This window comes from Anarrhichthys ocellatus, unplaced genomic scaffold, assembly GCF_004355925.1.
Source record: "Anarrhichthys ocellatus isolate YVR2014 unplaced genomic scaffold, GSC_Weel_1.0 scaffold18, whole genome shotgun sequence".
NCBI lineage: Eukaryota > Metazoa > Chordata > Actinopteri > Perciformes > Anarhichadidae > Anarrhichthys > Anarrhichthys ocellatus.
Window position 1 is genome coordinate 4669209 of NW_022280048.1, and position 72089 is coordinate 4741297.

The 72089-nt window shown below is 39.7% G+C and overlaps 4 protein-coding genes across 10 annotated transcripts in view; 1 reads left to right on the top strand and 3 right to left on the bottom strand.

Annotated features, from left to right (window-relative positions):
• The window catches only part of LOC116388934 (uncharacterized), a 15108-nt gene extending 3855 nt beyond the window's left edge, over positions 1-11253 (bottom strand). Inside the window, exons 1-2 of one of the 3 annotated variants that reach the window (XM_031857271.1) lie at positions 10953-11253; positions 1-3275 (exon numbers count right to left, since the gene is read on the bottom strand). The exon at positions 1-3275 is cut by the window's left edge and continues 2094 nt beyond it. The gene's annotated coding sequence lies outside the window, so the exon portion shown is untranslated. Of the gene's footprint in view, positions 6773-10952 lie in introns of those variants that run through there. The other 2 variants (XM_031857272.1, XM_031857273.1) reach the window with 2 other exon arrangements.
• A 5951-nt stretch (positions 11254-17204) lies between these two features.
• On the bottom strand, positions 17205-35940 carry slc8a4a (solute carrier family 8 member 4a). 4 transcript variants are annotated; one of them, XM_031857243.1, is made up of 10 exons: positions 35862-35940; positions 35172-35442; positions 34764-34839; positions 30979-32397; positions 30328-30842; positions 23604-23710; positions 22534-22652; positions 20908-21007; positions 19619-19891; positions 17205-18981 (listed from the first exon to the last, which is right to left on the bottom strand). In XM_031857243.1, the coding sequence occupies exons 4-10, from the start codon at positions 32320-32322 to the stop codon at positions 18602-18604; spliced, it is 2838 nt and encodes a 945-aa protein (XP_031713103.1). In that variant the 5' UTR covers positions 32323-32397; positions 34764-34839; positions 35172-35442; positions 35862-35940; the 3' UTR covers positions 17205-18601. The 4 variants fall into 4 exon arrangements, with proteins under 4 accessions (XP_031713103.1, XP_031713102.1, XP_031713105.1 ...); XM_031857242.1 differs by lacking the exon at positions 35862-35940 and adding an exon at positions 35549-35855; XM_031857245.1 differs by lacking the exons at positions 34764-34839; positions 35172-35442; positions 35862-35940 and having other exon boundaries at positions 30979-32136; positions 32223-32306.
• A 9692-nt stretch (positions 35941-45632) lies between these two features.
• Positions 45633-56471, top strand: cnih2 (cornichon family AMPA receptor auxiliary protein 2). Its single transcript, XM_031857411.1, has 7 exons — positions 45633-45645; positions 47348-47595; positions 49777-49845; positions 52679-52726; positions 54520-54632; positions 54711-54854; positions 55022-56471. The coding sequence occupies exons 1-7, from the start codon at positions 45633-45635 to the stop codon at positions 55047-55049; spliced, it is 663 nt and encodes a 220-aa protein (XP_031713271.1). The 3' UTR covers positions 55050-56471.
• Positions 56472-67152: 10681 nt separating this feature from the next.
• Positions 67153-72089, bottom strand: part of tm7sf2 (transmembrane 7 superfamily member 2) — a 10490-nt gene continuing 5553 nt past the window's right edge. For both annotated transcript variants that reach the window (XM_031857574.1, XM_031857573.1), the window contains exons 6-11: positions 71675-71778; positions 70111-70230; positions 69763-69931; positions 69601-69681; positions 69300-69422; positions 67153-67782 (exon numbers count right to left, since the gene is read on the bottom strand). In XM_031857574.1, the coding sequence (XP_031713434.1) occupies positions 67622-67782; positions 69300-69422; positions 69601-69681; positions 69763-69931; positions 70111-70230; positions 71675-71778 (758 nt within the window). In that variant the 3' untranslated portion in view covers positions 67153-67621. The remainder of the gene's footprint in view (positions 67783-69299; positions 69423-69600; positions 69682-69762; positions 69932-70110; positions 70231-71674; positions 71779-72089) is intronic.

A 72089-nucleotide genomic window follows, 5' to 3' on the forward strand; every position in this document is an offset into this window, starting at 1 on the left:
ATGACGAGGGAGAGAGAGACAGAAAGAGAGTAGTCAGGAAATTACTGCAATTCTACAAACCATGGAAATGTGGGGCGCACTTTACATTCCATCATTTTAGACACAAACAGCACATGCTGATGCAAAATTCCAAATATTGCTTTGCAGCAATGAAATATTGATATGATACAGTGCATGATGAGCATAGGTTTTCTATTAATATAGTACGTTACAATACTTTGTAATTGCATTATAAAAGAATAAAGGTAAATTATTTGTGAAATGTAAAGTAAAACCACAAATCCACCACAAGAATGACAACACACTGATTTTTATGTTTTGCATATAAATCTAACTAATCTCTCCTCTCCATCTACAAAACACACCAAGAACAAATACAAAACCAACAACCAATACTGTCGCATGTCAGGTTTTTTCATGAACATGTCGCACATATTTCCTTTTACATTTGCTGCAAATGAAAGGATAACTTGCATGAAGAGAAAACCCACTGAGGTGCATGTTTGAGTTGAATGGATAACACTGTAATGATTATGTTTCCCAAATTCATTTCAACATGCACATCACAGTCTTTTACCTGCTTATAACAGGGCCACTTGCCAGACATGTAATGCTCATCTATATTTGCAGGACTTTGACGTTCAAATGTGAACTGTTTCCCAGTGACATCATTACCATTTAGGACGTAAAAATGCAAATCCAAAGGTGCAAGAGTGTGTACCTGTTTGCTGTTAGCAGCAAATAATCCCAGCTAATCCTGATGGCAGTGAGGCTTCTTAAAAGCTCAGTCACAAAAGCTGCACCAACCGAGCTGCATCCCTCCGATGAGTCCTCATTCTTAACAAGACGCATTCAGTTGCAGAAATAATAAGCCAAGCCAAGTCATGGCAGATGGTAAAAATAGCTTAATATACTGTAAACATAGCTGGACTGTACATGTTCACTGCTCTCGATGTAGAGGTTATGAACAACAATCCTGTGTATGTCAATGCTTCTGTAATGTGTACATTTTATGTTTATGCACTACTTACAATTGACAAAAATCATCTTGCACAGCTGTCTTTGCACAGACACAGACACTGTGACCCTCAAAGTTAGCTGAAGGCTCAGTGGGATTCTTCACTTTAAAGACTGTTGAATGCTGAAGAGCCATGCGATTACCTGAAACGAAACATTTCCTGCTCCCAGCCATCTAGCCTGTGCATTCTGAATTATATGGGCCAATTAGAGATGAGCATTTGTCCAGGTCATGGTATAAACAGAAGGTCATCACATACACAACAATACAACTCAGCTGGAGAGAAAGCTTTCTCACCGTGACACAGCAAAAAGAGATTAATTGAATGTAGTTTATAAATATGCACTTTGTAATAGAATACATACGGAAGATTTTTTTCTTTCATTATGATTAATATGATTAATAACAGGTACAGGACTTTGGACTCTACGATACTAATTCGGTACATTCATTATAAGGCTGCTCTGAAGATGAAAAAGTATTGTCGTTAAAGTAAAAATCCACCCTCTGATACACACACCGTTAAATACAATCAATCTGAGATGTTCACTGCACCCAGGAGTTTTTTGGTTGATGAAGTACTTTAAAATTAGTTTTTGCCACACTAGCTGTAGGGGTGGCTATGCTGGTTTGTTTGGAGGATATTAGCATGCCAATGTTAGCATTGAGTTCAAAGCACAGCTAGGGCAAACAAAAGAACAAACAAAGAGTTCTGTTTTGAAGGAGAGCAAGAAACTTCCCAGTCGAGAAAAAAGATCTGCGTTTTACTGCGGACAAAACAAGTATGCAGTTTGTTTGGCATTCTAGTCTGTTGAGGCTATTTGTATCTCTGCCTTGTGTTTGATGGATTTCTCCCCATGAGATTGTAAGAAGTTGGTGATGAGTGTAGAAAGAAGCACTTGCTCTTTGATTGTGATGGGCTGATACCAAAACCTGAGTTTTGACCTTCGATGTTTTAGATCAGTTACCATTTTACTGAATTTAAAGGGTCGGTTCACATTATAAAAGGACATATTTTAACCATGTTAGTGGCTCTAGGGATGGCAATGTTGTCGGTCCGACCACCACTTTGGTCCAGACTGAAGTGCCTCAATAACCAGTTGATGGATTACCATGACATTTTGTACAAACATTCATGGTCCCCAGAGGTGAATCCTTGTGAAATGGCGTTGAATGGATTGCCATAAAGATTGGTACAGACATTTGTTTCCCTAAAGGATGAATTCTAGTATTTTTGATGATCCCTTAACTTTTCATTTAGCACCATCATCAGCTCAATAGTAGCTTTATAGTTCAATATTTTGGTTTATGAACAAAGACCTGCATAACTAATATCAGCCTCAGCTGTAATTTGTTAGCAAAATGTTAGCATGCTAACACGCGAAACTAAGATGGCGAACATAGTAACCATTATACATGCTTAACATCAGCATGTCAGCATTGACATTGTGAGAATGTTAGCACGCTGATATTAGCATTCAGCTCAAAGCACAGCTGTGGCTAAATACTTCCTAATAGAGTCGCTAGCATGGCTATAGACCCTTAGTCTTCTTTTTTTCTAAAATGTAATTGTCAGTTCACATTACAAAACATATTTTCTTATGCACTCTTGGCGATATCTAGCATTGGGATAGAGCCAGAAATTACAGAGATGGATATCTCAAAAGCTCTACAACTAAAACACAATCAATATGCAAGGCTAAATACCACTAGAGTAAGTGAGAAAATATATTTTTGTGTCATTTAGACAAAGCCACTCTTTAAACTCCACAATAGAGGAGGTGGAGATTTACCTACCACATAGCATTGTTCAGATTTGGCCACCAAACAACATGCTAGCCTGCAATTGCAACGTACATCAAATATAGCTGTTTTTAAACAGTGTTTGTTATGGTGGATTTTCTTTTTAACCACAAGCCCTTCAGGGCATATTTAGCGAGAATATCTCAGGGAATGGAAGACCGAAAAGTTAAAAGAGGGACTGGGAAGACGAGATACTGAAAACAACACTGGCTGACAGAAACAAAGTGGGTCGAGAGAAGATACAGGGGGACAGATTATAACGTGACACTGTAAACCACAGACTACAGGGGAGGAAGGAACATGTCAAAAATAATATGGGGATGCCTTCAGTCCCAACACAACACAGATACCAACCCATGGAAAAAGCAAACCACGCTCCAGTGTCCCCATGCTTATATCCACGCACAGAGTCTGGTGATGGTATCCTCGTCTTTTTTCCCTTTTTCAGCCTTGCCTGTGGTGGAGGGGGTGGGGGTTACATTGACCCAGTTTTATCATGGTGGAAGTCACTATCACTCTGATCACTTTGCTCTCACACACTGTAAACTGCAGGCTGGCTAGTGGCCTTTTCACTCACTCATAGTCACAGCTTCAGCAGACAGTAAGGGCCACACAGAGATGGAAAATATTAAAACAAAGGGATGCCTCTTGAAATTTCGCTGCCACATGTTGACATGAGCAAAAATAAAATATGATGAACTACAGACTATAGTGAAGCGTTACTCTGAAATGATTACCCCATATTATGGGCTAATAACTGTGACGACTAGAAAGTGTCAGCATCATTAATACATACAGTCAAATCTGCAACAGGAAAACAAACAGACAACCATTACAATGATTTGCTTCTCAGACAAATAATCTTAGAAATCTTCATAATTTATTTTGTGTGTGGTACATTTATTAATGATGCTTCAAATGCAATGTGAAAGGCTTATAAAGTGCATAAAATGCTTTTGTTTTACTTTGCATTTTTCATGTGTTTGCCTGTGCTGGGACTTCAAATCTCTACTTTTTCTCTGCTTCAGTTATTATTTACTTTTCAGATTAAGACTGACACAAAAACCTGTGTCTGGTTGGGGCACCTTGTCTCGTTTCAGATGTGTGTAAGTTGTTAGCAGTACCACCAGAGAGACAATTTCCTTCTAATCTTCTCCATTCAAATCATACAGTATTCCTTTCCTGTCCCATTGATTATGTCACAATTTGTTTTTGTGACCCTTTAGAGGGGGCCTGACTCCTCACTAGACTGTAGGCCTTTTTAAAGTAGTAAAAAACTGTTCTACCTTGACCAGCTACAACAGTTAAATGCTACATATACTACACATTGGTGCTTCAGTATCTATCATACAATCTAATATATAATAAATAGTCACGAGGGACATTTTTCTGTAGAATGAGTAACTTTTGTTTTGATACTGAAGATACTGGTTTAAGACAAGTAAAATGTTGACGGAACAAGACAAACACTGTTGAGAATTTAAATATCTTGCCATCTCTGTGCATTTGTTCACTGCACCTGAGGGCAGCTAGTTTCCACCGACGAGAATAAAACTGCAAAATGGTGTGAGCGCTGTTGATTAGAAGGTTAATTAAAATGGTGTTTAATTAACTGTGTTCATGTGAAATCCCTCCAGTTGGTCTTTCCAACACATTGTTAGAATCTGATAAAAGGCTATAAGCTTACTCTGTTACGCTTGCTGTGATTGTTTTTCGAAAATTGCCTCAATCTGCTTCACTTTACAATTACAGCCAAGCAGTAGAGGTGGCATCCATCTGACAGCTCAACAACAGCGAGCAAAAGGGGAACTGAGTTTGACTCCGGGGCTGTCAGACAATCTGTGATGTATAACTGTAATACTGTAGACATATGGCCAGGCTACAACTCAGCACAATAAGGAACTCCTAAACATGTGTGTGTTTGTACTCACTAGGTAGCTCATCCCTTTCTAAAAGTCACAGCTGAGTAGCAAGTGTATGACTGCAGCAATATTCTACATCAGACAGCTCATATCAGTATGTGAGATTGCATAGTGTGTCGACAGGCATAATTGACATCAGAAGTTTACAGTAAAGTGTGAATAAGTCATGAGTTCCTTTCAGAAGAACTGAGACATAACAGCATCCTCTAAGAACGTTCTGACAGAGTTAGCTACTTAGGCTGAGCAACCAAAAATGTCGCAGGATGGATCAAGGAGTGGAGAGGAAAATGTATGCGCGTGATTAGGTGTGCATTAATATTTAAGGGAAAAAGGCTAACGTATGCTAAGCTTGGCAATCACGTTTGCTGCCTCAGAATTCGAGCACATGAAAGTGAAAAAGCAAAGCAATTCAGATAAAAGGAAATGTTTTAAAAAAAGAAGAAGAGTGCCACTCAGTTCCTGTTAGCGGGAACTGCATGAGCCTGCGGGGGAGATCATGACGCCCTCCCTCGCCTCACTGCTACCCCACCAGCAGAATAAAGATAACAGCTTTACAGTCACAGGCATAAGCCAGAGAGAGGAGAGCGGTACACATGCTAATGTGTTTCCAGATGATTTAACTCCTTCCCAAGCACCTGAGCAAAACCTGCAATATCATGAATAGTTATAATTAGCTTGCTTAGCGCCCCTGAACTGTGTAATATTTCATAAAACAAAATTCAATCAGAGCTGGTGTTATTTTGTGTTGAGTACCATATATAGTCATTAATTTTGTCTTGATAAGTTAAAAAAGGAACAGAACACAGCGTGTACTGTTGAAATGATGCAGCCTCACATGGGACAGGAGGACAGTGCATGACTTATAGTAAAGAATCTCACAGTGCACCACAGTAGTCAGGTACAGTGTAGATTTAGGGGTACACAGTGCGTCTTCGGCTGCAGAGGCGGAGAAGTGAGTGTTTCGTGAGTGTTTTCGGGAACAGATGGTTGTCTGGCTGTACAAGATTGATGGGGATCGTTCCGTTCCCTCTCCCCGCCCCGGCTTAATGCAGCACCTTCATCAAAAAGACACCTAACAGCCAAACACCCACGCAGCAGAGTGGACAACACCAGAGCAAAAACCCGGCAATATAATGTGAGGATGTGCAGCTCAATTATGGGCTTGTGAAATTGCTTGAGTGAGAGAATGTCTTCCTCTGCGGCTGAACAAGATTATTTTTTATCAAAGTAAGAAAAAAGAAAAAAAGAAAGAAAAAAGGCGCTTGAGATAGTGGATGGCAGGAAAATTAGTCATCAGAGTTACTTGTTTCCAGAGGCTGATGAGCAAGCCGTTTCTGTCAGAGGACAATCCACAGCTTCATATTTTTGCTTGTGTTCGGCACGAAATGACAGGTCCACTTCTGTCTTTATATGTTCACACACAGAACCAAACGGACAGACAGACACTGGGCACGAAGGGGAAAGGCACTTGTATGTTCACAACAAAAAAATACCTAACAGTATTGAGGGTCAAGCAGTCGGTGTCACAGATCCGACAGTATATTCTATATCCACACACACAGACTCAGCTGCTGTGGAGCTGCTGTTATAACTGAAATCAATGAACAAGTTCAATCATGAAGCAGGTTGCTGGGGAGAGGACCGCCGTGTCAACATGTGAAGTGTAAATAAAAAAGTGCCTTGATGGATTTGTGCTGTCAGCAAACTGACAAGTGTTACTGACCAGATATGCTGCACAACTAAGCTAACAGGCACTGGACGGTGTAAACTGTGTCTCAGGTGTCGCTGGCCTCTAGCCACTGTAACCTTGTCTCCCTTCAGCAGCCAAAGCAGTTGTGGAATCGTAATGAAACCAATAACACTTAATATGTATGCCAAACTGCTGAATTAATTTTAAACCAGCAATAAACTGTTGGTTAATACATAACTTTATGGGCTAAATAATGCAATTACACAATGCAATGCAATGCACAGTGCAGTTAAACGTTTTTGTTTTGTAGGGATTAAAGCTACAGTTTGTAACTTAAATATAAATAACATTTTGTCATATTTGTCAAACTGTCACTATATCCTGAGTAGTGCATGAGACAGATAATCTGTGAAAGATTCTGGTTCGTCCGCCTCCTTTTAGCACTCCTAACGGCATTTGCAAGATTCCACCTCGTCCGAATGAAAACGACCAATCAAGAGCCGCGGAGTCTCTAACGCAGCTGTCAATCACTGCTTGTGAAGCTCCTGAACCGTCTCGATCAAACCGTCAAAGTAGACGACATAATTTGAAGGTGGTGACACATACAAACAAAGTGAAGTTAACGCTACGTTACCAGAACAAGTGGAGTGGGACAATAGGGAAAAAAAGGACGAAAATTAAATGAAAGGACAAAAGGATAAATCTGGGTTGTATGTTGACTGACAGTAATTATGACTCGCACTCTTATCAGGCTTAGGTCACACATCTAATGATGTAAGATTTTTTTGGGACAAAGGAAAACGACTTGCAACTTGAATCCCTGCTGTATGTGATGACTTGGTTGTGACCCAGATGCCCAAATGTTAGCATGTTTACTCAACAATGCCATTATAACGGTACAATCATGACACACAAGGATGAGCCTTGTGTTGATTAGTAAGCATTCTTAAAACGTTGCCTCATGTCTAAAACACAGGTCCTATTCTTTCTTTGGTTCTGATTCCACATCTCACTTTTGCATTAATCCTAAATGACTTGAAAAGACAAATAAATCTTTACTGCTAATCTGTGTTAGCGTGTTGCTAAATTTGCCTTTTCCCTGTAAACAGATTTGTTTCACTGTCTCATCAGAACTCACACCACTACAGGCTACTGAGGGGAAGTCAGAATAATTACATCACCTAATCTCCACAGTCAGCGGACAGACAGTGATGGAAGCAACTGCACGAACTGGCCAATCGGTGGGCAGCGTGATCGGGAACATCGAGCTATCCCTCATTTCCCTCCTCTATTCAGTCAAAACTGGTTTAACACTGAGACTAGTACCTGACTTTGAGGACAGACAGTGTCATAATCCCCACATCCAATTGTTATTTTTATTACATTATGTTATAGGAGATACAATGAGATCGGTGGCACTTTGGCTGCAGAGCAATATGTTTTCAGGGTGGCCCAATTTAGACATATTGAAAAAAAATCACTCAATCAAATATTTGAATCAAGGAGCAAAGCAGTGCTAATCAGTTACAGACAGCACCAACAGCCCAGGGATTTTTCAAATAGGCTACTGTGTGCCTGCACAAAGTCATGGCACATTGTGATGTTGAAAGTATTTCAATTGAATAAAGAAATCCACAAAAATGACTGAATCCTAAAATAGAATACCAAGAATAGAAAGTGACAAAAGCAGCTTGGGGAAAGGATTGGTGGTTGGTAGGGATGTGAGCCCTGTCACATATAGATAAGAAGAGCAGTAATGCTTTGAATACATTTAAAAATATTTGAAGAATTAAAAAAGCACACTGTCATGGTTGCTGTGTAATCAACTGACATTGGAAACCCCAGATCTGAACACCACAAAGATGTAGTGTTATGCTTGTGCCGAGGCATCTCTGTCCACCAAATGTCCCTCCAAACTGTAATTTTCTGACATGATGGATTTGTGCAAACAAACAGTCAAAAAGACAGACAGGCATGAAAAACATATTCAGATGAATAGGCTGAGACAACAGCCAAACAAACGTGGTCTAATATTACACGCTGAAAGCCTCTGTGTGTATTTGATCGTTTTTTGTTTCAGAGTGTATTTTGATCTGAACCAGGGAAGGAGTTTCTGCATTGTAAGAATCCAGGAACTTGTTGGATCTAGCAAGCACACGTCCAGCGAGTCCCCAAAACATATGGATCCCGGCCAGGCCTTTTCCTCTCACAAAAATAACACCAAAAACAATCCGACAATTCTATTTTACAGCAACATCTGTTATAGCCGCAGTGTGGTAACAACAGTCTGTTTCTTTTCCCCCTCTGGAAATAATGCAAGACCATCTTCATATATGTTCATATCCTCGAAGAAAACCTCAAAGAAAGTAAAAGTGTGCATGAAAACATTAATAACACAGGAAACCCTGAGGCAGTCACAGTCGGTCTTGCAGGGCCATCATTTAGAAGAAGGGACGCTGAATGAAATTATCATTATTAATGGTGGGAGTCATTCTAAGGTTAAATGGATCATTTTAATTTTCAGCTCCCAGGCCACACAGAACTTATCTTCAATTGTGCGCTCCACAAATAATCCATCCCCTGTCTACCGGTTCGTTCCTATTCAGAGTCACCAAAGATTATCCCAGCATGCACCGGGTAAAAGGCAGGGCAACAGCAGAGGCTACCAGTCCATGTCATCTGTAGGCAGTTTAGAGTTTGTTCTCTACCCGAACTGAGTGTCTATAGCCTGTGGGAGTAGACTGGAGCAGCTAGAGAATATGATATGCAAACTAGAGCTGAAACAATGAATCCGCAACTATTTTGAGAAGCAATCATTAAAAATTACAAACATTTTTTAAGTTCTTAAATGTTAAGATTTGCTGCTTTTCCTCGTCTTACGTCACAGTAAATTAAAGTATTTGGGTTTGGACAAAAAAAAGGATATTCTTCACTTTTTTCTAAAGTTCTAATTAATCAAGATGATAATCCTTAGTTGCAACCCTAATATCAACTCCTCACCGGGAAGACCGGGGCTTACAACTTCATATTATTAGGTGATAATGCTGTTCATTATGCCGTTGCCTTAACTCCACACAATCATTTTGGCAAAATATTTGGCACTGTGTTCGTTCTTGGGTAGGAATCTTAAAGTAAAGTCCATAGCTGTGCATTTCATAAATATATTTCATAAATAGCTTCTAAATACTGTCAGGGCCATTCAGTTCCTCTCCCTGAACAATCCCTGTTTCATTGTAAATAGATTGTTGATTAAGTAATGTTGAATTAATTAGTGGTTTTTTTTACCTTTGCATTCATGTAGAATGTAAGATCTGAATATGCACTGCATCGTTCCTGAGAGATTCGAAGCCGATTTAATTAATGTTCCATTGAAGCATCACACCGTCATCGTGGTTTTAAAATGGGGAAAGCAGTGAGTCACCTTCACAGTCTCTTTTTTTCAGGCCAGAAAGCCACAAATCTGAACTAAAAGCAGCTCCAAACTGTGAGCCGGAGGGTCGGATGATTAGTTTAAACTACACACCTCAAGTGACCCTGTCATGTTACGGAGCCGTATTAACGTCAGTAACATTGGTTAATGCTGGTTTAAGTTTTGATTTGGTTTGCATGTCCTTACACAAACTGCAGTGACTCTTATGTGTCTTGCTTGTCAAGTGTGTGTGTCTGCTCCTTCATCTCTAACACATCCTTTTACTTACTTTCAGTTCTGCTTAATTTGTGCACCACTGGCAATGCTGACAGAGATGAGAGCCTCCACTATGAAATGCATGTCAATAAATCACTTGCTGATGCTATTTATAATAATGTGCTCACATGCTGCACATCTCTCCTGCCCTGCCTCTCATCCGCTCCTTGTAGCATCTCATCAGCAAAACCGCAAGCAGAAATAAACCAGCTATTAATATTTACATTCTTCCTCTGCATTGTTGTTCACAGAGCTGCTCTGCGGGCCAGCAATGCAAAATATATTAGTTCCTGTTCATACAGTCGCCAGATGGCGCACTACCTAGTTTCTCAGTATTTTTAATGGCATCTTCGCTGCACATTCTTTGAACCTTTTTACCATGATGACAAACAAAGCTGATGTGGGCGACAGGGCCCGGGCCGGCAGGCCCGTACGGTCACTTACTCACTGCGACCAAGTGTGGATGTGTATAATTATGGTCCATTTGTTATTCCATACTTGGCTCTTTTCACATGGCTGCAGTCCTCCTTCCATAAATAACACACGCTCATTACGGAGAAACAATCACAGCTGCTGACCGCCTTCGAGCAGCGGCGATCAACACGAGGATGCATTGCGTGGTTTGAACATGTGACGTTAATTTGACAGCGAATTAAAAATACATCGAGACACTGAGGAGGCGCCTGATTCTGTGCTGTGAGCTAAAGCGGACCAACACGTAGTGCTGTGACAGCCGCGCTGCACTCTCACGGGCTGCAAGGCCGACCGGAACGACCACCGCGATAAGTAACATTACGAAAAATAAAACTAAAAAAAAACAGAAGCATCACTTACATCAAGCGTGGCAGTCCCGAAGTGTTTTCATCATATATGCGCTGCGGAATGAGAGATCCTCATGTCGGACGGGGCTCGAGTAGCACGACCCGCTGCGTTGGTTTGATCCAGATGTGTAACACCTTCCCTGCCTGCTCGTTTGTTCATGTATTTAAAAATAAAAAAAATAAAAAAAAATGAGATTGAGCTTGAATAGAAGATGCACAGCTCTGCCAGACTTGAGATAAATAAGATGCATAAATAAATGTAATCAGGGGTGCTTGGCTAACTCAGCTGGCGTCACGTCTGAGCGTGTGTCACTCTGAGCTGCGGTGCGTGTGTGAGGAGACACTGACGGGGAGGTGGGCTCTATTGTCTCTACTGTGGATGACATCATCCCAGACCAATGGCGAAACACACGAGATGAAGGGCTCAGGGGCGAGCACGCAGCACGTGCGCTGGTGGAGGAGCAGGAGGGGTTGTTGTTGAACCGACAACTTGCATATCTTGAAGATATCCTAAAGTGTATGACAGAGCAACTCAGTACTGTTCTGATGTTCAGTACTGTACTCGAGTAAATTTGAGGTACTTTGTGTATTTACATATTCTTTATACTTCTACTACATTACTTTTCTCAGGGAAGTAGCCTCTTGTACTTTTTATTCCACTACATTTGCTTAACAGCAGTTTAATTCATCTTTCCAAAAGTGATAAAAGCAGTAAAGTACAGAGTAATGTGCTGATAGAATAAACAAGATATACAGTATGAACAGTATGAACAGTGTGATATAAATACGCAAAATATATACAGTATGGACAAAAAATATATACTCTGCATTTTAAGTAATGCTACAGATAAAAGTAGTTGGGTTTGATATGCTACTGTGTATAAATATAGGATGGACAGTGGTGGGTATGTGAAAAGAGTCATAGTGCAAACATAGAATATAGCTATAATATATAGGCTATAGGATAATATTCACAGGTGGGCATTTTTCTGCATTACGAAGACTTTTACTTTTGATACTTAAGTATATTTTGCAAATGTTATTTGTTTATTTGGTGACATTTTAAATGCAGGACTTGTAATGGATGCTTTATATGGCAGTATTGCTATTACTTAATTAACATAATGATATATAACATGATGCAGACAAATAAAATAGATGTGTAATTTTTTTATAAAGATACCATTAATACTGTAATATTCCATTACCATTTTAAGTTCTGCTTCAAAAACATTAGCACTAGTTACACATTTTATTTTGATTATATTAATGGGTGCATTGAACAGAAACAAATCCACATTTCTTTCCTCACAAAGGACACAGATGTCACATTGACCAGAACATTATTTTATCATCTGAAATAGTAGAATGGAGACTCATTTTAGCAGTTAAGACCATTTTGGCGTTCACTGGTGCCAATAACGACATCAAGCAGAGATATTTAGCCATGCCAGAAGTGACAAATCCAAATTTAATAGGTTTGGCTACTGGTTTTGACAACCTACGCCGCTCCGGCCTTTTTTTTTTTTTCTTAGGCAGAGGTGCGTAGTCAGCAAGAACCCCTGGTAGAAGGTCATCTGTTGTTTGATCATCTTAAAGTCCGGGTAAAGTAAATTCTTAACTCTTTTTGTTAAGATTTGTTTGAGGAATCGTTATACATGTTAGAAAATAATTGCTGACAACATGCAAAAAGACTGAACTATATAAGTGTAGTTAGACTGTTCACCATTGTGTTCGGGATTTTTTGGGCAGACATGAAACTGGAGCCATCCTTATCATAACCCCATTGCATCATTGGTTATTCTGCTGAAATTCCTGTTACAACACTTTCTTGCCACAGCCTATAGTTTGCTAGCAGTGGTGTACTGGCCATCTGGTGTACTAGGACAAATCCAGGTGGATCGTCCAAAAATACATACGTTTTCATTGGTTGTCCATCACTGTCTGTCTCCTGACCGGCCTTCTCTGTGTGCATGACATTCACATGAGCGTGCTGCATGTGTGTTCCAGTTAAACTTGTGCTCACGTCATAGGCTTGTTGTGGCTGTTAAATGTTGTTTTGAGGGTCACAACCCACGCCAATAGACAACTTTCTCCATCAGAATATGATAATGTCGTATATACTGTAGAAATGTAATCAACCCTCACCCATGATTGGGTGTGGTTTCAGAGCCCTTAGTGGATACACCCCTAGTGTTTCGGAGCAGAGAATACTGCTTATTTTGTCACGATTACCTAATTTGATATACTTGCGTATTTTTTTTTAATCATTCAAATTTGGCTAGGTTGTTAATAACTCAGAAAAACACATTTATTTTTGCTTTACCCAGACTTTCAATTCCAACCATTCAGGGTCTGGACCGGGGTTTGTTTATGGACGTGCATCTATCTCTTGTGGCCTTCAAAGACCTTTTGTGGTTTTAGAAGCTCTATTAAAGATTCTCATAGATTCTGTTTCAGTTCGATAAAGACATCACCAGCTGTTGCCAAACAGCAATTTGGCTCAAACAGTCTGCCAACCAGCCAGCACTGTGCCCACTTGCAGCCTTGGAAAAAGGCCGTGGTTCAGTGTCTCACAAGATGTACATGCAAACCTCTGCATCGACACCTTTGATCACCCAAGCTTGCTCAGGATTAGAGGAATTACAACTGAGCCGTGGTTAAACCTTACCTGGTCTCCCCTACTATAGCTGCATTTGAGTTGTGCATTGGTACTGTAACTTCAGCCTCCACAGAGAGGATCACAGCCTGCCCTTCTCGTATTGCTACTGCTACAAATACTTCTACTTCTTGACGCATTGATCCACTTGTCTCCCCCAGCCAACACTGGAGACACTTCACCAACCAAACTAAATTGAGGCCCATTCACAGCTGTGACTGTAACTTGTAAATGAAAGTCTTTCAGATTCCCAAATTAACAGCATTTCACATACCAGTGGATAATTACGGGATGTGTTTGCACCTGCTGTACTTTATTATCACATTTTACACATACATTGTGAATTAGATAATGTCAGTGCACATTTCAAAAACATCTGTAGACCTCTGAATGTGCTACATTAAACACTGCAGTGATGCCTGTAAGCAAAATACTCATGATCACATAAAGTCTAAACAGAACATATGTATTCTGTCTTTGTAACCAATTCTCTGTTGCTGAAATGATCTAACATTCCCTCAAGAATTTTATCTTGTCCTGTCGTGTCTTGTACAGTGATTTCATTTCATTGTGAGAGGTTAGTCGCATACTTATTCATTTCAGAGCAGCAGTAATGGAAGGACACTGATGAATTTCAATATGCCTCTCTAACTTCTTCATATCTGTTCAGGAAGTTAGCTCACAATATGCGGCCAAAGTTCTGTTCACTAATCCGGTCCCAGGAGGAGTAAGTGTCACCTTCTTTAAGCCTATTGAATTAGCAAAAGGGGCCTTGTATTAAGGATTTTCAATCATGATCTGTGCTAAATATTAACTAGATATATGAAGGAACAAGTAAATGAAAAGGGGATTGTCACTTGTGTAAAACCTGAACCTTTCCCTATAACCATAAAGATATATTTTTGGAAAATATGCTCATTTGCTTTCTTGGAGAGAGATAGGAGCTTGATGGTAGCATATACGATTATGCTAACAGCTGGTTAGACTGAAAACAGTTAGCTTGACTCTGTCCAAACGTTATAACATTAGACCATCACCTCCAGAGTTTTTTAAATCTGTTTTCTCCTGTGTACAGTCTCAATGCCACGCTAAGCTAAGCTAACTGGCTGCTGGCTGCTATAGCTTTATATAACCGTACAGATATGAGAGTGGTATTGATGTATTGATCCTCTTATTGTATCTAATTCACAGCAAGAAAGCAAATAATCATATTGCACAAAATGTGAAACTAAACTATGCAGTTCAGTTGAGTAGCATCAACTATTTTTTTTTCCACTGGGGGGCAATGCAACAAGCTTTAATACTGAGATTAGGGCTGTCACCATATCAGATTTTCATTACTTAATGTGACCAAAATAATTTACGATAACGATATTATTGCAACATCTATAGCAAATTAAATACAAATCATAATAGAAATAATAATGCTGTCAGTCCAATTCATCTTCAACTTTAATTTCTCCGTTTGACTCTTTTTGGAAAAATAACTACACTCAAAATCTGAGTGTAGGGAGGTGGAGAGAGAGTCCATAACCATTACAGATAGAACATGATTAAAGAGTTGTTGGATTATTTACACAATAATATCATATGTGTTATCAACATATCAATATTTCCTTTTTAAATATCATGGTTATTGTCAATACCAATATATTACAACACCTCTAACTGACATTATCTCCTTTTTAAGCTTGTTAGCCTTTACATATCCAGCAGACAGAGAAACAGCAAAAGCTTCATTTGGAGTTCTGTTTCTGGCCACCTGGTGGATATAAATCCAATATTCACGCTCCGTTTAGCTCTGTTTTTAGCTTCCAGTGAAGGAAATATCTGTCCCTTTAGCTAATAAATGCTAAACTATGTTTATCATATCTGTCATTTGGTGCTGGGCAGGTACCGTACAGTAAGTTAATCAGAGCATATTCAATGAAAACAGCTCCCTACTACTGCTGGAAACAACACTGATGAGAACAGTAAAGCCAGGAAATTAAGTGTTTATTGATATCAAAATATTCATCAGTGCAGCTTTAACTAAACTCTGTTCATAGATTTGGTAGATCACTGACATATTCTTTCTTGTTGGTCACACAGCCGGCTGTTCCATAGCTGACCCCGAGAAAACAAAACAAGAGAAAACGAGAGGATTTAGGATCAATAAAGTATCACATAACTTTTTTATTCGGCACTGTCTTTACGCACTTATTCCTTCTCAGTGGGCTGGAGCATATCCCAGCATGCTCTTTGCAGCAAGTACGAAACCATTCCAGACTCAGCGTGTGCATGCATATTAAGTCCAGGGCTCATTTCCTGCTCAATACAGTCGAATGGTAGAGCTGGGAAATAGGGATGACAGATAATAATCCAATGATTGTTGGCCTTGATGAAATTGTGAGAGTTTTTTTAAACCGAACAATAGACCATCAGACTTTACTCTCCTTCAAATGATTTCCTGTAATATGTTGTTGCTGTTGAGCATCAGGACAAACAATCATGTTGAAACCTGAAATCCCCCGACGGCACTCAGAAGTCCTTTTCATCAAAGACAAAGCTCGTCAGCTCAAATTTCTCTTGACTGTGGTAATAAATGAGTCATCTGAATATGTATTTCAGTATTCCTATTTTATGTTACTTTATTCTTAAATTCCCCTGCATTCAGAGGGAGATGTTTTAATTGATGCGACAGACATTTAGCTACTTGTCATGTTAAGACAACCTAAAATAAGCTTATACAATGCATTAAGGATTAAATCAGTGGTCCCCAACTGTTTTGGTTTGTGACCCTCTCAGATGTTTCATTTAATAATTGTTTATTTATCACAAAAAAAGAGAAAAAAGTCCAAAAAGTCAATCAAATTAGAGAACTTTATTTTTTCTTCTTTCGAACCCTCATTAATTATCACACGAACCCTCAAATTTATCTTGTGACCCTTCTGAGGGGTCTGACCTCTAGTTCGGGAACCACAGGACTAAACTATGAAACTGTTTATAAAGTTATTAAAGCTAGCTCCACCTCGACCAACTACAAGTAGTAAAATTCTGCATGCTTATGACTTGGTGCATTAACAATCTGATGATGCAATAACATATCACTGACAGCGCCCATTGTTCTGCAGAATTAAGCTGCCAGTATACTCGTCAGAACTGCTTGTCAGATGGTCAAATAGCTTTGGGCGCCCCTACCACACACCACCTCTTTCCAAAATCCGTTTAACACATTAACTTTTGATACTTATAGTACATTTTGCTGATAATACTTTGACCAATGTATGGCTGCAGGATCTTTACTTGTAATGGAATAAGTTTTCATGTTGTACTGGTACTTTTACTGAAGGTAGGGATCAGAGTACTGCTTCTTCCACCACTGTCGAGTGTTGTTTTGACTGTGGTGATTTATAAGGCTGTAGTTTGTGTGTACTTTGATTTGTTGCACTGCGTTCTATTATATTGTCAGAAAAAGAAAGAGTTAATATTCAGATTAATTATACATCTAAATAGGGTAACATTGGTGAGTTTTTTAACCATGTGTTTTGGTTATTTGGCTATAGACCTAATCGTGAAAGACAGAGTATTCATTCATTGAAGATGTGAAATTAAGACAACAAGGAGTTTTACAGCATCATAAATGAGCAACATTTATTTCCACTTTTTGTACATTAAACGTGCATATCAATAAAACTAAAATTGATCATATAAATACCTTTGCTGTAATACTGTTACAATAAATATGGCTCTACAGATTCTAGGTTAAATAAAAAACAAACTTCAATATCAACTACTGTGCGACACAAGGAGACACTTTTAAGGAAATACTCTACACGTCTTTTCTTTTAGCACATTGTTTCATCCCAGATGATGGACCTGTTCGGTGATTGTGCAATCTAGTTACTCTTCCTAGACTCATTTGACCCTTTGCTCTCTGCTGTGCTTTTACTAAACTGAATTTGAAAAATGTTCACATGTGTCAGCGTGACAGATACGAAAACTGATGTCCATCTCATATCCGTACTCAGGCTGCACTTGTGCAAACAATGACGAAATAGTGCCATGCCTTTCGCCAATTTGTGCTGGAGAGCAGAGGTGCACGCACACACACACACACACACACACACACACACACCATACACATACCTTACACATACCTTACACACACGCAAAGAATTCTATATATGCTCAAATAATTTATACTTCACAGACAATTTTAAGATTTATGTTGTAAAAAAAAATGCGTTTTTAACCCTGGCTATGTCAAACATGATACTGATTGAAAAAGCTTTGTGGGAAAGGGGACCTGGCAGTGAAGAGATTATGATACAGCTGTGATTCACATGTACAGGAACACATCAACACATCAACAGCCATATCAAAATATTACATACAGTACTTTAAAATAGATTACCAAGAAACTCTTAATAAGATCACGTGCAAAAGTAAACAAACCTACTCTTTCACAAAACTCCCACGCACAATGTTCATCGTTTACATGATATACAATGAATAATTAATGTATAGATAGAGTAATAAATATCAACACACAAATATATCACTTCAGCCTCAGTAATGGCTTTCATTTTATGTAAATATCAGTATAACGTCATCCCATGCACTTTTAACTTTCCATTTAATAACACAATTAGAAATATACTGCTCTATTCTTGTGCTTTCTTAACACTTAAAAACCCAAGTGATAGAAGGTTTGATGCGATTTATGCCGATAGCAGTGGTTAGATAAATGTTCAGTGGAACATAGCAGTTCAAAAAAAGGAAGAAAAGTCAAGAAAAGGTTTCTTTTCAGTGGCTAAAGCTATACTTCACAGCATAGTGGGTGGCAGCAAAGTTCCAAAGTCCAAAGATTCAAAGTCAATCAAATATTGCGCGGTATCAATAATAACTAATGATACAAATAGTTATAAACCTTTGTGGAAATAGACAAAAACAGAGAAAAAACACGTTCAATAGACTGTAAAAACAAGGAGAGGAGCCGTGTCTGTGTGTCTCCCTCTGTCTCAGAAGCTAGGCAGATGGCAGTAAGCCTCCAGGGAGGACAGCAGGATGTAGATGAACCAGAGGGAGAGGAACATGAAGAAGGTGAGGAGCTTGGGTGTCCGTGGGCCCCCAAGCTCTCCGCCTGCCACGCTGGGACGCCGGCGGTAGAGCAGCACCATGACACACACCAGCGCCATGGAGGTGAAGACGGTGACGGAAAAGGCCAGGGAGCCTGGGTCCACCTTGAACACCTCTCCTTTGCTCTTCCAGTAAACGGCAGCGATGGTCCACGCCACCCCGATGCCCAGGAACACATTCACTGCATTGCTGCCCGTCACGTTGCCGATGGAGGCGTCAGCGTATTGGTCCTGTATGGCAGCCACTTTACTTGCAAATGTGTCTGTGAAAGAAAGAGAGATATGAATTAAGCATAAAGAAAGAAATAGAAAACAGTAATTTGTTTTCAAATCAGCCTCCTGGTGGACATTAGCGGTGTGCACAGACTCTGACAGGGACCCTCCCTTAAACCCTCAACTACCAGGAACTTTGGACAAATATTACAGGTATTATGAAATGAAATAACTCATGGGGCACAAAGTGAGTCAGTTCATTTAAAATAAGCCAAGAGATATGGAGCATAAAACTTTATCTTTGTGGTAGAAAATTGGTATGCGATAGTGTGGTAGAGAGAGAGATACTGTAACTAACCTGCAAACTTGAAGGAGTGTGTGGGGCTAACTGAGCTGTCAACGACTAATTTTCATATTCTTATTTGTGCCTCGCTGTGGCAGTGTTTAGTGCAATGGGGATACAATTAGGCAGCACAGAGAGACTAACAAGTGAAACAGGCTTTATCTTTGTTTACAACTTGTTAATGTTCAAGACAGGGGCTCAGGAGAGAATTACTCTGACATCACAGGCGGATTTAGAGGCTCCACAAGTTTTCCCAGGCAGCTGCTTCTACTGCCCGCACAAACCCCAAGAGGAAACCCAGGACAAGTCTACCGTTAGAGCTGTTGGAAACCACAGACGCCCACCTGGAACAGAGGTGCCTAGGGCCACGAACACCACAGCGGTGACTGAATCTTTGAGACCCACGGTGCAGCCGAAATGACAGGCCAAGTCCCCGGTCACAGCCGTCAGAGCGCCGATGAGGGAAATGGACACGATGAAACAGGCCCAGCCGTTCCAGTACTCAGTGGGTGGGACAAAAGCGAAGAGGACTTTCCAGAAAACTGTCAGGAAGTGCATAATGTAATCAAAGCAGGAGGGCAAACGTTCCTCCCCGCTCTCTTCCTCGTCATCATCACCTGAGAAAGAATAGATGCGTGAAGGCCTGCAAAATACGTACCAAGACCTGCTGCGTCTGCCTTCTCTTTTGACAGACTATCTGAAGACCGTATCCTGCAGTGTAGAGGACTGAATCATGGTATGTATCATCTCATCTAGCTGTGACATCACATCTCAGTTCATGAATTAATATTGAATCATAAAACAGTAAATAGGTCCAGTTAATGCTACAATCAAGCTTAGATAGCACCCCCACCACATTTAAGACATTTGACGAATGTGTGGGAGCTAACCCTTTCAAATCATTACATTAAATCTGTAAATATAGCTACGACTACGAGTGATTGAGACATACATATAGGCAGGAAGCATGCTTATATACAAGCATATATATATATATATATAGAGAGAGAGAGAGTATGCTTCCTGCCTATATATGCCTATGTTGTGAAAATATGAGTGACCTCAGAATGCAACCGAGAGAAAGGAGGGTATTAACAGAATGACACTGATCTGGTGTCTACTGTACGCTTTTAGCCTAAATGCTGTGTGCGCTAGTGCAGACCTAAAAGGTTCACAAAGTGAATGGCTTTTGAAAGGGCAAAAATAAAAAGGGTTCACCATACCACATTCATAATACATAAATACTTCAGAGCTATTAATTGTCCAGGCAGAGCTTGGACAAGTTTAGTTTTTATGTTGAGCCACACAAGGAATTCTCCACATCATGCATTTTTAATAAAATGTCTGGGTTAAAAGGGAGTAGCAAATAAGTGCCTAATTGCTAAAATATATTAAAACAGGCTCTGTTTTTGTAATCTCTTTCATTCATTATCCAGTAAATTAAGCCTTTCTTTAAATTCCACCAAACTGGAGCCTTTGGGAATTTATTAAACAAGTATCTGAAAGAGACATCACCACAGTGAGGCCTTTAAGTAGCAGCTGGTGGACCGGATCCAGCCTGCAGACTCAATCTTCCACAGGTCCGGTCTCACAGGGATGAACAGAGGAGACATTTCACAAAGCTGTGACTCACCTGCACTGACAGTGACAGCACTAACAAACTGCTCCCTCCAGCTGCTGCTTCCCACCACCAGAGCCAGGTTCGTCTTCTTAATCAGCTTGTCTACTGTGCTCTGTAGACGGCCACGAGGACAAAGAAAGCAAAAGGACAGGTTGTTAGTAGCCATCTCTTTACAGTCACGCAGTATACAGTATCAATATAATCTTAATCTTAACTGTCATATGAGACTAGGGACGCTGATGTGGTAAATTAAGCTGCAATTCACCAAGTCACTCTTCCCACTCTGGTGCACAGTGAGTCACCAAAAGAGATGCAGGGGAGCAAGAAACTCCACTATCCCCCAGGAAAAAGGTACATCGCCAGCATAAAGCTGCTTTACACCAGTGCAGAAAGTAGAGCCGTTAGTATCAACACATGAAACTGGAGCCTCTAAGTATAAGTGCAATATCATGTTACAGCTTGAATCTGGTCTTAAAGGGGAACACCACCAATTTTATACATGAAGATCAGTTTACTTTTTCAAGATGACTACTCAAAAACTGTTGGAAAATGGCTGTGAGAGGAGCTTTTTAAAGTCTGAGAAAATGACCCTAAAAATGTCATGGTGGTGTCATCCCAGGGGACGGCCGTGGTGGAAGGCCTTATATGTTTTTGGGTTCTCCGTGCATCTGTCCATTTGTCCGGACATATGTACAATTGTCGTGAACTCAATATCTCAGGAACGCCGAGAGGAAATTTCTTCAAATTCTTCATAAAGGATGAACTGATTAGAATTTGCTGAGCAAATGTCATTCAGAGGCCATAACTCAAGACATCATATGCTAATTATGACAATTTTGCCCAAATGTCTAATAGGATAAAATGATGAAGTGATGACATTTTGGACAGACATGGATGTTAACTGCAACTTGACATACAACCATGAGGCGGTAACTCTTGTTTGAGTTTTTAAGTCAGGATATCTTGGGCTCTGCTGCATCAAGTTTGAGCATTTCTTTTTTAATCTGTCTCTTGCAAGAACCCCAAAACCTCTAACTTTATGGCAGTGCAATACAAAATTGAATGCTGCATTACGTTTAAAATGTTTCTTTTTTCTCAACTTATTTGACTATTCAAGCTGGATGAAATGATGAGTGACTGACTTTACTGCCAGAGCCATTAGTTACATGCATTTCATCAATTATTTATTACCCCTGCCAAGTTAGATGAAATACGAATACCTAACAGTCATACCCCAAATATTATGACATAACAGATATTGCTGTAAGAGTCAGAAATATCAGTGTTTTATGTTGGCACCACGCCCCAGCTCTAACTGTGTTGCAGTATGAAACACATGAACAAACTACTGAACAAGGTCAGCATGGACAGAAAAGAGAGGATAATTAATAGAGAGTTATGAGCTCCCAGTGTCTTCAAAATATTTTAATTGAAGGCTGTGACTGCCTCTCTGGTGTCCAAAGAACTGCTTTGATGGATATTCAGTCGGAGGAGAGAAGGCAAATCTTGTAAGAACAAACTAAATATTGGCATTCATCAGTCCATAGCAGCTTGTGAGAAGTATTGAAGTACGCAAACATCAGTGTGATAAGTGAGTAGGGCTCTGACGTAAATAAAAAGCTGTTTATTTTAAGTTACCTTGAATTCATAGGACTCCTCAATTACCACTTCCAGCTTAGTGTGCTCGCCCAGACAGGGGCAGCCCATCTTTGACACATCCTCCGATCCCGCTGCTGTCTTGTTATCATTGGTGTCTCCTGCGCGAGAGAAACAGGTGTGTAAATTATCAGCCAGTACTTCCCACATGGGGGATTTGCTACAATATGAGATACCGTAAAGCAAACCCGGTGTGGTTGGATGAGTTAAGCATACTCAGGATCAAATGTGACATTAGGATGAGTGTTGAGCATGTGCTGTGAATGGAACACATCGGTTATATTTCCAAGTTATATAACCGATGTATAACCAAGTTATATAACCGAACACATCGGTTATATTTCCAAGTACTGCCTGATTCATTTCAGGTAGTTCAACAAAAAAACATCTTACTATATTCCATTTTAGTTTGTGATCATTCCTAAAATGCTCTTTGTTTGTATGCATCCAAGAACTGATTATTTCGATGATGTGGCATTGTTGACTTCATTTTTTGAGGATCTTATGGTGGGCATGGGCATGCTACTAATACAATCAATATCACAAAGTTGATGGAAAAAACTTTAATTTAAGACAGATCCCTTCATGTCAATACTCAAATGACAAATTACCAAATCTGAAATAAATTGTGTTTCTATTTTCTTTTGCAATGTTGTCAGCCATTACAATACCTTTACAAAATAGGATTAATGTGCAACTGTGTAAGGCATTTAAAAAAAAATGAACCCATTATGAATAACTCCTTTGTGCCTTATAGCTCTAACTTTGATCAAACTACTTGAACCCGAGCTGTTTCACAGAGCAACAATTAAACCTTGAGTACTGCAGCATAAAGCGTGGCTATGAAATGCACCAAAGGGACTAAAGAGATCACACCTTAGAGTTTCCCCAGAGTCAAGAGGAATTTGCATCAATGAATATAAACTGCTCTAGCCCAAGAATTAAAATTTAATATAAATGACAGGGGACGTGAAATAATGTTTAGTCCAGCCATAAAAATGATGAGGAAAATCCCTCTGCTGCTGTAGCATGCAGCTGTGTGCTCAGCTCACCGTGTCTCTGTCCCACATCCAGCAGGATGGGCTCCTCCAACACAATAGTGAAAGTCTTGTTCTTCTCGTACTCCTCGTCATCAATGACCTTCACATTCAGCATCTTCCTGAAAGCAGAGGGGGGTCAAGGAACAAGGAAAGGATGGAGCCAAACAGAGATGCGGGATTGAGTTAATTAGCATTATTTAGGAAATATCAGCAGCATTTAATATGCGTTAACCCACAGTTTGCAGTTGTTACTGAAATAAAAAATCTAAAAAATATTCCACGCATCTATTAAGAGTAGTTTCTAATGCTAAGGCCGTGCTTTTGTACGTATACAGACTGTGTAAACTGCCTACACAATGAATTGTGAAATATAGATGTTAGCCAAGAAGATGGAAGCTGGAGATTTGTTACAAATTAAGAAATATCCTGTAGTACAGAACACTCTGTAAAACATGAATATAGATACAGTATATATGTATATATATATATTTCCCAGCACCCCACAAGAGGGCGGACTCCTTCTACACCATTAATTCCATTAGAGCAAAAGAGAACCATAGCGAGATAGCTCACACCCCTCCCCACACACTTCAAGCTATAAGTCATCGGAAATTGGATTATTATCTTGTTCTCAGTGGAAATCAAGCACCAGCGATGTAGGAATCCATGCAGGTTTCAGGCAAACTCTTAAGACATATTTAGAAATACAGCTTTTTTTACTGTTAAATCTGAGTGCTACGTGAAAACACGTGAGGATGTGGTGTCAAACTGTGGCCGACATATTTGCCTCAGCCCGCTTCATTCTCCCACACTGTCACAGTGAGTCTTTCTCTCCCTCTCCCTCCATCTCCCTAATGATATGTGGGTGGCTGTCTATTTCTGTCTACTCATGTACACTCAGAATTCGACAACACGCTGGTAGAGCCTTTTGCTTGCGGAAGAGAAGAAGTTTATTTTAAACACGAGTGATACGTCATCTGCAGTCTGATGTCAAGGAAAGTCATGCCAGTGGGAGCAAAGGGAATCGCAGTACAGCCTAAAGTCCTTACAATGGAAAAGAAAAATAGTTTATCTTTTGAACAAGATGTTATTTCAAGTGCGATATGTACAGGGACACAGTAAGTTTACTTTAAAGCCTCGTGGAAAGGCCTTCAAATAAAGTGTGGATCAGTTGCTATGGACTGTATTCACACAGCAGCCGTTTTTATATAAGTCTACATACCACTTTAGGCAGATCCTGTTTGTCTTTAAGTGTATGAAGATATAACAGGCAGGAATCAAACAATCATTAACACTTCGCAGACCTCTCGCTAAAATACAAGAAATGAAAGGCTGTCAAAAAGCAGCAGGGAAGTTGGTTCACATACTGCATTAGGATGATTAGGTGGCAATTTAAATCTCAACCTATGCCAGAGTCTAATAGCAGGGTTTATAATAACACAAAAAGTGAACAAAAGGACTGCATTCAGTTTGGATTTTTGGTAAGTTCTGTATCAATTCTGAATGTGCCAGAACTCTAGACCCGCTACCACGCCGAATATAGCTCATGGAAAACCGGCAATCAAGAAACCAAACTAACTGAAAAAGTATTACATGTTAAAGTAATACAACCCAGTGGAGCTTTGTTAAAGTGTGTGGCTCCCATGTCTCTGAAGTAGGTTCAAATTAAAAATAAATATATGTTCACAGTGTAGAAAAAAGTTCAGATTTTGTAACTCTTCACCTTGTAAGATTTCCAGAAACTGACCGATGTATCGAGTTAGTAGCAAGTAGGCTAATAAACTTGTTAAAGGAACAGATCAACATTTTGGGAAATTTGCTTTCTTACTGACAGATGAGAAGTTCCGTACCAGTCTTGTGTCTTTACTCTAATATATAAAGCTGCAGTTGCAGTTTGTTAGCTTAGCATAAAGACTGTAAACTCTATGAAATTGCTCCATCTCGTGGTATCTCAGCAAGTTAGCGTATTTCCAAAAACATCTTTCTATCCTTTGGTGGTGGATGCTTGAGATGCTTCTTGTCCGACAGTCTTCCTTGGAGTTTGAAATGGTCAGTGTAAGAATCAGGTTAAAATGGTAAAGCTCATCCCAGTTCTGCTTCCTAAACCCCGTATCTCTGCATGTCGATGTGCGCTCTCATTACAACAGGCACAGTTGGAATCTATCTAGACTGTATTTAGAATCTATTACCTACTGCAAATCACATTTCACAGTTTATCATCTCGGTCCGCCTGTCGGATCCATACTTGGGATAGTTTCTAAAAAGCCATGTTGGGTAACATACCCTGCTATTGTATCTGTCACACACAACTGTGAAGGATGTCAGGACTGTGTTGTTTGAGCTCTGGAGTTCGATGTCTGTTTCACCTTAAACAAACAATCTGTACTGCATGTGTGGAAAGTCGGACTGGCTGTTTTTATGAATACCATACGAATGTAGAAGGCTCAGTGTTTATATCTTTGATTTTTTTTCTAGCAGTCTATTGACTGTGGAAATGTGGATATGTTTTGTTTGTGCATTAGGTCGCTGGATTGTCCTGAGCGGAGGGAAAACCAGCAGAGGCCCTATGGGGATATGGCTTTGCAGTTGAGACTTTCACCTCTGAAAAAAAAAGGACGGCAGCTGTGTGAACTTGTTTTGGGAGTTTCCCGCTCCTCCACATTGTGCGTCGGTTTGGTTAGGATGCTCCAGTTTCCTCCCACAGCCAAAAGACATATACAGAAAGTCATGAGGACTGGAGTCTCCAAACTGCCCACAGGTATAAGTGTGAGTGATTGTATGCCTCCATGTTCACCCTTGGAGAGTATCTCTGCTTTCTGCACTCTGCATGTTGGGGATAGTCCTCCTGAGAGCCTGACAAAAAGGACGCCAGTAGGGAGAATGAGTGAATGCAGAAATGCATGACAGTATTTCAAATGCCTACGACTGAACAGGTGCACTGCCATTCAGTTGAAGAATCATGGCTCAAACCAATATGTCAGCATGTGTCCTTGAGCAAGTTACTGGAACTCTACCAGCTCCAGAGAGACTGCATTGTAGCTGAATATGAACAGAAAGCAGAAATGTGTTTCTCATATCTGCAGTATTACATTGTCTCCACTTTAAAATGTTGTTGGGTTATTATGTACAGGATAATTATACAGAAACAAAAGGTTATTGACATTGATAATGATATACGACTCTTATCATAACTTGAACTTGCAAATATTTTGCGGCAACATAATTGAGAAGGGCTGCTGAATGATGTCTAAACTACTGAGCGAGGACAATTTCAACATATAACACAACAAGACTAAAGCTGCCAGCTATGTAATTCAGAACTGCAGAAATGTGCGGCCCCATATTTAAAAAATGTTTAATGCGTCTCCTCCTGCTCTATGACGGCCCGCTTTTAACTGCGTCTAGAGTGTAGCTTTTTCCAGAACTATAAACACTTTTGGGCTTGTTCAGACTGCCACCTCAAATCGGTTTTGTTTTTTTGGTATATCCAGATTATATCCAGTTTATAGACATTATAAAATATGGATGTAGTCTCTCTGATGTCACCAGGTTTCTGAAAAGCCTGTGTTGCCATCTTGGCAGTGACGACACAGCCTCACTCTACAAATAGGCAAAGAGGTGGATCATCTGGGAGCTGAAGCATACTGGTATGGCACCCACCTGTCGCCCAAAGTGGCGACACCCTCAATTAAGCCTAATCTTAAAGGAGCCATACACGACATGAGGATATTATTATATTTGCAAAGGTATAGTGGAGTAATTTCCACTTCAGCAAAGAATGACGTCACTTCACTCTCCTTATGTGTGTGTTATTATCCGAGCTTCTCCTTGGTGAGCGTGACCCGCTGGCTTGCTCACCGCCGCAACTCTGCACTCCTCTGATATGGCAGTTACAGATGATAACATGACCCTATACCCTGCCGCCGCTGCTCCACTTTTGTGTGTTTGTCAGGAAGTGCAGAACGATATTGATGCTGACTACATTAAGCGTGAGAAATAAAGAATATCAGGGTACTGATTTTCCTTTTCAGAAGTGATCTCCTCACATCTCTTTCATCTAAGCTTATATAACTGCCCCCGTTATCCACCTCAGCCTCAACTAGTGTGTAAGTGCCACACATTTTGAGGCGCTAACGAAAACAGATACAAGAGGAAGCTACACACACGCATCAAAGGATCTTTGCAGATCTTCCTCTAATCCATAAACACAGAATGTAAAACGGTTCAGCCTGTTTATTTTCGCTCAGAGGTTTGTGTCTGTATCATAATCTATTTACTGCAGTGCAGAATTTAGATGGTAAATTATTATTTAACTGCACGGCCGGATTTTAAACCGTTCCTCCTGGCTCCACGGCACAAGCTTAAAAACTAGCCTTCCTCCTCTTTCGCTCCTCTGCATGCTCAAACATCGACCGGGACTGGCATATGTACAGAAAGACACACAAAGCAAGATGCACTGTAACACACACACACACACACACACACTCACACACACACACACACACACACACACACACACAGAGCTGCCTGGAGGCCTGCTGCCGAGTGTCAGCTCTTTGTCCTGAACGCCCAGGGAAACACTTGGGTGAGAAAAGCCAGCTTTGTTTGAAGGATGAACTTTGGCAGCCTGCTGAGCAGTGAGATATGGGAAGATATACATTGAACACGGAGCATTGGCAAGCTTTTCTGCATAAATACATGCATGGATATTAAAAGCCAAAATCCTTTAAATGTTATGCGGTTTCACCTGCATCTTTTAACAGGACTGGCGGAACGCTCCGAATTAAACAACCTCATGAAATATTCAGTGCGACTTGGGGATCTGAGAAGCATTAAGCAGGAACAAAATGTGATAGTGTACAAGACTTAGGTCCTTGAAAATCTGTTCAACAGGGGAACTTTGGCTCAATTGATAAATACACTGATGAATATCTTTATGTGGCAAATAGAGATGTATGCTGCCTTTCTTTCTCTAACCTTCTTAGGTATTTAGATTCAAAATACAGCTGGCTAAAAAGATAAGTAAGCTGCTGTGATTTAACCCGACTGGACCGGGCAATTCTGACTCAAGCTCTGAGCCAGACCTTTTTACCTATGATCAGAGTGCCCCTGCATTCGCCTTTAAGTCCTTGTTTGTTATTCAGAGGAGCGCAGGGGCAGTGGAGAAAAGCTTTGGCATTTCCCCGTCGCTTTTGGGTTTTCTTTTCATCCATTTTCCCAGAGCAAACTGTCCTGCTCTGCTGGATCCTGCTCTCCACAGCTCTCCTGCTGCATGGCGGCTGTCGAGAGAAGCATGACTCCAGATAATATGAAGTGTGCAGATGCTTGTGTCACTGTCAGCTTGCTACAGTTAGATGAACAGATACTTGGCTCTGTAGGTGAGGATTTTGTCTAATGCTCAGTCTCCATTTGAATGCAGATACAGGCTGCCAGCTTCTAATTTTCATGCTATGCACTACTGTCTCATTAACTACAGCTTCTGTTGCCGCCTGCGCTGCGTGGAGAACGTTTGGGACTCCTTTAACCCCTCTTCACTCTCTTTAATTGCTTTTGATGCTCAAGAAGCTCTTTTTAGTTCCCCTTTGGAGCGACATTTTGTTTGATGTGGGTTTGAAGTGGATTCAGCGCACAGGCATACACTCTTAAAAAGACACACAGAAAAATGCACAAAAAGCAAGCAAACATGCAGATACATGTGCACAAGCAAACTGACAAACACACAGACACATATATAATAACATCTCACCTTTTTTGCGAGGCCAAACATACAAATAGAGAGATCTGCATTCTCTTTGACACAGCGTATTCACCTGCCTTTCCTCCCACTCAGCCGACCTACACAATACACCTACACACGAGCCCTGAAATGCTCCTCACACAGACGGAATCATCTGACACATTTCATTCCTTTGTTTTGTCCTTTGGCATGCTGGAAAAGATTTTCATGTGATGAGCTTGATACAGTTCAGTTCTTTTTTAACTAAAAACAAAAAAAAAAACACTGCTGCAGATAATTGCCAGCTCCTTTGCTCATCACATCATAAAACACAAGTGTACTCGTCATGCTGCCAAACCCTCCACACAACGTTGAAGAGAAAAGCTGGAACAACATCACACCTTCACCTCTCTCTGTACTCTTCCTCCCTGCTCTTTTTATATGCTTCTCTGCTGGTGCATCCACGAATCCTTTTGTTGAAAATGTCACACAGGTCTCCTTGCATACACTTGTTTCAGTAGCTGCTAGACCCTCATCCCCTCCTCTCTGTTGTGCATTCACCTGCCTGATACTCTTTCCTCTGCTCTGTCGCTAACATGTACTTCCTTTGTTTTCTGCAGTGGAGTTTTTATTTCTCATCAGAATGAAATGCACAGAAATCCTGTGTTAATTCATTCATTGAAGGCTGCTTCTATGCTTCTTCTTCTTCTTCTTCTTCTTCTTCTTCTTCTTCATTTCCTTTTTTTCCCTTTTACATCATCTCAATTGTTTCATTATCTGTCTCACAATTATATCCTCTTATCCTCCCACGTCCTTGCTCTGAAAGATCTAAACTTCTCAGAGCCAACATATCTATGACTCATAAAAATAGTCCTTTTATCCTTTACCAGAATAGATCATTTACAGTAATCTAGCAGGACTGTTTAACATGTCAACATGGGGGCTGTGATGTTTGATAAAGTGATGAGAAGCAGCAACAAGTCATCACATCAAAGAAGAAAAGGAACAATTGTCACTCACATGGTCTCATCGTTCTGAAACTCTAGCTTGCCGGACACCTCATCGTAGTCCTCCCCGGCCTTGGCGGTGCCCTCGGCGGTGTGGTAGGGCACCGCCACCTTTCCCCTCGCCCCGGAAGTTCGGTGAACCTTCACCTGCATGTTGCCGATGCTCTCGCTGACCCTCATGGACTTGCTCTCGAACGTAAAAATACCAGCGTGGTCGTCGTCATAGATGGTAACCGTGGCGGTGGGAGCGCTGCCCAGGGCTGCCTTTGGAGGAACATGGGAGGTGCCCACCATGCTGTTGCTGGAGGTGATGGAGCTTGGCTCCAGGAGGGAGACCTCAGCCCGGTGCGCGATACGTGGATTACTCAGACGCACGTAGAAGTGCTCATCCTCTTCAAAAATATCATCATCAATAACGCCAACAGTGAACTCTTTTGTTGTCTCACCAGGCTTGAAGACCAAAGTGCCCTCAGCAAACTCGTAGTCTGAGCCGGCATTGGCAGTCGCATCCTCGGTACGGTAGTCCACCTGAGTGGCACAAGCAAAGAAGAACGTTTAATGGAGTTTTAATAAAATGCTGAATTATTAATATATCTTATGCCTCAAGCAATTGAATTTGATTGTAAATCGAGCATGAGCTTTTACAATCATTACTTCTTATTACCTTCACAGTGCAGCCACTTTCTCCTCCATGCCGGGTCACTGACAGCTTCAGTGAGCCACAGTTCTCAAAGCACTGGTAGTGAGAGGTTTCAAACTGCAGGTAGATGGTGTTGGGATCTTCCTCTTGCCCAGTGGCCTCATGACAGCTCACCACCTTCCTGGCCTGGTCAGCGGCGTGCTTTTTCAAGATGTTCCCGGCTCCGATCATCATACGCGTGGCTTGAATGCGATAGAAGGCCCGGCTCTTCTGTTGATGGACCAGCACTTGGTAGTTGGCCATCTCAATCAGCTGCTCCATGTCCTTCTCCGGGTGCCTTTGTTTTAAGTCTTTTAGATTGCGAGCCATATCCCGTCGGGCCTCATCCTCTTGAACTTGCTCCGCACTCATCCCTCCACCTTCCTCCACCCCTTCCAGCATTCCATCCAGAGCCTCTTTGGGGTCAGTGTGGGAGTTCACACCCGGGCCGTCCATCTCCAAGTCCATTTTAGTGAACATGGCATCTCCCTCGGACTCAATGATAATGCCACGGGTCTTGTCGGCACGATACCGCTTGTGGACGTACTTGTAGAAAAGCAGGCGCCGGTCTGCAATCCAGGCTTGCAGCACACAGAGAGGGAAGAAGAGGAAGGTGAGGACGGCCTCCCAAACCTCCACCTCTCCGGGGGAGACCACAGAGAGAATGAGATACAGCCAGATGTAGGCGAACACGCTCCAGGCAGCAGTGACAAAAAACACCCGCAGGTGCTTTACCTTGCGAGTTTCATTTTCTGGCACCACATAGACACAGATAGCGATGATAATAAACATGTTGAATGCAGCGCTGCCCACAATCGTGCTGGGACCCAGAGATCCAGCCTCGAAATTATGACCGACAACTTCAATGACGGAAAGCAGGATCTCTGGCGCAGATGAGCCCAGCGCCATCAGAGTCAGGTTAGATACGGTCTCATTCCAGATGCGGACAGTAGTTGTCGTTGTCTCACCGTTGGGCTTCTTAATCGTGATCTCCTTTTCCTGAGAAGTGATTACTTCGATAGAAGACATGAAGCGGTCTGCGATAATGGACATGCCCAGGAACATGTATATTAGGGCTGCAAAGTAAACAATGGCGCGTGCCACCTTGTCACCCACCGCAGGGTTTTGGGGGTTCCACATGGGCAGCACCACGCCCTCGGAGCAGTTATCAGTACTGGAGCAGTTGCCTGGTGTGCTGTCAGTGTCTTCATGGCTGGTGCTGCCCTGGGAGAAATGAGTGACTCCTGGGAGCAGGACCAGCAGAAAGGAGATAAACATACATGGCGTGAAAGTGGGAGTGAAATTCAGGATACTCTTGTGCAGAGACATTGCAGCGTGATGATGCTTGCAGTCTTCTGATGCCGGAGTTCAATCCACGTCACATGTGAAGGTCTATCCAAATGTCTGAAAGACAGAAGAGTAAGATATTTGCGTGTAGGATGAGATCGTCACATTCTCTGCGTCAGATGTTCACCACTCAGGGTTATATTCCTTCTATAACCTGGACAAGCATATAACATCACAGAAGTACTTTAGCAGTACTCTTTTGCATGCAAATGACGTGGGATCCAACAGTTTCATCGGTTCGAGTTTGGAAAGCCAGAAATATTGGCACCTACTAATCATTGAGTCATTGGTATTGAACTACCCTGTCCAACACCCACACACATAATGTGGTCATTCGGTGCTAAGCAGCGGTAGAAATGTTACCCTCTGCACCTGTAGTATTGAGGGAAAAAGTGACTCAGTCCACCATGTATTGTCAAGTTAGAGGGGATTCTAAAAATAATCTTCACTGACAGCATAACAAGGAAAGAGCAGTTGTTCTTAGGCAGCATCCCATACCTACCGATAAAGATATTATAAGATTATTCAAAAAAGAAACAATCCTGATCTCTGATGGAATTTCAGCATGCCTCTCAACTCTACTCTGCAATATATTGTTTAATGCAAACATTTTAGTCAACACCCTTTTTTTTTTTACATTTTGCACAAGCCATTTAAACTATGTCAGGGGACAACTTAAAATAATTTCACAGTGGTTTTCTTGGCAGCACAGTGGCCATAAACAGCCTGAGTGAACAATTCAGGGAGTACTGCATCAATGCTCAATGCAGGATTAACATGTGCATCGATGTGAACAGAGGAAAGGAGAGGGGAAAAAAAGCCCAGGAATGTAATCTGGTGCTTCCTAATTAAAATGTTAAGACCATCTCCATCTCAAAAATAGGTTGCCTACCTACAGCAGAAGAGATTTGACAATGCCTTATGTACAGCACATGCTCTCATCGACGTGCAGCAGAGAGTAGACCTGCATAACTAGAGTGCACGTTTTCCATCAAGGCAACATTTCAGGGTGAAGCAGCGCAGCACAGATGTAGTAATTAAGTTGTCTTTTTGTTTGTTTGTTGCCTTATAAATAAAAGATAAACAAATAATGTTTGTGCAACAACAGAATTATGTTACAACTCAACACATGTCTGCTGATCAGACAGAGTGAAACATCAGCTTATTCAGCACCATGGACAGCGACTCACACAACAATCAGGAGCAACACAGCGAAACAAGAAACACATGATCCTCAGTCTAGTTTACAAAGAATGTTTCCTAATTATTTAACAAAGGCATTTCAGAAAGCCCTGGATACTGGCAATATACCATTAGAGGCAAGAGTACAAGATTGTGTACTTTCATCATTGATTCCTTCCTATAACACAATATAACACTGCTTTCCTCTGGCACACAACCCTGCACAAATTTTGAGTGGGTGACGTTTCTATGGTAAAAGCAAGCTCGCCTAACTGGTCGTTATACAGGAATAAAACAGCACAATAGGAACAAAAGGTGTCTACATTTTTTTTCTTCCGTCCTATTGGTGCCATACACAGATCATTAATATGCATTCCTCTCTGAAATCACCAGGTACCAACAAGCTAACAATGTCCAGAAACATAGAGATACTCTGTCTTGTTTCCCTGAAGAATCCAGGATTTATTAGTCAACGCAACTGCCAAGCGCACAGTTTTTCCTCCTTACATTGATAATTTGAGTCTCACCAAAGACATTAGATTCCAAGCTGGATCTCCACCAGTACAGAACTACAATTATCTGCAGATATTCAACATTCATTTATTGATTAACCACCTCAGTGCAAGATGTATACCACTGAAACGCCCAGCAAGATGCCACTCTTCCATTTCATTAAGTTTCTCATTTAACCTTTAAAAATTCCCAAATTATCCAAATCCGAAAAAAAGCCCCTGACCCAATTAAAATGATGATGATTTGATCCTCAAACATGTTCCTGTTTGCTAAGCAGAGGTCTCAGGTTGGCAAGTAAACACTTGTACATAATGAGTCACACTTTGATGCCAGCACTCGTTTTGTGAGAGATGGTGTTTTTTTTTTTTTTTTCGTCAAATGGTGGCAGTCTCAATTTGTAATGAGACTCCTGATAAATGCCATTTCTACTATCTGGGGAATGAAAAGTCATGAAAAAACAAACAGAAAGAAAATGAAGCAGAAGCAATGTGTAAACGAACAAAAAAAGCAAAGTGACTGTTAGCAGACAACATGAATTGAACATAATCAATTAACAGAAAGCTAAGCAAAAAATATATAAAACATGTAGCCTACCATTGATTTGCATGAAGCCACTGCATGAGGTTTAGGGCTGAGCATAGTGGAGACAACCCAAGGTGTTCATGCAGAAATATATTTAATGTTTCTATGTCTCCTATTTTTAATATTCTAAGAACTGCATTACTCACCTGCCTACAGTTGTCAGTGAGTCAGCTCAGTGTGGAAGTTGTGGCCTCAGGAGATGCACTTATCTTTCATATCGCTCTGTGGAAAGACAGGTTATCTTGAATTAACAAATTGTAGAGAGACTTTTATAATCACCATGAAAACTAGCCTGAAAGGATTCCACATTAGAGAGTTTTAAGAAGCTTATTAAAAGCCAGATATGTGGGCCAGTAGATTTAGCAAGTAGAAACACAAATTGTAACAGACAATTCAAAATGTTCAATTACAGATGGGTTCTGAAACGACTAGATTATAGGACACTACAGACGCAGGAAAAAAAACCGATTATCCCGTCCGTGCGCTGTAGCTACATGAGGGACACATAAGACTGGTCCATTTGGTGCGCACAGCAGTGTCCCAGAGATACTCACCGAAAGCCCCGAATCTCATCTGGACCCTGGTCTCAGCGTGGCTACCCTGCACCAGTTCTACAGAGGAAGATACCCCGTGTGCCATACACACAGCAGGCTGGTGTAATGGTGTTGGCTTGTTGCGCTGGTGTCTTTGACGCGTTGCTTTCCACGGTGCTTCTTCGCTATTTTTTCTTCTGACAGGTACCCTACCTCAGCAAACTTAACACTGCCGGATTAGTTGCTTTTATCAAATCCCCCTCGCTCCTGCGCGGCGACACCTTCCGCGAACCTAAGTCATTTTTTCAAAAACCACAATACGTTTTCAGTTTGATCCTGTCCAGGCTAACGTTACGTGCAATTGTTGATGCGTAACATAATCAATTGAAATGACTGACTCTATCCTCATTCGTCCCGCTTGTATCAGTCAGAAATTCTTCCAAACAGTCAATTTATAAAAGGCTTTCAAGGATGTTCTTTCCTCGGAAAAATAAACTGAGTGAAAAAAAATTCCCTTGCTTTTCTGTCTGAGCTGGAGAACGCAAAGAAACCAAACAGGACTGCACATGAGAGTAGGCGTGAATGAATGGTGAAGGATTGAGAGGACGCAAACACAGTACACGGAACAGGACAAGATGGATATCAAGCAGAGGGATGGTGGCAGACAAGAAAGAAGAGTGTGGTGTTATGCAAATGGTGGTCTTGTCTTACTCTTCTTGCGGTGGGCAGCATTGGCACAAGAAACGATGAGCGAGAAGGAAGAGCAGTAACACTGCAGAAACAGGGGAGGAGACGGCTGGTCCTCCTGACTGCGCATCAGGAGTCCAGAATGAATGACCATTTCACTCCTGAATTGTCATTATTTGCTCATTTTCGTGATCAGCCGTCATAGCAGAGAAGTCTCCTGTGAGTTAAAAGCTAAATATCTGATATTCAGAAATCCCAGATGTTGCTGCTTTAGGTCTGTTGTGTGTTGGAGGTTTTTGTTATACTATGAGTGGTTATACACAGAGACTTGGTAGAGAGAAAAAAAACACATAATCTGAATTTACCCTGACTTCTTGATACATACCATACAACTGGTATAATAACTGGATCTATCATTTAGGGGAAAACAAATACAACTAAACTTGACTTTAAAGAAAAGAGAGAGAAGGAGAGAATAAGGAGGCTTAATAGCATTCATGTTTATTACACACCAGCAAAACAAGATGACTGCGTGTGTGAGACAACTTTGCCATTCTGATCCTTACCACTGGCGGGGTAAAGTAATATGTAAAGTTTGGCCTTTTGGTGGTGCCAGAGAAAAAAACAACACCAATTTAAAACGTAAAGGTCAGTCTACGGATCATATGGAGGCTATAAAGTCAGTTAACAGTATAAAGTCTGACAAAACAACCCAGATGATGTCATTGTGATGTCATCGAGGTTATCCTGATTTTGGGTGCTTTCGTCAACACGAACTGAGGCTCTACACTAAAATAAGAGCGCTGTTTGAAGAAACAGAGCGATCTATATCTCTATGAGTTAACGAACGGGTAAGGTCAAATGGATGAAAAAGCGTCTCTACGCAAGAGCTTGTTGTCAGTGTGGATGACAGTGATTATGATGAGACATGAGACTCTAATAATATGCCTGTGAATAGTCAGAAAACACAGGCTATAACTGGTTAGCAATTAGTGAAAATGTAACCTAGTTGGCGTTGCTTAATATTTTGAGTGCTATGGGAGCTCGGAGTGACTTTAAGAACACAGCCTTAGACTTCTAAAACTGTGACAGCAACAATACTGTGATAGTCTAGGCATGAAGTCCAATAGTCCAATAGGTGCAATTGAGTTGCATTATGGGAATTGTAGACTTCAGTGTTTTTGGAGTTTGGGGCTAAAAGTCAGGATTTCGTTACCTTTGCTGCACAGATGTTGACCATTCTTTTTCAAATGTATATTTATTTTATGAGTCCGTTAACTTTATGGAAATGCAATTCTAAATCTCTGGATCACCTTTTAATGAATGCTAAACCTTTATTAATCTATTCTGTACTGGCTCCTTAGAATTCTAACAGCTAAAAGTCTAAAGGTATTTGAACATTCATATTTACAATTAGGGCTGTATCAGATTTTCACCACACCAATATTGTGACCAAAATAATTCACAATACCAATATCATGGCAATATCTTGCCAATCAATAATTAGAAAAAAAATGATAACGCTATTGTTCAAATCCATCTTTAACTTTGTTTATTGTGTGTTTTGTCACATTCTGGCAGATGAATTACACTCAAAATACAGGTGTAGGGAGGGGAAGAGAGAATCTGTATCCATAAGTATACAATGGCAAGATTTAAGAAGACACAATAATATCAAATGTGTATTATTAACATAATATCAATATTTAATTTCTCAAATACCACGGTTATCCTCAATTCGGGTATATTGCGACACCCCTACTAACAATTAGCTTGCATGCATTTAGTAAATGACATGTAGCATATTATGCTCACATGCTCTGTTTAAAGTCCTTTCAAAGTACATGTTCAGTCATTCACTGAAATATTAGAAAAGTGGCAATTTGGACCCGATGGTGATTACCGCCATCATTAGCATAAATCCACTAGGTACTATGAATGTCTGTATAGCATCCACCAGTTGTTGACTTAGAAAACCGCTGACTGACACTACAAAAGTGTCATCCTTGGAGCTACACCGCTAGCAAAGCTAAAAGTATAGCTTTCATTTGAATAGAATTAATTTAGTTTTTATTGGTGGATGATTGCCTGCAATAATCGAATAGAGGCTGCGGATTACCCACCTGAAGCCATGATTATGGCAAACCTGGGAGAGAAATAAAAGAGATTAGACTGAGATCTGGAGGACAGAAAACGCCGGGGGAGGGGAAACACCCCAAACAGCATGAGGAGGTGCAGCACACTGGAATCTTCTTTCCTGCAAAGAGGACTCGGTTTAAAATCACACAATGAAGCGTGGAAATGTTTGTACTGTTACCCGTGTAGATGCTTAAAGCTACTCAATGGGTGCAGATTCTGATGTAAGGTTATGAGAGGAGGAGGTGCTGCTCAGTGTAACCCATGATACTGATAGGTGCTTCCCTAGATGCAAACAAACGATCACATTCTCCAATGTGTTCAAATTAGCAGATATGTCCATCACAGGCAAGTCAGCTCCAACAATGTCACTATCCATCTTTCATATTTCACTGACACTGTCATTCTGCACCGTGGACACGACCGCAGACCTCCTTTAACACTGAGAGAGACACGTTAAAGGGAAAAGAAAAAGGTTACGGTTTGGTGACATTGTCGGTCATATCTAAACTCAATGCTATATTTATTATTCAGGTCGTAGTTAGAGTTGTACTGAATTACATTATTTGTGAAGTGGCTCAAATTTTTTGTCTTCTAAACTTGCATTCATGAGGGGTGCAGAATCACACAATCTGCAGCAGCATCAACAAAAACTTGTCGTGTGGGTTTCTGTGAGTGAAATAGAAAGTTGGAGGCCATTCACCCTCTGTAACTTAGGTGCTTAGATGCTGAGGAACATAATTCTGGATTCGGCTATTACTGCACTTTACAACTTATGGGACATAATGATAGCTATTAAACTGTTTGATCTAGGAAGTTGACTTACCTCAAAATAAATCTAAAGGTGTTTCCCTATGACTTCTCCTCAGAGTGTTTGCTATCTTATCTTTGCTATTTTCTCAACTTATCTTTCTCTTAAGACACTATTTTATAAGAATCTGAACGCCAGAATTTGTGGAAGCATGCCCTTCCAAAATATCTCTCCGTGGGTAAAACTTTGCCAGAAAGTACTGCTTGGTCAGGTGGTGTTATGTTGACCTTGATCGCAGACCTTTTGTGTAAGTAAGTAAGACAATGAAATGAGGATTTATGAGAAGTTAAAGCACACATTTCAGAATCTTAGAGAATGAACTCAGAGATATAACTCCACAAGTGTCAATGGCAACAGGTGGCTGGACGACAACACAGCCCTTTTTAATTTTCCCCTCACAGATACAGTATTTCTGTATGACAGAAGTGTATCCTTATTGCAAAGAAAATCCTCAAATTGCTCATAACTTTAAAAAATGTAAATGCGGATATCTGTTGTTATCCTCTTTGACAACGTGTCAAACTGTTTCGCCTTTCAATTTCTTTGTTTTCTTAATTGGGCGACTGCGGCTCAGTGGTAGAGCAGGGTCGTCCATGCTCCGCTAGACCATGTCAATGTGTCCTTGGGCAAGACGCTGAACACCAAATTGCTCCTGCAGGCTGTTCCTGCGGTGTATGAATGGGTATGAATGATCAGATAGTTCTGTCGGGGCAGGTGGCCCCTTGCATGGTTGCCTCTTTCCATCAGTGTATGAATGGGTGTGAATGATGACATGTAGTGTTAAAGCGCTTTGAGTGGTTGGAAGATGAGAAAAGTGCTATAAACGTACAGTCCATTTGCCATTTACCATTTTAATATGTATTAGATTGGTAACAGCGCCCATCTGGTGGGATGGAAACTTCAGTATCTGTGAAAACGAAGCGGTGCCATATTTTTGTCAGGCGTAGTGAGGTTCACTGTTGTTTAGAGAGGGACATCTACTGGAATATATTTAGTTAAACGCACATAACACATTGTTATAATATACATGTGAATTCATCCAGACTCAGTGTAGTTTTCATGCTTTATTATCTGATTATCATCAGAACTAATGATACCTTTTGCCAAAGAGAAATGATCGCTAAACAGCAGCTAACCTCTATAAAAACACGGAGACGTCTTCTAGCATTATCTAAACCAATTATCCTCAATCACTGGTACACAGGGCCCATAGAGCGCCATCTAGTTGGCATTAAGTTACAAAAGGTGGAGAACCCCTGATCCTGACAGTATTGAGAGAGCACAACACATTTCATTTTTGCTTAAAGGCTGAAAAGCAACCTTCCCGGATTTGTTTTTGTTGCTATAGTAACCATTCCGCTGCTATGTTTTTACAGTCCTGCTGAGCTTCTCTCTGGCAGACACTTGTGTATTTGTTTTTTTTCTCGGAATCATTTCGTTAAAAAATGGACTCGTGTTCAGTAAACCGGTTGCTGTATTGTCGCTCTACATCATTCGAATGTATTCTCTGTTGTCTTCAGAATCAAGGTCAATAAAAACATATGTGGTACCCTTGTTGCCACGAGGTCACAATAAACACACCATGAACACACTCGTCCTTGTTTGTGTCTTATTTGTTCCTCAACAAACCAAAAGGGCATCATCTTCAAACCTGTGAGCTGTTCACTTCATTGCTTTTACAGATACAAACAAATCCTGTTGGACAAGAAACTCCAGGAGGTTCTCGGTTTACTTAGATTTATTTTCACTGTTAAAGTGATCCTTATGTTCCACACAGCAATAGTGTTATTGCAGTTCTTCATCTGAATTATCAATAAGGATGCTTTCCTCGCAACATGAATTAGCATGGATGCCTCAACGCCTTATTGCACAGCAAATAAAGCCACTGGCGGTACTTAGAATTCTGCCTTGAGAGTGATTCATTTGAAGATCAATACTGCTGTTAGACGCCTAATATGACCATCTGTTGCTGCTTCTGCTGCTCCTATGTTGCCATCTTGTGGACAATTTAAAATGTGTCAGTGTTCATTTTGCACCAATACACTAATGAAAATGTTGTTGGAATTGCACATGCAGATTTTAACAGGTGTGTAAAATGATTTAGAAGCGGTAACAGTCAAAAGAAATGACAAAAGTCCAACCGTGAACATATTTGAAAAATAGGAAGAGTTTCATTTTGAAGTAATGCAGATGATTGTTGAGCTTTTTGATGTTAACTGTGTTGAACCAGCCATTTTTCAGTGATGCAGCAGTGAACAAAACAAGCTAATGTTAGACTTGTGATAATAAGATGAATAATATTACTTTGACATAAACATTATCATGATTTTGAGATTTGCACAATTGGCTGAAAGGCTGAAAAGCTGTGGCCTCTCCATTCACATTCACATAAAGAGCAGCAGTAACATTTCATTTAGTACTTTTACTCACATATAAACCATTTTAATTTCTCCCCATATGCCTCTCTCATATAGTTACCAGCTGTTTTGAATAAAGTAAAGTAAGAATTAAGTATTTCCATCACTGAAATATGATAAATGATATCATCATTAGTGTGTCTACCTGAACATTTCTGTTTGAACTATGAATAAAATAGAAATATCTTCACATCAGCCCACATTGCAGCATATGTGTTCAGCAGATAATCAAGTATTTTGGGGTTTCACTCACAAGATTTCATGTCATGCCTTTGCAGTGTGTCAGGAATGTGGAAAATACGGGTGATGCAGTCACTCATCATCACCACTAGTGGGCAGCCTAATACCAGCAATGAGACAAGTGACAAACCATCCAGCATTAACAAGAGGTTCATTTACTCCTCGTTATTTACATAGTACATGATGCAATGCACTGAGGGTGTTCCACCCATATGTTTTGCCTTAATTATTGTCTGAGGTTGTTTCCACTTTCTTTATACACAGTCCATTGATCAATCAGGTGACCAAAGGATCACTTTATATTCAAACACTATCGCTCAAAAGTTTGTGGTCTTCAATAATGACAATTTTAACAGAGACAAAAAGAGTACAATTCAGACAAATATATAGTTTACATTTGAAATTGTTTTGGCCCCAAAAGAAGAAGTGATTAAAACTTACGATTAGTCAGTTACATGATCGGGCAGAGTGTTGTTGTAACCATTCTTTCCCCCAAACACCTTTTGATTCGCCAGAAAGTGACCCCAGATCATTATTGAAGAACAACGGTACTTGTACCGTTATAATATGTATGGTAGCCGTTGGATTGAAGAGGTTTAAACTGTGATTTGTCAGTCCATTGTTATAGGCATTGTTGTGAAACACTGACACTGAACACCTTGTTCCTATTTAAATCTGCACACGTTTTGATGCTAAGCCTCCAGTTTATTTTACCAATGACTGGTGATTTTTTTGTATTCAATTGTTGCTCATAGGGATGCATGTCTCTTTCTCCGCTTTCAATTGTCAGTGTGGTTAAACCATTGTACAGCGTGCCCGTCGATCGTTTAAAACGTTGAATCTCAATGGCTCAACACAAAGCAGCAAATTATTTACTCTTTCAACCCAACTTTGTATTCAACATTTTCAAAACATATTACTTTTTGTATGGCTGATTATCTTGACGACTTGTATGGCATACTACAATATGACATATACTATACTATGACATTTTTATTACATATCATGCTACATACCTTTTATGAAATTTTTGTGACAAAACATTTTGTATGAAATGTTTTTTGGCATACGATACAATTACTTTTTATGACAGCTGTTTAAGCTAAATATCCTCATTTAACAGTTCATATACCGCCAGTGGTCCCCTGGGTGAAAGATCGTCTCTCTGCCTCATGTGTCCTGTGTTTGTTTTTACTTGCCTTTGTGCGTTGTCCCGCCTTTGTTGATTGTCTGCCCCGCCCTGATTACTCTCTTGTCAGCCCCGTAACTACCAGACCTCCTGCTCACCTGCTCCCACTTCCCCATTTGTGAGTCCTTATTTATACCTCCTGTGTTCCTGTATCGGTTCATCTTAAGTTGTCACATGGAGGTTTTTTTACATATACTATCACTTTTTAAAATTTATTATACAATGGCTTTTTTTGACATAAAACACTTATGTTTATTGCATACAATAATATAACTTTTTTGACTTTTCTTGACTTGACTTTTTCTTAAATACTTCGACATACTATGTATGCTATGGCTTTTTAGTGATGTTTTTTAATATACTATTTTGTGACACTTTTTGAAATGCTGACTTTTTTTATGTCCTGTCAACAAAATCCACTCCGACAGTCATGACCATTTTCGACATGCTGTACTTTTTTCTGTAATTTTGTATCACTTTTTCGAGATGCTTTACTTACTAAGACTTTTAATTACTTTTTTTCAACATGCGTTACTGCGATTTCTAAATATTTTTAAATAGCTCTTCTCATCATCACCTACAAAGCTCTCCATAACATGGCCACCTACTACCTACCCTCACTCCTTCCTGCGTGCCCTCAGATTGGCAACCGCTAACCTCCTCACGCTCACAACTAGGACCGAGCACTGAACCTGGGGTGAAGGGGCCTTTTTTCTGCCGCTGCCCCCCACCCTCTGGAACTCTCTTCCCACTTGCATCCGGACCTCAGAATCATTTATTTTCAAGTCTGCTTTTAATGTCTAACCAATTTACTCATTATTGCGTAATTGTCTATTTCTACGATGTATGTTTTTTTTTTTTATTTCTATTTTGGCCCCCATTTGTAAAGTGTTTTATTTGGACTTTCTTTTTTTTGACATGCTATACTATGACTTTTATGCCTTTTAAACATACCATATGACTTATTTAGCTTGTTTCAACATGTTGTTGCATGCCTTTTTCTTCGACATACTATACTTTGACTTTAATTTTTGATTTAACTACAATGACTTTTTTCCACGTACTACACTATGAATTTGTTATCACTTTCCCCACGTACTTAACCTTCAGGGTTTTTTTAGACAAACTATGCTATGACTTTTAAAACAAACCAAACACACTATGAATTTTGTGTGACTTTTCTCAACATACATTACTTTTCAAGGATCATTTATTGTCATTATGCATTATGCAGAGGGATGCATAACAAAATTCACTTGACCATTCGTTACACAACAAACTAATGACAAACAATGCCAAACAAAAACAGTAGTGCATTCTAGCAGATGACGTCTTTTGACATACTATGACTGAAATTACTTTTATAAACATTACTATGACTTTTTGAACCTACTAAAATAGGATTTTCTTTTTTAAATACAATGACTTTTTAATTCGACATGCATTAATATGACTTTTTAAAGACTGTTTTCGACATAATATACTATGACTTTTTAAAACTTTTCGACAGACCAAAATATGTATTTTTTCAACAATATACATGACTTTCATGATTTTTTCGACATAATATACTTTTATACTAATACTTTGTGACTTTTTTCAGTGTACTATACTATATATTTTTTTACTTTTTTTGACATACTAACTATACAATGACATCTTTATGACTTTTCGACTACCTATACTATGACTTTTTCTGACATACTATGACTTTTTTCTGAAATTTTTTCAACATAATATTCAATGCCGTTTTTGTGACTTTTTCAACATATGATTTTTTTTTTTACTTTTTTTGACATACAATACACTTACTTTTTATGACACACCATACTATGTCTGATTTTTACTATTTTCAACATATTATACTATGACTTTTTTATGACTTGTTTTGACATTCTATACAACTACTTTATTACTCTTTCGATTAACTACACTATGACTTTTTTCGGCATACTGTGCATTTTTTCGGCATACTATGATTTTTGTGTGACTTTTTTCAACATACTATAACTATGACTTTTTAGTGACTTTTTTCATCTTACTATACTATTAATTCTTTGTGACTTTTTTTACATACTAAACTATGACTTTTTATCCTGTTTTTGACATACTTTGACTTTGTATGACTTGTTACAGCTGAACAACAAAAAGCTGCAAAAAATAGTAGACCATTAAGCATAAAAGTAATAAATAGTAATTTATTCACGAAGTAACCAAAAATATCATTGCAAATGTGGTAATTCAGTACTCCATGTTTAGGTGGTGAGCAGTTGTAGCCTGATTCACACGAGGACCCAAACAAGGCACATCAGCTGACGAACCAGATCCTGCAAGATGAAGAGCCTGCACACAGGACACGGGGCCACCTGGTAGGTAGGAGAGATAGTCACAGAAGCTTTTCAATCATGATTTATTCCACATATTTACTATACCATGACTTTTTTAGTCTCTTTTCGACATACATAAATATGACTATTAAATGGGGTTTTTTCGGACATACATTAATACGACTTTTTAATTACTTTTTCGACATACTACACAATGACTTTATTATCACTGTCCAATTGACACTCAGACATGGACACTGTCTGAGTGTCAATTAAGTCATGCGTGTTTACAGCTTGTTTACACTGCTCCCAAGTGGCCAAAAATAGTTTTTACAGGTGTAAACAATAGGGTGTCTTTGTAATGCAGGTGATCCTCACAGACTTTGGTATTTGTCCAGATTAACATGGAGAATCTGTGATACTATACTTTCACCGAAAGATGTGTCAGTCATGTGCATTAGATGGCAACCGTGGTTGATAAAGTCTGTTCAATAATCTGGAAAACAGAGAGAATTACCAAAAAAATGAAATTGTGCAATTTAATATATGTTGACTGAATAGCTAATAGTGCGGAGAATTGAAAGAAATAACTGATTGAAAGCGACACCCTCTAAGAAACAGACTTACAGTACATTTCATGAAATGACGGATGACTGAAGGCTCTGGTGAAAGGGAATGACAGAGGGAGGTAGAGAAATGGAAAGAGAGAGAGAGAGAGAGAGAGAGAGAGAGAGAGAGACAGAGGCAGACAAAAGGAAAAATATTTGCAGCCTGCCCTGCCCCCTCATCACTCCCTGGGGAACAAGGGATTATGGAAATGTCTAAATGCAAGAGAGAGGGCGACTGACAGACAGAGAGGAGGAGGAGAGAGAGGAGGGAGAGAGAGAGAGAGAGAGAGAGAGAGAGAGAGAGAGAGAGAGAGAGCAAATAAGAGGGGGGGAGACAGAGCGATGCTATTGGTTGACCGTTATAACATCAAGGGTGATAGAAATATTTCTCTCGCAGTCTAAGAAATAGAGGAAGAGACAGACAGAGACAGTAGACTCAGGAAACACATTCAGGTCTGTTTTCAAAATCTCTGGAAGAGATCAAAAAGAGGACTATAGAAAGGAAGAAAGAAAGGGGAATAAAGAGGGGGAGACCATAGAGAGGTGGACTAATTAACTCATGACTTCTGAGGGCGATGGAGATTTTTGCTTAAGAACAGAAGAGATTTCTAAGTCAGAATAAATGAGACTCAACATGTAGATGTTCTGCAGGTTTCTGTTTCAAATTTCCTCTTCCCCCCCCTCAACCCAGAATTTTAATAATTTATCCTGCGCATTAGCAGACAAATCTGAATGTTTTTGGAGAAATCTGAGGGATGCGTCTGAGAGAAAGATGCACAGCAGAGAATTCTGACATGGTGCCGACCCAAATTGACAGAGACGAGGAAAGAGTGGACTGTTCAGTGGCAGACACGTCTCCGACCAGACACAGGTATTCTTTACTCGATATTAAGATTGGTCAAGATATTGATCCATCCTAACTCAAACTATTATCAATATTGTACTCTTGTATTTGTAATCCTCTTGGGTGTGTGATATTCGCATTGTAATGATAAATAGCTGTTTCATTTGAAAGCCAATTCCAATATTTGCTCCCTCAGTGATTCGTAACTATTATTTAATTATTTTATAATATATTAGTTTATTGCAAAATCACCAGAATTTTGCTTTGTCAGAATATAACTGTCTTAATTGTCTGATGTGCAAAGCAATAGCTTGTATCTTCAGCAAATTGTCAGATTCATGTGGTGGTGAATAAATAATTTCCCCCAAATTTTGTAATAAAATAAGTAATATACCAAAAGATTGCTCTGTAAATTATAACTCACGGGTAATCTGCAAGCTATGGTTGTTTACAACTGTGTTAAATGTGATTTAGAAATATGCGTCATTAATGGTGTTCTTGATTCAGAGCAACAGATGAACTGAAAGCCATACAACAAACTCCTAAACTATCACAAGCCATAACCATCTGAGACGGTAATCCTCACTGTTATTAAAACACAGTGCTGTGCTTAGTATCGACAAGAATCCTGTGCTTCTTCTGTCGGCGCGTCAGTCAGACACTTTGTGGCTTGCGTTACTGTGAGAAAAAGAAATGTGTAGGCTTCGTCTAAAGAGAAACTACATGGAGGAGGAGGAGGAGACAGACATCTTGCCTGTCAGAGGCTGAAAAAAAAGGAGCACCAGGCCAACGACGGACAACTGTGGCTGTGAAAAGACATTTAAGTGCTTCCTTAATCAAAAGTGAGGCAGGGGTCGTCCTGCTGTCACACACAAAAAGACAGACATGAGTGCAAGCAGGGAAGCCAAGATGATTATTGATTTTCCCTGAAAACTGAGTGATCCACCCACCTGGACGGCACAGACTCCGCTTGCATCGGAGGCGGAAACAGACGTTAACCTCCACTAAAAGGAGGGAGAGCAATAGCCAGAGAGATAGAGAGCAGGGGATTCGTTCCCTTCTCTCTCTCTCGACCCATCCCGGCATCAGGCTGGCCGGCTCAGCCGTGGCATTCACCTTTGCGGCCTTCTGCTACATGCTCACCTTGGTGCTGTGCGCGGCTCTTATCTTCTTTGTCATATGGCAGGTGAGTAGCACTATGCACACTGGAGCCACTGCACACACACACACACACACACACTGAAACTAAAATAGGACACATGTAGGGCCTGTGAAGGTCCACGCTCCATCCCACGCAGGCAGACAAAACACATCCACCAACGCACCGTTGTACAACACTGACAGGAACACGGCAAACACACACCTCGCTTAGGTACTCTAGAAGTAATGGCATGCATAAATGTGTCAGCTGAATCTCAGTCTAATTGTACCTGACTGACATTTTGAATTGTCGCTTAAAAGCCACCAAACACCGAGCTGCAAAGTAATAATTGGTTGAAACAGAACAGACCACAGAGGAGATGCATGGACCTAAAACACAGGCTGCGGAATTAGTTTGTGTTTTTCATCGATTTCCATACAGTGACTAAGTGACCTGCTTACATACTGGTTTATCGCCAGTATAATTAACCTGAGCTTGTCTGACTCTGACATATTCAACAAAAAGACAGATTCCATCCCTTCACAGTAAAGCAACCTAACTGCCAATAAACAGATCAGGTGTTCAGGCTTCAGCAAACTGCACAAAATGAGTACAGGGAGGTGGCAAAACACAATGATCATAAATCCCACTGCCAGGCTTGTTGTGAATCTGTCTGCCTGCGGCATTTTGAGTGGAATTTGCACAGATATCGCTGGGCACTGGTGCACTCTGGCTTGCTGGTTTACACGAGTGCAGACAGAACAAACACTAAAGCACTGATCCCTCGCCCTTAACACTGGGTCCACGGAGGCAGGAATAATGTGAAATACAAAACACATCATTATGAACATAAGACTTGAAATGACTAACGTAGCAATTGACTAAGTGGGTGAGACTACATATGAGTCAGTCAGTGTGTCTGTGTGTGAAAGAGACGGATCAGAAGCGTGTGTCTGGCTCAGCGTTCAGCCATGTGATGGAAACGCTTATCAAACTACGATTATATTCCCCCCTTCCCCCAGTCTGCCTCCACCCACGGGTACAGCACCCCAATTCTATCTGGCTCTCAACCAATCAGAATGTTTGTTCACAGCTATAGTAACCATGGAGCCCACTGAGGGGCTCACCATGTTGCCATGGAAACTGCATCTGTTTACAATGGAGCTAAGTGTGGAGGAAGACGAGGGGGAGCCTTCTAGACTCGTGCGGGGGAAATTACCTCCAGGACTGTTACGATTTTAAACGGATCTGTTTTCATATTATCATTGTTGACGCAAATCAGACGCTCACTTATTGGCAAAAAAATGTCTGCTTTTCATTGCTTCTCAATGAGCAGTCAAAGGTGAGCTTTGCTGTTTTAAAAGCTGAAATGATGAGAAGCATGGCGGGTGGTCTTTACACCAAGAATTATTATATTTTTATAGAGCTATTAATCAGGGAGCTGGTGAGAAAACAATAGTAGTCATACTCACCTCACAGGGAGCAGATAGCAACCTATCAGCCTAGCATACATACAACAATGACATTATTTGCTCTATGGTCACATTTAGTTTTACTAAAAAGGACAAAAAAACGAAATAGTGCCAAATTCTATACATATCTCGAGTAGACCATGATCCTCTTAAATACAAACCCAACAAAGCATATTTCTTAAGTCTTGCATTTTAAATATATCTACTTTTGCAAAACATAACTTTGAATGTGAAGTGATTGTTTTAATCCTGCCAGATTGTGATTAAATAAATGCATTTATCATTAGAAATTGGTTCTTTCGACAGCTGCGTACGTCTCAATGGATGTTCCACAGTTGCTAATGTAAACTGTATGATCAGGCTTAATTAAAAGAGACTGGCATATCATTTAAGAGGAGCTTCTTAAATAGCAAGAAACTACATAATGACACATGAATCATATCAGAGCAGTGTAAAGGGAAAGAGCCAGGCTGTAAGTAATTATACATGTACACATTCATGAATTCCCTTGTGTGCTCGGGCAATGTGAACAATGTGGCTGCAGCTGTACAAGATGCAGCGGGTGTGCAGTACAGTATGCTGTTCTAGGTTAGTTATGACAGTATTGTACAAGAGGCTGAGACTTGAGTGTAGTGTTGAAAAGTTAACAATGATGTCTTTATTCAATATACATATTACAGTATGTGCATTCATTAGTGCTCTAAAAGTAACTACTTGAAAACAAACTAACATACAGTATCTGCTATTTTTTCAGATCATTGCATTTGATGAGCTTCGCACGGACTTCAAAAACCCCATTGATCAGAGCAATCCCACCAGAGCGGTAAGAACCCTGCTGTTTCCCTTCTTTCAAGAATCATCAAACGCTCGTGTGCAAACAGAAATCCCTTCTTTTCAGTTCCAAGAACATTCAATGATCTGCACGTAAAATGCAAAGAACAAATTGAGGGTTTCCCTCCAAAGATGTTGCAGATGACCTTAAATTTGTAATATTGACTTTGAGTTTATTAAAAAAAAGGTCCTTTCATGAAAAAACAACAGTACACTGCCATGAATGTCTGTAATCGTATACTGGAAAAGCAAGCACTCATTTTATGTAAATGAGGGTTTTTTGTTCCTGAAATGAAATCTTTCAAATGTTTTATTCAGCTACATTTCGTCAACATCACATATTTCTACTACTTTTAATAGAAATCCTACTATTCCAAGCTTCCATTCGTAGCATCTATAGCATTTGCCTTGAACACTCATTTGTATGCAGATTGAAGCAATCAACCTTTTTTAAAGACAGAGGCTCGTTTGCCTAATCAATTAAATGAAGACGCTGTTCATATAATGAGATACTCTGCAGTCGCAACAATAAAAGAGCAGATACGAGGTTTCACCTCAGTGTACAAGACTCGACTTAAGTCACATTTGAAAATCTCTGTCTCAATCTTTTTTGCAAAACCATAAAATTACATCATCATGAGTCAATAATGACTGCCATTATTAATTTAGCAAGTTGACAGCAGCTGTGAATGTCTTTTTCACAAGTTAACTAATGTTCTAGCAATCATGTGAACCTGCATCTGAACTGCAAAGATAGTGATGAGGAGTGGGAGAGGAAACTGTGAAAGCAGACTGTGGGAGTGTGGAGGCACGCCAGCTACAGGGGGGTGGACACAATAACTGCAACACCTGTAAAATATAATGCAACCCAAAACAGTAGCCCTGAAATAAATGCTGATGTGAATAATCACTTCAAAGTGGATGTATTATCTTTCCCCTGAGGCAAAGATGGAGTGCTAACAAATAGTGAGCATTACAAGCTTCCTGGCAACAGGAAGGGTACGTATCAAGGCTACTGACCAAGGCTACGTCAGCCGTTTTCTTTTTTTTAAAATCTGTAACGAACAACCTATAATAGTCAGCATGTCAGATGTGTTCAGAAAGAACATGATCTGCTAGGATGTGAGGCTGCCAGCCCCTCGCAAAATCAATAAACTGCACAAACAGAAGAAGACATACATGTCAACAGCCTTGGGAAAGAAACTGTGATTACTTCTCATGTTAGCAGAGAGCAAAGTGTTCACTCAACCTGCCGTTGTCTACAAAACGGACAAAAGCAGCAAATATTGGTTGAAAAAAGAAAACATGAAACATCGTAACAGAAGAAACTAAACACGTGTTTCCGAATCAGGTTTATGTGTAAAGCCATCGCGGTTGTAAGAATCTCTGTGAAATGGCAAAATACAAAAGTCAAGCTCTTGATATTTCATTAATAAATTACAAGGCTGTTATTCTCACAGCTACGCGATAAGATTGTAATTATTCTACTTGACAGCACTCGTTGCCCTGCATTTGTTTCATTTATTCTGTATATTGTGAAATGTCCACTGTCTTTGATTCGTTTTCAGGTGTGTTTCCCTTGTTGGAACAATTAAAAATTCCTAGTGAAGTTTATATGACCCGACACTAATTAGGGCATCTCAGGGAGGCTTTATGCTGTAAAATCTAAGCAGAGTTACTGCAGGACAACAATTTCAAGTGCAATTACAAACCTTAAAAACTGTACAGTAGCATAGCTCCCAGGTCGAGCACTGTGCTCTCTGTGTTTTAAATCCCAGTGTCGCGGAAGGATGCACTGCACAAAGCAAGCAAAGGGAGGAAAATGACATCGACCAACACCAACAACTGCAAATAGGCAGTGATGCTGTGTCTGGCTTGGAGGCCGGATGTTGTAGATTCAGGGCAAAATCCACTTTCAGATCACCGGGGGAGTTTGAATTTATGTCCACAGTTTCATAAAATGTGCAGCTTGTGGCTTGGGCTGAAGGGAACGGACATCACAGAGGCCTCAATACTGGAAGCCATCATCCTGTAACTAGACAGATGCCTCAATGTGTCACAACATTAGTATGAGAGTATTTCCAACTGAGGCTTCAGTGAATACAGAGGCAACAAACACCAGTATGGTTTACACACGCTAAACGTATCCACGATGCTTATCTATTTGATATATTTATATTTTAAAAAATTAAGCCAACCATTTAATTAACAATCCGTCGGCTAATTCCCTGACTATTGCTTGAACCCAGATTAATCTAGGTCGATGAACTACAGCAAAACATCTCATTTGTCGAATCAGTGAACACCAAAATAAAAGACCACTCTAAGAGGCCACAAACTGCTGGCTAGTAAAAGATGGATGGTTTTCATTGAGCCCTCTCTCATGGCTCTCAGAAGACTCAAAACTGTTAGCCTTAATGCAAACATGTCTGCACCAAACATCACTGTGCTTATTGCTTCAAATGTAAATGTCTTTATGTGCTGATTTTCTCATAATTTCTTTTTTTCGTACTTAGTTGCATTTAAAATATATATTTTAAAGTATATAATGATAAATAACTGAAGATTATTTTTTTTGTATTCATTATTTTTAGTTGAGTATCTTTTAGTGGCTGGGGTCGAGAGAGAATTAATATGTATTGTTCAGATTTGTCTTTTACAATAATAAGCAGGAATCTCTCTGTATGTAAAAGCACTCACCAGGTCTATTTTTTGCATGTCTTATTTCTGCCTTGAGATATATTTTCATGGATAGACTATTCATAATTAGTAAAGAGGATGAAGAAATACGCAGACTGTTCATCAGACTTTCTTTGTCTCCACAGAGGGAAAGGATTCTCAACATTGAAAGAATCTGCAACCTGCTCCGCAGAGTGAGTACTAGTTGTTCGTTACCTGTTGTTGGTGGAAGAATAAAACAGAGGGGCTTCAGGCAACCATGACCATTTGCATTCCTAACCATTGTGAGGACCATGACTCACGCTGTTTCATTTCACATGTAGTCCATCTCCACAACCCACCATCACCGCTCTGCATTCGCACAGAGATGGAGAACAGTTCAAGCAGGTTTTGTGTGTGTGGTGATGTTTTTTTCTTCTTCTCTCATTTCAAGACTTTCAGAAAGAGAATTCAATGATCCTGATATGAAATGTGACATGCTGTGGAGGCCATTTTGAACATGCTTGTGCTGGAACATGTTTAACAGTATTAGGTACAACAGAGGACTTCAAATAAGCTCAAGTTATTAAATCAACAAAAAAAACACAATACAAGAGGAGCTTTAGGGAAGGTAGCATGCTAACTGTACTATTGGGGCCCATGTTGTATAATATATTTTTACATCAGTGTAAAGATGAATGTTTTTATGATTTAATTGAATGAACAGTCAGTTAAAAATGTCTGTCACAGGAATAGTGATTTTTTTTGGGGGGTCGTATGTTGTACAGATTGTAAAAGCGCTCTGAGGTAAATTTGTGATTTTGGGCTATACAAATAAATTTAATTAAATTGAATTGAAAAATGTAATATTCGGTTCAAAAAGAGGAAAATGGTAATTGGAGGTTTACCAATATTTAGCTACTGATTCACATATATTTGCCATTGACTGATTGACAGAGTTTAATTTATTTTCCACAGAGTTATTTAAATGCCACAAATTTATGTTGGGCAAATACAATTTCAAGTGTCTTTAACTGTTTAACTGTAAAGGAGGTACACTTAACATCTTCATCATGGATTTATTTAGGTAAACCATAATGCGAAACATGATGCAGTGTTACCTAATCAATTTTCATTTTGAAAGGGAATCAATCTAGCCTGGTAATCAGATTCATTTGCTTCTTTTTTTCCACTTTATTAGTTATTCTGACAATGTGTTCATGCTTCCCAGCTCGGAGGGTTATTTTGCCCCAATCAATAAGTGGTCACATATCTGTCCCATAGATAATATTGTCAGTCAAAGGGAGACTATAACATAATATTGATTGGAGCAGTTAAAAGGTTGCTGTGTCAACAAAAAATAATGCTGATTGTTGCTCTTTAAAGCAGCTAAAATCAACATTTTTATTTCCGCACCAATTAACAGCAACTAGCTCATGAACATAGTGGAGCATTTAGCCGCTGAAGAGCCGGATATTTCCCTCTGGAGTTGGTGGAGACCAAAACCGAGGTAAAAAAAAATAGATTGAATATTGGACTTACATCAATCACGTGACCAAATAGCAGACTTCAAATGATTACAAATGTTGCTCTGTATCAGCTGAATGTGCGAATAATCGACTGTTTGCTTACGAGTTTGCTTCAGCAATTTAAAAGGTTATAATACCTCACTGATTCTAAGGTCTGGAAGCAAGTTAGTTGTCTGAGCAACCTGAACCATCTATGTCAAATTAGCCTACATCAATACTAACTTCTAAAACCAGTCTTCTGTATATTAATTAAACTATATTTGCACTCGTAAAAGCAGCGAGCTATGAGTAACATTAACACCCTCTGTGTGAAAGTGTTTGCCTCGCAGTGTGATTCTGGTTTTGTAGATTGTAGTTAAATCACAACGTGCAACCCATGAGCGTTTCAGTGTTTTCCCAGCAGTTGTTGAAGTGTGATTACTGATTACTGTGGCTATATGCAGACCTATAGCCTGACTCCCTGTGTCTGTTCTGGTTAGTTGGTGGTACCAGAGTACTCCATCCACGGGCTCTTCTGCCTGATGTTCATGTGTGCTGGAGAGTGGGTCACACTTGGCCTAAATATCCCGCTGCTCTTCTACCATCTGTGGAGGTACGGTCTCATAAAAGATGTCTGACAAGCTTCTGGTGATCCAGCACCAGCGTGAGCCTAACTTCTCTTCTTTTTAAGGTTCCTTCATCGGCCAGCTGACGGGTCAGTGGTCATGTACGACCCTGTCAGTGTGATGAACGCAGACATTCTCAATTACTGCCAGAAGGAGTCCTGGTGTAAGATGGGCTTTTATCTGCTCTCTTTCTTCTATTATCTCTACAGGTCAGTTCAAATTCACAATCTTTTAAATGAAGTGTCACTTCATTAGGTTTCAGTGACGCTTTTCAGATTTGTTGCAATGCTTTATGAACTTATTGCACAAAAAGCAGCACAATTACTTTTTTCTCCCAATGTTTCCATCTGTTGCCACGGTCTATTTCCTGCGGAAGTATGGTCTACGCCTTGGTGAGCTTCTAACAGACAGGATATCTGGCCAAATAAAAGGACGTATCTGTAAGAAAGACACAGAGGAACAAATGGGGACATAAACTCTTCCTCTCTCCATCCTTGCCATCACTGGTTTGGGTTTTCAACAGTCTAACCTTGGACAAAACCAGAAGACCATTCTGAGTGATAATGTGAATGTAAAGGCCTGAACTCGATAATACTGTTTCGTCCCAGATACTGCTGTTTGGACGACTGGACAACGTTTCTAAGGATTGAAAGAGAAAGAGGACACAGCAGGTGTGTTGCCTTTGACCAATTATACGAACTAACAATATATTTCTGAAGGGCTGGAGTTTTCCCATGCTGCTCTTACTGATCCAGTCGCTCAACTCACTGTGAATCTCCTAACACTTAGGGGCTGAAAAACAAAATAATATGTCTGTATTCATTGATTCAAAATGTACTAAAAGCAGGATTGTTTTGGTATCATTCCGTATATTTACCAAGATGGCCACCTCTAATTTCAAACTACTGCTTTGATTGTTTTATAGGTATGTAAAACTATATCAAGCAAGTGAAAATGTATACGGGAGAGATTGAAAGCACTGTATGAAATGCAGAGGGCCTGGCAGGGAAATAACAGATTGGTGTGTGCACTTTTAACCACGATTGAGATAAAGCATAGACCACAAAGAGAGGCTGGCATTAAAGAGAACACATCTCTTTAATGCCAGCCTCTGCCAAAAGTCAACTTACACACTGTAACAAAAATAAGGAATTAATCATAAGTTTGACTGCAAGGGTCAGTGCTTGTAACGTGTATTCAAAATAAGTATGTCCATTGCTGTAAGGGCACATTTAATGCTACAACCTAGGTTCATGCTTTCCAAAGAGCTTCATGCTCAGACATTTAATGCCAAACGTCTATGTCTGAAAAAAACATTGTGCCAAATTAAAAGTCAATTAGGACGTGAAAAGAAAACATGATGATGCAGTATCCTAATCTACATGATAAGGCACTGTCGTGCATTGTCTTTATCTTCCTTTCTGTAACACACATTTCATTTTGGCAAAATGTTTTTTTCTTTCTTGAAAAAAATAGACAAAAAAAGCTTAGTTCTGTTGTATTTATAGTGGGCAGGGAGCGCCTTATCCCTATTTCCAGTTTAATCTTTATCTGCATTTATACTATAATCATTTTAGCTCAGCAACTTTTCTCTGATCCGAGGTAGAATATAGAAATCTTATGTACAAAAAGCAATTAAAAACAGCAAACTAGCAATGTGATATGACTAATAAGACATATCGATGCAGTGTTATTCAGTGTATGTAATAACAGTGTGTGGGACACAAGTGAGACAATAATGACTCTGTTTGACAATGTTTTAGTTATTTCAGGAGTGTAAAGACATTGACGTCATCTCGATACGTCTACACAATCACACAGCTTCAGAAGGGACAGACGTAAGACGTTCATGTTGCTGATGACCAAGATTTGTAAACAGCAAGCCATACCTCAGCTGGTGCTGCCTTTGCTATCACATGTTCATTGATTTGATCTATTAGTAGATAAGTGATGGTTCAAATGTGTGATTTTAACATCCTTAGAAAACAGAAACTCTGGAGCCTGAGTACAAAGTGTGATGTTTGTCATACGCCAGCTCCACGTGTAGTAAACGGTGGTGATGACACGTCTGTGGGTCTCAGTTATATAAATTATGTCTTATTGAAGCCAACTGAAGAAGTTTCAGAGTTATGTCAAAATATGTACAACTAAAATCCCTACCTCATCATGAGCTTACATGATGATTCAACAGTGGTTGTGTCCCTGATATTGGTACTGATACTGTTTTTTTGTTGGTTTTTTTCACTCTTAAATCGGCAAAATAACTTCTGGAAAGTTAAATACAAAACAAAGACTCACTGCACAAAATATTTTGCTTTACATTTTGCGCATGTAAGCATATTTACGATGGGTTTAACTGCATTTTAATTGGAAGCAACAATGGATACCAATATAAATTGGGCTATAGGATAAGGCTGGCATTGTTCTATTTTTTAGTTGGTGTCAATAAATACCATGAAAAGACTAAAACCAACAATGTGTTAATATTTTTCGACTTCCCTTTTCTGGGGAGCCCCAAAACTATTTGTTTCCACTGAAATGTAAATCTTTACAAACTTCTTAAAGGTGAATAATTTACTAAAACAGCTGGACATTTTAGTTTATTAGGATATGTCACTACAAGAGGAGTAAATAGAGCATTTCTTGGGGACTGTTTTTAGCAGCGGATTAATACATATTTGCTTGTACAAGAATTTGCAACACAAGACAGTGTACGTGGGATTGATTCAAAACAAACAACAGCGCCCATGTTAATCGTAATGAAGGAACTTGTCACTGATTTTAACAGTGTGGCTCACTAACTACGTTTACATGCACACCAATATTCCACTATTATTTTGAATATGACAATATTCCGAATAGCTGAATATTTTGTGCAGGTCAACGTAGTCATTGATGTGATCTTAACAGTTAGATGTCACACAGGAATAAGCTAGATCAAGCTATTGCTACGCAGGCATTGTTGGTTTTGGTCTTTTCATAGGATTGTTGAGAACAAGACAAAAAATCTATAAATAATCAAAACATGTTAAAAAACGTGATCATCGCTGTCGAAATGATGTTCAACATGAATCTGTAGTAACTGCTTCATACAGTACATATGCTTTACCTTTTACGACAAATATTACATAATAAGCTTCACTGCAAAAGATTCTCAAGTTTAAAAAACATTTTGTGCTCGGTGCAGCTGCAGTAGTTGCATCATGAATGAATGAGATGCCACCAATTAAAACAGCTCATCTCTCACACACCTACACACACACACACACACACACACACACACACACACACACACACCTACACCTGTCTATCCCAGTCTGTTTCATGTCACCTTGGTACTAATGAAAAGTTTCGAGGGAGCAACTCAAACGACTTGTGCGATTTGAATTTCAACCAAATTACAGCAACAACATTGACTGAAGCAACTGTCTGTCAGTGTTCCTGAAGACACACAGTAGACAGTATACTGTGCAAAATGATGCTCCCATGAAAGTAATCACAGGACTCTGAAACCTCAAAACTCTGCCAACAATGTGAGTGTATGGACAATCACTAATAAAGCACAGGAACATGCGGAGGAGAAAACAGCTCAGTTGAATGTCATTATGTAGTTGCTCTGAACAAAGCATTTTAGAAAACTGTATTTAAGTATATCTATTTGTATCTGTCTTTTATACATTCATCATCAATGTACGCTACAGTAAATTTGGTGGATTACTTTATATTTATTAGGTTACACTATGATGTACAGTTAATAAACAATTCTCATGCCGTATTCTAATAAAACAGTAATGCCAAAAAAGAGTTTCTTGCTTCCTGTCTGTGGAGGGTCAGTGTTTTTGCCATCAGTGAGGAGTTTTGCAGACATGATGCTCTGCCAACGCCAGAGATGTATAGGGGAAGAAATATAGAAATATATAACTCTGAGGATGATTTATGAGCGAGGATAGTGGTGCATTAGATGGAGTATAGGAGACGGACTGCCACATCGGAAGCTGTTAAAAACCAGCTGCATTCAGAAGTGGTCTCAGAGACATTCACCCAAGCTCTTAAAAAGCACCAAAATACTGAATTGCCTAAAAATGCCTCGCTGATGTGAAAAGAGCTTCCACTGGAGAGGCGGCAAAGCGAGGATGATAGCCTTTCATTACTGTCTGCGCCTCCAGAATACTAACGTATCAAATTATAGAGCACTGGATGCCTATTGGATAACAAAACTTACTTGACATTAGTACATCTACACAGCAAAAAATTACTGATGAAAATGTCACTGCAGCTATATTACATTTAACATTTTCGGACATTTTTATGCTCCGCAAGAATATCTTTTTTTCTTGTTTCAAAAGGAATAAAGAGAGACAGAAGAAAGCGGTGGAGTGTGTCTCTAAGCCGCCCCAGGAAGTCCTCTGTAGGGTCTGTAAGGTTTGCTGGGTTATCACTTGTCTAAATAATGATTCAGACAGAAAACAGAGCAACAGCGAGGCTTCAAGCTGGCGTTTTCCCTTCCGTTTGAAAAGGACGTATCATTTCCCTGTCACCATGGAAACTACATTGTATTAGAGATTCCTGTTGACTCACTGCGAGGCTCTCACTCAAAACACAGAAGAATACAATTGAAGTCGGTCTTTTCTGCACAATAGAGTTTTTAAAATTCCTATTACATCCAGTACATATATAACAGGTTCATGTATGTACTCATGAGGACCACAACCCCAAGGCTTCCATGCACGATACCTGTTTATCACAGGATATATATATACACACACACACACACACACACACACACACACACACACACACACACACACACACACACACACACAGACACACAGAATTGCTCGCTCTCTCACAGCACATGCATCTGTTTCTCGTTCTGCCTCATTCCACGGTTCACACTGTTTCACACTCCTCATCCCGGGCTCTTCCTTTTCCAGCGCCCTCCACCACCATGATTGTCTCGACTCCTTTCCCCTCTCTCCTACGTCTGTGCTCTCAGAGAGATGTTACCATGGAAACTGGCTACAACTGATGGGCCTTAAACGTCACGATTGGCAAACACATTTAGCAAGTGCACGCACACATGCAAAGGTGCATGCGTGCGGAAACACACATATATACACACCCACACACATTTTGCACATTCATTATTATGCAAGACACTCTGGGATGTTGCATATTATTGGCTGTACGGACATGCATATACATATAGGAAGACCACAAGGACTTTCTGTACTGTATATTAAGGCAATAACAGTAACAAGAAGACTATGATTATGAGAAGAGAAAGCGTGTCAATCAAAGGTGGACTATTTCATTAAAAGAACAGATTTAATTCAAAAGGAAAAAGGGGAAAAACAAATAGTTGAGGGGCCTGTATGGTCGGCTCACTCAGATTCCTGCTGAACACAGCATGGATTTTGTTTGATCATTTTATACACAGACTGTCCACCTTCATCACGAATAAACTCTGGGCAATACATTTAAAATTCTGTTGGTTTACCACAAAATAAATGTTTTCATCCAAAGAATGTGTCAAACCTGTTCGCACCCGTGTTTTTATTTGGACGCGGATCGTCGGTCGAGACAGAGACTTGAGCGTGACTCACTCCGACTGTCAGCTGCTGTCTCATCTATAAAAATATCCATGGCTTTCATCTATAACTAAATACTAAGATCATTTTCAATGAATCGCCTTGTTGAGAAAAAGCATGACATTGCATTTGTCAATTAAGTGCAAATTACTCAAAAAAACAAATTAGAAAATATGTCCTTCAAAATAGTTGTTTGCTAAAAAACAGAAGCCAAATCAGTGCTGTTATTTAAAAACAAAACAAATCCCATTTATCTGCGGCTGTGCTAGTGTTGATCAATTATGACTTCAGGTAGGACATGTTGTTGATAATCCTGATCCACTTTTAAGGCTAATTTAAGCACAGTTGTCCTTTTAATCAGACAGGTTGCTCACAACTAATGTTATGATAGAATATTATAATCAAATCACAGTATATTTTCTATGTTGCTGTTATATCTGTTGTTTATGCGAAGCTCCTTCTGCTCTGAGCAATCATCATGCCTGTTTACCCCAATGACAGACTGTAATATCGATCCTAACAGTGATTTAACGCTTGAAAGAACTTTCTATGAGTAAAAAAGTGCTACAGCTATTTTTTTCTTTAACAACACAAACGGATTGTCTGAATATCACATCAGTCACATCACACTCAGACATATTTACCTGATTATGAGAATATGTAGTCAGTTTAGACGATAAACTGCTATAGTCTTTGCTGCATGCTCAGAATATTTGAGTTCAGGTGTTTTTGTCCAAATTTCTCATTATCTTCACTGAAAATAGTGCTGTTTGTTTGGATCAGTGGTGAAATAGATCCTTTACTTAAGTAAAATACAATACAATACAATAATGTATAGTACTCCATTGTAAGTAATAGTCATGCATTCAAAATTCTACTCAGGTGGTATTATGAGCAAAAAAGTATCAAAGTAAAAGTATGCAATCCTGCAGAAAATGTCCATGGCCTTGACTGATATATTATCATGTATTACTTGAGTTAGGTCAGGGGTGTCCAATCTTTTTTCAAAGAGGGCCAGATTTGATAATGTGAAAATGCCCAAGGGTCAACAGTCCCTGCTAACATTATTTTAAACAATACAAGTAGCCTATACATACATTGTTATTTAATCATTTTATTTTCAATGACAGCGAATAGCAATGTAACCAAATGTAAGCATTCATGTGTGACCGGACTTTGGACATGCCTGGCCTAAACCGTAGTTGTTTCCTGTGAAGATGGAAGTTTATTTTGAAAAGACAGTATTCATGTAACAAGCGAAAACAGACTCATGTTGCTGGACTTTTGCAGGAAAAACGCACGAAAAGTGAGGAGTAATATTTCGTAAGATATCAATAAAACGGGGATGAATTTATATCATTGTATAAAGAGAGTGACATGAGAAGATCAATCTCATGTCTGTAAGTTAAATCAGCTATAATCACTCTTAAAGTGATTAGTGACTCGTCTAAAACATTTAAAAAAGGAATAACTTCAATAGAATCATTCTATACACTGTAGCTTCTTTACATTCTATTAGAATGTAAAGAAGCTACATTCTGATACAATGTAGCTTCTTTACATTCTAATAGAATGTAAAGAAGCTACATTCTGATACAATGTAACTTCTTTACATTCTATTAGAATGTAAAGAAGTTACAGTGTTGCTGTTATCTTGGAGTTGCTTCACTTTTCTAGCTCGGTCGCTCTGATAGCTTGTTGTAGCATTAGCATGTTTGGTCTCGTAGTGTCTCTTTACATTATATTCCTTAAACAAGGCAACAGTCTCATGACTAATTAGGCAGACACAGTTGTTTCGGTTTTCGGTGAAAAAAATATTGCGATCTCCACCTCTCCTGGAAGCGGCGGCCCTCGTTATCGACTTTCCTTTTTTTACTTACCGTAGCCATGACAGTTCAAGGGTCAGCCAATTTCAAACAACCAGACAGTTACAGAGTGGTGCTGCCACCATGAGGTAAAAGGAGGAATTGCATGTTGAATTTGTATGATTTATTCATTCCGTTTTGACTGTGCTGGCGGGCCATAAATAATGCATTTTAAGACAGAAGGTACGGGCCATATAGAATCTGACCTCGGGCCGTGATTGGCCCGCGGGCCGGACTTTGGACATGCCTGAGTTAGGTTGTACAGTTGAATGGTTCCTAATCCTTATCTTGGATTTTGTATTGAAATATTGGAGACATTTTTTTTTGACAGTTATTTAAATGAAACCAAGTTAAGAGGGGAAATCAATCTGTAACCTTTATTGAATTAACCCGAAAAAGAGTCAAAACTGAACAATTAAACAGTAAATAAAAATGTCCGATAATGAATATAAAAGAGTTATGGACAACAAGGCAGGTGCAGCAAGCATAATTAAGCCACATAAATCAAATGACCTGACAACTCTTCGAGAATCAACGATAGAATAAATGATCTCCAAGCCAAACAGCACATGATGTATAAACAACAAGCTATCTTGTCCAGGGACCCTAGGGTCTCCCAAGGCAAACAGGTCTCAGGGGAGAGCCCAGACTAAGAGCGGTTCAAAAATGATGGCATAATAATAATAGCAGCCCACAGATTTCAGCCACCTCGCCCGGACCAGGGAAACCGGGGCACCCTCCCGGAGCCAGACCCAGGAGGGGAGTTCGTCAGCGAGAAACATCATGGAGCAGCCACCCTGTGGACCCACCAGCCGCAGGGACAAGCGTCGGGGTCGGTTGCAATGCAGACCGGGCGGCGGGCTGGGCCGGGGGCCTGGGCGAGTTCAAACACTATTTCACTGAATAAACACTAAAAAGCCCTCAAGGGCACGGATCAAGGCTGTGAAATACTCTTCTCATTTTAATAGCAGTTAAGACATATATAAGTGAATGCATCTTATCAATGGATTTGGATTTTTATCAACATTCACTGAAACAGCACCTACATCACCTGTCTCTAATAGCTAAAGGTGGGGTGTTATCCGACATGCACACCAAGCCTCTAATTAGGGCCCGAGCACCGACATAGTCGGAGCGTAGGACCTATTGTTCTTCAAAAGTTTATTATTATTATTATTATTATTATTATTAGGGCCCGAGCACCGACGAACACGTATATGACAATTTAGAATCATAGTAATAGCGCCACCTAGTGGCAACTGGAAGTTGTAAGTTGTGTACTTTGACATCCTGCTCCTCACAGATTAATCAGATCCCTCTAAAGTTTTGTCAGAAAAGTCTTAAGACCTTGATAATGCTTCAGTGTGACGATTGTAAGAAGTTGTTGAAGGGCGGTGACGTGGCAGCTCGGCGAATTTCAATCCTTCGCCATGAAAAAATAAACTGATGTAACTCGACTCCACATCATCAGATCTTTACCAGATTTCACATGTTTGATTAGACTCTAGTCCTGAAGACATCTGCAGGCCAATTTTGAATCATAGTCATAGAGCCACCTACTGGTAACAGGAAGTTAAAGTCTTTGTACTTTGGCTTGTTTCTCTTAGTAGGTAAATCAAATCAACATCAAATTAGTTCCACACAAATGTAAGAAGTTCATAATGCCAGTTCATGAAGCTTTTGATGTTGCGTCGAATGCTGTTGCCGTGGCGACGCAGTCTTCGCCGTGAAAAACGAAGGTAATTTTGAGAGGCTAAAAATGCTTGAAACATAAGCAAACTTGGCACACAGATTTAAAATCCTGAATGTAGTTATCTGATGTGATTTTAATGCTTCAGAGTGGCAAGTCGGCTCGATAGCGCCCCCTACAAGATTTCAACGATACAGCCCTTGCAGTACGTTTGACCTAGATGTATAAAATTTGGTAACCAGATGTATCACATGTAGACTTAAAAAAAAGTATTTGGGGTCCATGCTCTAAACCCAACCGGAAGTCAGCCATTTTGTATTAATTTCTCGTGTTTTTTTGCAATTACCAGGTGCTGTACTTTAACGAACTCGTCCTAGGGAATTAATCATATCAACTTAGAATTTCGGCAGAACAATCTCAAGACCTTTGTGATTTGAAGTTACTAAAAGCTTGAGGTTTCATCGAACGACATGGATATGGTGTGGCAGCTATTTTACATGGTTTACCATCATCCATCAAGCTGTTGTAACTCGAATGTACTTTGTCAAAACTGTCCCAAACTTGACATGCTTGATGACTGTCATGGCTTTAGGATTTCTGCATGCCAATATTAACTCATAGTCATAGCGCAACCTACTGATAACCATGGCCGTAAACAGGATTCTATAATTACAGCGGCCCAAACACTGAACTTATTGAAAGGGTTCGTGGGCACACCATGAGAAAAAGACTTCTCTGATCTAAATATGTGTAAACTAAGATGCTTGGAGAGCAGAAATTGGATAAAAAAGGTTTCCAAATCGTGCTTGTACGTGGAGTTTTCATTAATAGTAAATTGAATTGATTGTTCGTTTTTGAGCCAGGCCGTAATGTAAAGTACTTTAATGAAACGTGAAGTTTGTTAATAAAATCAAACTGCACCCAGCCTAAATTATATGATAGATTATTGTACATTGGCTCACCCTTTGGCTTAAACTTATTTCTTTTCAAAAAGATGTTTTTTTTCCACATGTAACTATACATTCCCTTATTTTTCCTCGACTCTTCCAGCTTAGAGTCACTCAGCAGTGCTTGTCAGAGCTCCCTGCACAAACAGTCGGTTTTGAGACCAACATTTACTTTGACAGTCTGTTATGTTACTAACACTGAAGCGCATTCAGTTTTTTATCCATTTTTACAGACTTACAGTTATGATTGTATTCGGAGGTACACTCAAAACATTCAAGACTTAAGACCTGGCAAAATGACCTGGCTATGCCATTGGTCGACAAAGGAAATACCTTTTAACTCGTGCACGCAGTATGATGGTCACAGAAATTCATGGCTCCATTAGAGTCCTGCCAGTACCCTCAACGTGCGTGAATATGCGAGGGCCCGATCAATGCTGCTTGCAGCTTTTAATATAAAATTATATTCACACTAAAGTTTTGTATGTAACAATTCAACATTCAAATAACTAATCTCATATGAGAATATCAATAATATTACATTATAGCATGCACTTTTCTTAACAGAATCAAAGTGTTACAAGAGCAAATAAAAAAGAATTGGTGAAAAGAAAAAATACATATATACACATATACATAAAACATAACAATATTATGTATTAATTCAGCATTAAACCAATCACCATGTAGACAAACGCGACATTATACAAACACATTCCTAATTAGCACTTAGCATCTGAAAAACAACAAAAAAAATCGCTTGAGTGCTGTGTAGGCAAGGCCATGGGCCGACTGTAAATGGGCTTAAAAGGTGAAAATGAAGGTCTGCATCAGTAGGGAGCTCCGTCATCTGTATGCATGCACCTCACTGCAATGTTAGAGAAATATCAACTGCAGTGTAAATGCAGTGATTTATAATCGAAAAAAAGGCCCACTTTGATTTTTGATTGCCTGTTAATATAATAGGGGTCTAAATATGTTAAAAGGGGGAAACAGACAAACTCCACTTTTAAAATGCCATGTGAACCAAGAAAATGGCCATAACGGACCATCAAGGAAGCACCTATTCAATAAAAACTTTCCTTAAAGTGACACTGTTGTGGAATATTTCTTATGACTAGTCGGGAGAAGAAAGTGAAGGTTTTCTATCAATATAAAGTAAACAGAGTTTTGATGAACGATCAAGGTTTGTAAAGTCAATTTATTTGCTTGCAAGCAAAGAGAACAGTCTCACAGGCACATTGCAGTGATCTGTAAGAGTGGTCTACCTAACAGTCACAATGCATGGACATTTATGCTCAGACAGCTTCCTGTTATCTGCTTAGCTAACAAGAATACACAAAGAACACAATAAAAGGCAGGTCATCCTTCAAGCCTTAGTATACTTCATTTAAGACAGTCAGGAAGATGCTTTATCTCCTGTTTGCAAATCCCTTTGTTCACAGTTTGCCTTACAATAAACCGTTTAAAACTCACAGCAGATGCTTCCTTTGAAGCCACTGTGACATTGTTAAAATGACCATTGCAGAGACAGAATAGACATTCTTTACCCTCACACATCATATATGCATGCAAAGGTTTACACCTTTACAACTTCAGATAATGCGTCACAAAGGAAGTCAAAAGTATTTCAAACAGAGGATCTCTGTTAGTCAAGGCCTCTCTGTGTCTCTGTCTTATGAAGAAGAAAGAAACAGTGCACAATGATAACAGATACGAAGAAGAAAGAAACAGTGCACAATGATAACAGATAACAAGACACCTGGATACTAAACTAATTAAAGTCATCTACTGAAACTACAGTTTGGTGTCTGCTCTTTTAGGACTTACATTCTTTAAACCTTCACATGAGACTATGACATATTTTCCCATTACAACACACCACTCCGTTAACAATACGACCACCTGCCACCCACACAGTGAATCAACCTGCTCTGATTCAAAGCTTCAAGGAGCACTGCTTTAATGATGATTGAGGCCATTTAATCGTACTAATGCAGGCCATTAGTATTTGTTCCTTCAGAGTAATTTGGAACAGAGCGAATACAAAGCTGAAGCCTGACAGAAAAAGCCCAGAAGCTCCTGGAACGTCTGCTGTTAAGACCGAAATCCTGAAAAGATTGACATTTAATGAAGATGATGGTGACAGGTTGGAAGAGGTTGCTATAAAGTTACACAGCTATTAGCTGTCATCTTCACAGGCTTGAACAGACAGAGATTGTACTCTTCTTACAAGCTTTTGATTTCACCCATCTTAACATATATAACATGTGTTTACCACAATGCAGAGAGATTCACTGTCTGTCTAATAAGGGCAATTAAGATACATGATCAAGTGTTGTCTGGTGTTTTTTTATTTGTTCTTCTTAAATGTATTTCACCGTTACACAAAAAAAGGATACTGTAAAAAAAAACTAAAAAAAAACATGGAAATGCATTTTAATTTTTTGGGATTACATTTTTTCATTAAAATAAGATTTTCTCATTTTTATAAGAAGTTATCACATTTTTTATGAGAAAAGACTCACAAGGCCATGACTGTTTTCAGATGTACAGCTTTAGCCTTTTATGCTGGAATGCTTTAGCTGAACAAGAGACAAGTGTATGCAGACTGATATACCTACAACAGAGTCCTCTGAGGTTTTAGAGTAAAAGCAAAATCAAATGAATTAGAAATAGTGATCCACTGAACATCATTTTGTGATTGAACCAGAGCCTTTCCAAACAAGGCTGATTGAAATGATGAGATCCCTGCAGATACGCAGTAGCAGCACTGGGTCATATTTTGTGGTCTGTGTAACTAAAAATTGATTTTTATTTGAAGTTATTGCTAGGTTTGTGTTTGGACAGTTTTGGTCCCGTTCCACCCATCTGCTTTCCTGTTCAGTAGATATAGGGGAAGATCCTGTAGGGCACACGTCGACAGTAAGTGTCCCAAGCTAGTCCGTATTTGGCCCTACACAGTCTCTCATCACGGGCCTCTCGGTGAATCAGCAAGACAGCGAAATATACGACGTAGAAGTAAGGCAGGAGATGTGAGAATCCTGCAGAAAAAGACACAAATGTATAGACTATAAGCAGGAGGAAACACGACATAATGACAAAGAAAACTATAACATATGAATCACACATGAAATTATCATCATAGCAGAGAAACTATTACTATTGACCTCATTGTGAATGATGTAAATGACATCAAACAAACTGTAACCAAGTGTACACCCTCCTCTGCATTTGGCTGTACATTATCTTTTCAATCTGCATGATGCAAGAGCCCTGCATTGAATACCAGTTTGATTAAACGCTTCAGTTGTTGATTCACCTCAATGGTAATTTTTTGTATGCTTAGAATGTTTTTCAGTCAGGGTCTGGATGTTCCTCTTTGTCAGAGCCTCTTTGCTTTCACACGTCTCGAATATTGCGTGCATAATTTAGCCATTTCTGACTTTTGCAACGGAAATTAAGGCAGATTCTACAGTACATCTCAATTACAAAGGCAGCTCCACCAGTGAGTCACATAAAGTTTTGAATAATGAGCAGAATGTGTCAGCTGGAACAAAAGTCTGACAGACACCATTTTAGGGAGTGCGTTTTCAAGAGAACATAAGGCAGCTTACAGAGGAACAAAGAGAACACATTGTTGCTGCCTTTATTGCTTCTGCATCAGTCACAAACGTGGTATAATTATCTAATAAGGACAGGAAGGAAATACAATGCTTTTCTGGTAGCCACCAAAATGTCTTCATAGCACAGAGTATCTGAAACTGAAAGATTGGCAGCTTTTGTAACTTTGTTCGCCTTGCTGTGGTCACGTACTTCCTGATTTAAAGTGGCTATAAAATCAATATTTTCATAGTAACAATGGATCACATTATTACTTGTATATGGAGGGGGACAAACTCAAAGATCATTATGACGTGACAGTTCTCCTCAGCTCTACTGAGCTTTTAAGCGTCCTTCAGTTCATTGTTTTCATTTTCCAGCCTGCAGCTTCATTGTTTTGCTTCAATCTCACTGCTCTGATAATGTTTTCAGCCGCATAATGCATCTGTTTTCAGTGAAAACCTCTAGAAATCCACGGCATACTATTTGCTGAACACCAAACAACAGACAGAGACAGTAAGCGTAAGCTAAGCGTGGAGCATTTAGTATCTGGTTATTGATTAAGACATTCAGCCCTAAAAAAAATGAAATAACTTGTACTGAACAAAGACACACACTTAACATTTGAACTCAACATGTAGATTAATCAACACGTCTGACAATCGCTTCACCAATCTTTTCTGGATTGTATTGTAAGGTGTTTCTGTTATTTTGTCCACCTTCTGTACAGATCGTATGATCCACACAGAGGTGCATGTACAATCTGAGAAAAAAAACAGTTTTTTGATTGTGTCATTAAAACACCAACTCATCGATTTTTGTTTCTACTGATAAATATCGCTGGATACGATTACCACTCTCACATTGAATCTCCTATCTATGACCTCATCCACATTTTCTAAAGATGACGTTCGGTGATTGTGTTACATCAGAGTGGCCTGCGTGCAATACGTCTTACCACATGGCAGGGACCACGCCAGGGCCATGAGGAGGTCACCGAGGTAATTGGGATGACGGACGAGCCCCCACCAGCCAGACACCAGCAGACGTTTGCCTGTTGCTGCGGCGATGGTCTCCAGTCCTGCAAGAGGAGAACGTAGATATTTCTGAGTGCAAGAAGTGCAAGTCACTGAAGAGATCAACACCCACTTCACTCTGTTATACACAGCATGGGTTGGGACACATAATTAGAAATAATATGTGAAAGACTACAAGTGGGAGTGTTTGTCTTGATTTAGAGAACACGAGAAATGACTGACTTGCAACACTTGGATGTGTCGGGTCTCGTCTGAACTGGTTCTTCTGTGAGTTGGACTTTCTGAAAACATAATATCCAATACCTGATGACAAAGAGACAAATGTTAACGTGGCCATCTTTAACCATGACACATGACATATCACAGCCTGATGAACATGATTACCATTCAGTGCTATTATAGTCGCTGCGCCGAGTGAACTTAGGGTTTGTGGGTGCACAACCAGGAAGGACGCCTGCAGGCCGTATGTGAAGGGAACCCAGGCCAGGTCCCCAAAGACCAACATGAAGCCAAAACCATCATGCACAATGTCCATGGTTGTCAGAACAGCCTCCTGGTTTAACACAAAAGAGCAGGGGATCAAATAATAATAGTTACAAAGATCTCTCTGAAGTCATCTTTTGGTGTGCCCCTTATTAAAGGTCTGCAAGGACTGAAGTGGTAATTCATGTATGACATAAGGATCTACAGTACTTAGTCTAATCTTTATGGCTGACTTTGTTGACCCCTCACCTCATTCCACAGAGCATCTGCCACATACAGCAGCTGGAAACTGTTGACCAGTATCATGGCGAGTGAGGGGGAACCGCGAAGCTCCACCTCCTTCATCAACATGCCAAGGTTTATGACCACCTGAGAGAGCAACAGGTGAAGTGAATACTGATTAACATCACCAGTTAGGCAACATTTTTCAGCTGCACTCGCCAAGTATTGGATGACAAATTCATTATGTGATTAATTGGATCAGAACAACAAAATGTTGGAATTATCACTCGACGCACTGCTCGTCACGATTAGCTCACAAATAATATCAGTTGAGTTGGATCCTCTCTACTTCACTGTATTGTGAAATATAGTTTCACATTTCCTTTGACCAAAGACAAGTTGTTTTCTCTCGCTGCATTTAATGACTTATCTTTCCGTATCGGTGCTACTGGAAGGGTCTTATATCACACAAGCGTGGATAATAAATGTAAATGTAATGTGACTTAACATTTAATACTCTATTTATAAAGAGGCATGTCACTCTTAATGGGCTCTACAAGAATATGAACTTGATTTATTTAACAAAAAAATGTAAAATGTAATTTGTTTAGCAATTGTAAGCTGTTCAAAGTTAAAAGTACATAGTTTAAACATTCAACAGGAAACAAACATCTCCCACACACTGTCTGTAGCCAGTTGGTGGAAGCTTTTTCTGTCCTCTCCTACGCACTTGGCTTTAGAACATTCACATGTGCAAAAGGTTTTACTGTTTATACTGTGAATACAGAGAAAGAAAACGTAAATAAAGGACTCATTACCTCGGCAATTACCAGTGTGACTCGCTCCTTCTACAGTCTCTACTACTGTCTCTGTGTTGTATTACTGGGACTAGTGAAGATAAAGAGAACCTTGCTGTAATCTTAAGAATCGTTTTTGAAATTCTCACTGGAATTTCTATATTTCGTCCCATGATTATGACTCAAAATAATGAAGCTTGCCCTCCAACAAATGTGTCACCGTGTCAGGTCATCAGGGAGAAAAGTTTCTGATTCCGACTGCTAATTATTGTGGAAGATCAGGAGAGAGCAACATCGCCACCTGTTGGTCTTGTTGGGCTCTCTATCAGAGATCACCATCAGCATTTGAAAATATTCATACTAACAAATAAAGGGAAATATTACAACAAAAGTGTTAAGCTTTAAACAGTTGGTCAGAAAGGTCAGATTTGTGTTTTAGTAAACATTTAATTATGTCACATTTGCTTTAATCTTTGTACTTTTAAGGTCTTCTGGTTTTTAATTTGAATTATATTGTTTTAACTCCATTACTTTCTCTTCCTATGAGAAAATGAGAGCAAGGGCTCATTATAATTTCTCAAATTTAATAATTCTATGAAGCGAAATTTAATATTAAACAGTTCTTCAGACTTGGTTAGGGGCAGCTTCCCAATTATTTACCTCAAAATAGCACAAGTATATATAGCAATTTCTATACCACAACCTTTGTAACAGAAATGTTCAGTGTCTGGATTTTTTTTTAAATGGGTATTTTTGAGAGTGGACTTATTTTCCTCCCCTGCAGGTTAACTCACCCAGCCAATCAGACCCGGTCTGAGCTCACAGAAATATTTAAGGTCAAAGTTTCCAATCCGGGGGTTTAGCTCCCGTCCGATGAAGAAGTCATACAGGGGATTTCCTAGACAAGGCAGAGGGATGGATGCTACAATTAATCCACAGGAGAACTGGACACATCAAGTAATTATGTGCTTTTAGTCTTTTCATTAATCTACTAGAAGTCAATCAATTAGCAAGTAGCTGAAACCTGTTTGCAGGGTGGATGTGTGAGAAAAACTCTCCGATGACACCATACTTGGCTTATTACCCAGAGATCAAGACACATCACTTTGCCTTTCTAAAATTGAACAGGTTGTGCACTGGTGTAATGCTCACCACCTTATTGAGAATGTGAAGAAAACTCAGGAGATGATTCATTTACATATAAATATC

Bases quoted from the DNA above. Each gene is read 5' to 3' on its own strand.
- slc8a4a (XM_031857243.1), bottom strand. From the start codon at position 32,322: ATGTCTCTGCACAAGAGTATCCTGAATTTCACTCCCACTTTCACGCCA. The intron at 30,843-30,978 runs GTAATAAGAAGT...TGTGCCACTCAG, and splicing joins AAAGTGGCTGCACTGTGAAG to GTGGACTACCGTACCGAGGA. The intron at 22,653-23,603 runs GTGAGCTGAGCA...TCTCTCGCGCAG, and splicing joins GGATGTGGGACAGAGACACG to GAGACACCAATGATAACAAG.
- cnih2 (XM_031857411.1), top strand. The intron at 52,727-54,519 runs GTGAGTACTAGT...TGTTCTGGTTAG, and splicing joins TCTGCAACCTGCTCCGCAGA to TTGGTGGTACCAGAGTACTC. The intron at 54,633-54,710 runs GTACGGTCTCAT...CTTCTTTTTAAG, and splicing joins CTCTTCTACCATCTGTGGAG to GTTCCTTCATCGGCCAGCTG.